General features: G+C 38.1%; 1 protein-coding gene across 1 annotated transcript; it reads right to left on the reverse strand.

The window, feature by feature from the left end:
- Positions 1-21,282: 21,282 nt before the first annotated feature.
- Positions 21,283-30,730, reverse strand: kek1 (kekkon 1). The gene has a single exon (XM_036369357.2). The coding sequence runs from the start codon at positions 28,510-28,512 to the stop codon at positions 25,480-25,482; it is 3,033 nt and encodes a 1,010-aa protein (XP_036225250.2). The 5' UTR covers positions 28,513-30,730; the 3' UTR covers positions 21,283-25,479.
- Positions 30,731-72,089: the final 41,359 nt, after the last annotated feature.

Here is a 72,089-nt window from a genome sequence, read left to right on the forward strand (position 1 = left end):
CAGAAAATATTTCAATATGCGAATCGTCTGATTGAGAATCTCCAACGGCTTCACTAAATTTGCTTTCCTAAACGATTTTGCCAAAGCGCAAATTAAAGCAGAATGAAAGTGCCACAAAACAAGACAACCGTAACAACAAAGGCGCATTATCGCTCACAAGTGGCCAGAAAAAACGCAGCCGGCGAAAAAAGCTGAAGAGGCAATGAAAATGTGAAAATATTTAAAATATTATCCCTTTAATGTAATAATACCAATTTCGCTGATTTTCGTTATTTTTTCATGAAATTGCTCTTTTAGCTGCCGCTTCATATTTTCGCTTATGTGCGCGTTTTGTTTTGTTTTCATTTTTCATTTCTTGAGTTTCAAGTTGCTGTTAGTTTGCTTGTTTATTGCTACCTCCCTTTCTGCGGCGCCTCCCTTTCTGCTGCCCTTCCAGACTTGTTCATTCTTAGTTAATTTTTTGTTGATGTTTTCTTCTTGCTCTTGTTCTTGTTCTTGTTGCGTTTTGTTTTGCCGCCATTGATTTGCATTTGACTTGGTTTCGTTTCGTTTTGTTGGCGGCGCGATGTGGTCCTGCGTTGCTTGCAAACTGCTCCTTTTGACATTTTCCTCCCCAACGCTTGATGGGCAATCAAATTTTCGCCGCTCCAGGGCGAACAATATAAACACTTAAGAAAGCAGAAACGCCAACACCAACAACAACAGCAATAGCAAGGCAAATGGTAAAAATCTAAAACAAGAAATTGAAGCGCGCAAATAAATAACAAGATGGCATGGCAATTGAGAGATTCTTGGCATTTACCCGAAGCGCCATTCCGCTGCTGCCGCTCCGAAAATGTAATAATGACAAAAGCAATAAAATTATTTTACACTCCTTGGCATACGGACGTACGTTGCCGCTGCGCGCAATCAATTTTCTTTGTTTCTTTCTTTTGTAGCGTAAAAATTTTAAGTGAAAAAGTGATTGTTATACTTCAAATTTTAGGTCATTAATTAAAAAAAAGTGAAATACTTACTAGCTGCTTTTCTCAATTTCTGTGGAAATTGTTGCAAGCACAATTAAGTATATGGACTCAAGAAATTAAGTAGAGGCATCTGATGTATTGATGGTTTAGTCAACAAACCTGAAAGCGCATAGTGGGCATATGAAGCCGGAAAACACTCTGTGCCAAAACACTTGAAAGCAAATTGTCAAGAGACTCCAATAATTATAATATTTGATGCTTACAATATTCACCGTATACCAAGCGATTGCCAAATGATAGGTGATTTTGAATACTCTCGAATTGTTATTGTTTCCACGCTGTACTAAACCTTTTTAATTGGTGATCAGGTCTCTTGCTGCAAATCATCGACACAAACCAAAATTTGTTGTCTTAAACTATAAGTGATGTCTAGAGGAACTGAACCCTTGCAAAATAATTGTCTAAATTTTTTACTGAGTGACTTGAATTTGGGACAGTTATTTTCTAAGAAGATTATTTAAAGAAAGACTGTAGATGTTTTATGTTGCATATTTAATTTGATATAAACTAATTTTATTTTAATTTTCCTATTTTTTTTTAGTTTTAAAACGCTGTATGTCGCCTACCCATAGGGATGACCTTATTTTGACAGTTAATTTACGGATTTGTGTCAAATTTTGTCAGTGTGTTCCGTAAGGTTTGCCATTCCATCATGTCACGTTTCTTAGCGCTATGTGGAGGTGGGTGGCAGATGGAGTACTTGCATGAAAGACAACTACTTAAAAAATTTTTGCAATAATTTTTGTGATTTTTTCGGTAGCTGTAATTCCATTGGAACACACACATTTTTAAAGGCAGCGATCTAAACTACCGTAAATTTGTGTTGTAAATAAATTAACAGCTATTTGGATACACCAAATGTATATACTCTACCATTAGTTAGAATAATAATGCCGTAATCGAATTTCATTTAGTCAGCAGCAGTTTAGGAATTCCTCACATAAAACTGTTTTTTTTTTCGCAATTTCTGGCAACTCGCTTTTATTTTTGTATAAAATATGTAACATACATTTGCCAAAAGTCGTTATGAATCATGTAGTTATGTAATATTGTCTAAGCGCTACTTGTGTGTAGTTTCCACATGGCAATAAAAGCAAGCTTTTATGGCAAGTGCACCACTTATATAAATTTAATTTCTCCCATTAACTGCAAAAGTTGTGAACGGCACACACATACACTTTTACAAACGTTTAATTCATTTAACACAGCATTTTTAATAACAGGCTAAATAACTGTTAATAAATTTTTAAAATTAGATTTACGTGTACATTTAGATACAATTATAGCTATATGGATTTTTTATATACACATTTTTATATAATCACAAAAATCAGAAATTCCAACAACAATACCAAGAATTATGCAAAAGCTATGTAGTCTGCCGCAAGTGTGGTTGTTGTTTCTAGTTACAACAACATGTATATACAAAATTGTTATCGAACACAATGCACTTTTCTATTGCAGCTTTTAAGCTTTAGATCACACAAGCACACTGACACAAACACGCTTAAGTAGCGAGTCGAGTAATTGCCTCCACCGACCGAATTACTGCAGATATCTTGCAGAATGATTATTGCAATGAATTCTCCTGCAAATAGCCAACAATCAACCGATGCCGATGTCGATGATTGTACGAAACCACTTAAACGCAAAAGCAATGCAGGCAAACAAAGGCAAATAGAATTTACAAGCACACTTACAGGCGCTTAAGCGCATGCAACAGGGACTGTTGGCTAAGAGCAGAGATGCGATAAAAGTATGAAACAAAGGCGCATTGTTTCCGGCTGTCGTACACACACACACACGCACATATACATACCGATTACATTTGTTTGCCAGCCATTGATTATTAGCAGCAGCTATGGCGATGATCCAGACAATGTGCGCATGATATGCTTCCAAACGATCATCATAATAGCTTGACTACATACAATATTCGGCAGTCGGCAGTCGTCTGCCAGTGTCAGCAATTGCCATTGTGTTGCTCTTAAAATCAAATTTTGTGAAAATTTCGTTTACTTTTGGCATTTCGAAGCAAGCGAGCAAAATAAACCGCCTTTTCTATGCTATATGTGTGTGTGTTTGACAACACTTTAGAAAATAGCATTACATAAGCAAGCAGAAATCGGTTTAGTTGCAGGTGCAGACAAATGAATTTATGCATATTTTCTTTATCACCACACACACATACACAACTACATACATGCATACATACATACATATTGACGCATATTAGGAGCTTTTAGCTGCTGCAGTGAAAAATGCTGACCACAGGATTCTGCTGAGATAGCCATGAAATTTTATTATATAATATAAATCTATTTAAGCATTATTTTAATGAAGCTAATAAAATATGTTCTAACTCTGGCAGAGTCAGCATGTGATGTAAGTGTTGCGAAATAAATCACTGAGACTGATTTGGCTTTTAATTGCAATTTGCAAGGAATAAAAAAAATACATTCTCATATTTTCGAAATATAATGGTATATATGTACTAGGGTGGAGCAAAAAAATATTTTGTTTTGCTTAGCCAGAGGGTAAAATTTGTAGATTATAAAAAACAAATTTTTAAAGTAAATTTCGAGTTAAAATTTATTTTGGTTAAACTCTTCACATTTATATAAAAATTACCGAATTTGACGGTTTTTGACTCAAAATTTATTTTAACGCTAAGGAAAGCACGTTGTATATGCGTATGCGTTTTCATGCTTGCTTATTCAAAGTAAATATTTGCGACAATTGTCTTTTTTTAAAACTCCAGTAACGACCACAATTTTTTTTTAAGGTGAAAGCTTTTAATTGCTCAGATAGAGGACTCTCAACAGCTTCTGGAACACTTATCAAAAGTTTTTTACGAAATTAAAATTTCGCTCGAAATTTGCTTTAAAAGTGAATGGGTTAAAAAAATTTTGTTTTTCCCAAAAAATTTTTTTCCCAAATAAATTTTTTTTTTCTAATTTTTTTTTTTCCCCAAAAAAATTTTTGTTTTATAATCTAGAAATTTTACCCTCAGGCTTAGCTTAACAAAATTTTTTTTCGCTCCAACCTAATATGTACTGCAGTTTTTAAAGCTTTAATTGAATTTACTTTCTACTACGGTATAATGCAAGCGATATAAATATTTTTATAAGCGAAAAACGTAGATATAACTTAGTTTTAAGAATGGCGCAACAAAATTTTGAAAAAGCTTGGCGAGTATTATATAAAAAAATATTTTGTGCATTGTTTTTGGCACCACAACAACAAAATCTCTAGTTATAATTTCGTTAAAAAAGCTTCCATTCGACGACATATTTGCATTGGTTCAACAAATTTGTATTTCAGTTAAAAGATTTTCGAGAATGTACTAACATGTCAATTTTGCCACTCAAAGTGCTTTCAAAATGACTAACAGCACGCTCGCCATATCGGCAAATTATAAATCTTTCACACTAACCAACTCAGTAAACATTTATTTTAAGTCATTGCTCACTTCAAGCCGCTTTTGAAATTCAACCTTTTGCCTTATGAAGCGAAAAATTTCCACCTTCACAAACACAATTTCCATATTGAATGAGCAGCTGAAAAATATTGTATTTCCTTATTGCGACGTAAGACTTAAAAAGGATTATAAATCCTTTTCGCCAGTTGCCCAGTTATTATTACGCCCAGATGTCCATAACCCCTTGCAAAAGCATTTCCCATTTCCAGCATTACCCTACATCACCGCGTCCAGCTCTTTAGTGAAATCACCACACACACACACAGAAAACGCGAATGCTTTCTTTACTGTTTGAGCACGCGGCCATTTAAGTAATTTTTCTTCGTTTTCAGCTAACGGTAAACGCGACCACATAAAAAAGCGCACAAAGTGTAAAATTAAAATGCAACAAAAAAGCAAGAAAGTCTAGCAAGAAGTGAAGACCAAACAGTGAAGCAAAGCAAGCAGCGTACAACACACACACACACACGCAATCATGAGAAAAATTTTAGTGTACAAATTGGAAAATAACAACATTGCAACTCGGGTGGCGTGAACCGTTATGGAGGCATTATGCCACTGCCACGCCGCAACCTATTTTCAACAGCGCTACTCATACTGTGCACTGCTGCGAAACTCTCTTCACTACAACCACATTCGCAGCGAGTTCTTTGCTTGCGTTCGCCTGCTTTGCTGCCGCTTCCTTTACGCCCAGTTCACTAACCGCATATTTCATTTGAGTTTCCGCATGGCGCGCATTTCGGTTGCAACAACAGCTAGTGAAAGAGTCCACAACAAAAAACCATCGATAATAATAGCGTCAGCGAGCGCAAAATGCTGGCAGCAACACTCAGCTGTGGCGCCAACCAAAGCTATTTTCACACACACTTACACGTGTATATTAATAAAAGAGTATGCGTGTAGCGAAAGCGGCATTTTTATTTGTTTGTGTAATGTTCAGCGCCGCACAACAAAGTGCAACATACGCGTTACTTATACGCCCGACTGGCCACCAGCCAGCAAGACACGGCGCAGAGCTGCTCTGTGGCGTTTGGCAAGCGGCACTTCGGCGCTGTTACTGCGCTTTGTGTATGTCACAGTTTATTTACCTTTCAGCGATAGCATGGCGCTACGCTCTTATGGCAGCTATTTGTGGCAACAACAACTGTTTCTATGTAGTCAATTTGCACTCTGTCGCGCCTTGTTCTATGCCTTTTATTTTAGGCATGTGTAAGCGTTACCTGTTGCTGGTGCTTGGCCATCGCTGCGTGCATTATCTTTAATACCAACGGCAACCAAATCAATTTTAGGCAAAAGTTTTAGAAATCAAATTATAAATACTTGAATGATGCGCTTTACCAGCCACCAGCTGCACACTTCGCATACTTTTGCGCTTAAATTACAAGTAATTGCTTCAGACCCTTTAAGGCGCACAGCGCTCAATGAAATGGCAATTCTGTAAGTCTTTCATGGCAATCGCGCCCTTGTCTTGGCAAAGTGTGGAAATTTTATAAGAACTCTACGCGTAAATAAGTTTCTCGACGCAAATAAAGCAAATGCCATTAAGAAGTCAGCGTGCCTTGCATCAACAGCACAAACTCACTTCAACACACACACGCACACACAAACCGCCTGATTGGTGACTTGGCAACCGAGTTTTCAAAGTGTTTCGTCATGATTGTTTTATTATTGCACATAATTTGTTTCTATAAATAATTAATGACTCTCATTTAGTTTGCTGCGCATGCGCACTGCGTACCGTTTGCCGCGCTGCATTCATGTGCGTGCGTTTAAAGAAACTTTTCGCATTATTTTGCCTTTTTGGCACAAATCAGCGCTTTGCTCGCACATTTCACTTTATTTCTTTCGACAAACTCTTTTTTTTTGTGATTGTTATTGCACTTTTCGCAGAGTTTCGCGTTTTTTTACACGACTTCGCAGTTTAAATGCGCAATTCATTAACATAACCTTAATATGCGCTCATTTTGGTCGGTTAATAGCGCATTAACACTCTATAAAAAGTGCTGCAACTAAATTTAAATTTTGTTTTTGCAGAAAATTTTGATGAAAACAACGTCGCTTTGAGAACGAGTTTAGTTTAGCAAGAATTCCAAGCCTGTAAAGATATTTAGTTTAAAATATAATATATTTTTTAAACTAGTTCCAGAAGCGTTTATGAAATTTTAGATTGAAATGCGTTTCTAAAATTCCGTTTGTTTATTTTTGCTTACTCGCGAAGCAACAAAAGTGGCATTTTGCTAAAAAGCTACAAACGTAAAACTTCAGTTATTTCATTTAATTTTTGTGTTTTTTTTTTTGTTGACGCACAAATTTCACTGTTATTTCACAAGCAAATAACGCTAAAAGTACACTAAAACTCTTACGATAATGTGATTTGCAGCTTGCATACCAAATTTACGCCGAAAAGAATTCGATGTGAACTGTGAACTCTGCGCGTGAGGCAATCAAACATATGTAGAAGCGATCGTAAACATTTGCACAGATGTCATTGCATATGCAAGTATCTATAGAGCCTCATTGACATATGTATATGTATGTATAAATAATGCTGGTGGGTTGTAGCGGCACAACACGCGCGCTCATGTTGCTCATACGCCTCGTTGTGCGCTTCTGGAGCAAACAGCGCATGAAGCCGCTGCACGACGCGCTGTCAGGCCGGCAGTCAATGCCGCGGCATGAGACAATTCGCAAACTGAGATTTAAGGGTTGCATAACTACCGCTGCCCTATTTACCACGCATATCCCGTAATGTCTTTCGTCCTTGCCTATGCGTTGCAAGCATTTCATTGAACCTTTCCATGTCTTGAACAGCAGCTTGGCTGTTCAATATTTAAATTCAGATACGCGTGTCATTCGCGGCACATTTCATACACACACATACACATACATGCGTACAAGCGCTTATCTATTTTTGAATGCTTTGTGATAGGAAGGAAAACGATTTTCGTTGTCGCTGTCGCTGACGACGGCTATAGAAATGTTTTTACTTATATTTCGCCATTGCTTTCCTAATATATCCTTCCACAATGTTGGCAGGCAAAAGCAATATCTTTCGTGCACATGTATGTGTGCATAATTGTGTGCGCGTGTAGTTGACTGCCATTGAAGAGACTGCTGTAACGTGGCTTTTTAACTTGGCTGCGCTTTTTCTGACAGTTTTTGCGGCGCCTAGCGTTGTCGGTCGGAAGCGTCATGTTCATACGCGTGCATGGCATGCACACAATCCTCTTTTAAGTAGTAGGCATGCTTGTCGATCTGTAGTTTTTGTCATTTCCGCCTTCTTTTCATTTTCCCATCACAAATCCCAGTTGCAGTTAAGTGCCTGCTGTGGCGAAAGTCAAAGCAAAATAGAATTTCTCCAGACCGGAAATAGGATTTTGATTTGTTAATGTGAGTGTGCATTCGTGTGCGTATGTGCGTGTGTGCGACATTGACACGCGCGTGTTAGCCATTTGCATGCTACAAGGCCGCCTTTTCGCCAAGTATGTCGCACCATTGTTCAACCATGTTTTCTCACAGACATCTTTCGAGCGTTGCTCATTTCAAGGTGTGCCATCACACAAACATGTGCACGTTATTCCGCAGCTAACTTTCGCTTTGTTCGCTGCATCCGTATTTAGTGCGAATGGGCTTAGATATTACGCTCCTAGATTAGTATTTCCAGTACAAATGACAGTGTTTGTAAGTTTTGAAATGTTGTTAGCAAAACTGGATAACGGCGAAAAAAATGTTTCTATACAATGAAATGCTTTAAATAGGTAATTTTATAATACTGAACTCTGAACATCGTATACAACACTTCAATATTTTGACACTGATGTAACTTGAAGCGGAAATATCAATTTAAATAATCCAAAATATTCATTGATTGTGCTGAAATGAGTGTTAGAGGTGATTGCACTTGACCTGGTTGTAGTGAAGAAATTTTGATGTAGAAACAGTTGCGATGTGCAGAGCGACTGTGGGAATAGCGTATAAGAGTAGAGTTCCATCCAAAGTTTGCCGCAATATTGCTGGTGCATTTTATATGTAAAAAAATATTATCCTGTAAGGCGTCGACTTTAACCTATTCCTCACCTCAGCTCTTGATTTTCAGCGAGCCATTTTAGTAAGAGGAACGGCATCTTTGCGATGAATCAATTGCTCTTTATATAAAGGGAACAATCAATGCTTTTAAAAGACGAAATTGCCCATAGAACAACATTCTTCAAGGAGCAGTGCCGGCAATCATTGATACTAAAGCTTTATTTGTGCGCTTACTTATTCAGCTTGATAAATGTTTTCCGCATTTCGTGAATAAACTGGAACAACTGAAGAATAAATATTACATAATTTATATTTCGATGTAAATCTTTTAGAAAATTGAGGGTCGGCGCATATTTAAGGCATCATTGCTGCCTAAAGAGTAGAATGATGGCTCGAAGAGTTACATTTATATACTCTACTGTTTTTGGCTCAACTCAAGAGGTAGTTTAATGGAGTCATTATATTATCATTGTTATTAGCTACCCGAAAGCAGACTTTTCATTTCATTAATTTTTAATTCTTTAACAGGTTTTCCCGCAATACTTTCCCTGTTTTAAAAGGTGGGCATTTATTTAGTATTTCAATCCCCTCATTATTTTTTCACTTGCCGCTTATAAAGAACTTTCAGACTTTTCAACACAAATTCATTTAAAACTTTTTTGATTCTATTAAAATGGCTTTAAAATTTCAATTTTAATTTCTCCGAAAATAATGTTTGCAGATTTCCAAATAAATTATGAAAAATCGAAACATTTGCTCAAGTGAGGTATAAACCCACGCAGCCTGCTGCTGCTGAAAATCAGAGTTCACCAACAAATAACTGAGTACATTTTGTGTTTCTCGTTTTTAAATTATTCATTAGATTGGCTCATAATCCAAATGACATAATACCGCTACCTTCCATTTGAAGGCAGATACCTTACATATTTTATTACTTATGCATGCATGTTCATATGTCGGCCTCTTTCAAAGTTATGTGCTTTGGAGATAAAGATGAAGCTACACATTTTGCCGAAAGGAAGTCAATTTATTTGCCGCAAATAAAAATTCATTAAAAATTCAATGTGGTAACAGCAAATATTAGCAACGAATAGCAACAGAGCAGAGATAAGATAAGGCTGTAAGAGCGAATTCGCGCAAACCGTTGCTTTGAGTGCGCAGCCAACACTTGGTACAGCGGTTTCAGTTCGTATTCAACGATTAGTTGTACAGTTGTCGCTGCAAAAATTATCATACCGTATCGCTGAAAGTAACTGCTTTGGTGTTTGTGGAAGCTCGGCCAAAAAACTGCAGCTTGCGAGTTAACTTAAATGATGATGCTTTGGTGTGGTGTGTTGTGATGTGGCCAGGTGGTTGTAGACAGCTGTAGCACACTGACGTGCAACTAAAAGAACGTCAAGCAAGCATTTCGATGCAAAACAGGTAATCGAGAAAAAGCCGAAACGGTTATGAGGTAAAGGAGAATTCAAAGCATAGCCTATGCAGTGAACGTTGTCGCAGCAATTTCAATTTCAAATATGTCTTTTGCTCAAAGCAAAGTCTATGCGCGCAATTCGGCTATTGAAAATTACTTTCAAATTCAATTTCAGCTAATGGATATTGATTTGTCAATTAGCTTAATGAGTCCGCATGGCAACAGAATTGTAGCGCGTTGATAGCGCGCCAAAAAGCAGGCAATAAGATATACAACGCTATAGAAGGCACTTGCTTGCGCTTATCTTTCGTATGCAGAAGGCGGAAGCGTTAGCAAATAAAAATTAGCTTCTTGTTAAAACAGCTATGTGTCTCTGAAACATGCATATCATAATGCTTTGAAGCTGAAAATAAGTTGGGAATTTAAAAAATACTGTCCTCAATTGCTGTCTCAGCAACAAAGACAAATTCTGCAATCAATTTCCCTGCGGCGTTCATATTTAAAGCGCAACACTGCCGGCGAGCGCTGAACGGCGCGCGTGTGAACGAACGCGCTAGTTGCTGTCTCGCGTCATTGACATCCAGCAGCCGCTGTGTGGAAATATATAAATGCTTTATAACAAAAGCTTAATATATATAAAAATAAAGTAACATAAGCGAAAAATCGATATGCGTTCAGGCGCACACAAACAAAGCAGCGAACGCCAGTCAACGCACACAGCCGCAATCGATGGCGCACACAAGCGCCGGCACTCCGTAGGCGACACACACAGTGCAACGCACTCACGCATGTGTGCCTTCAGCGTCGTGCGGCTCAACGTATCGAGCGTGTTAATGATAGCCTCACCGCCAGTAATATGAATATGAGATTGTTTAAGCTACCCATAACGGTGTACACTTGCTACACCCAGAGGCTGCACGTACGACGATTCAAACACACTCGTTGCTTTGGCATAATGTAGGAGTATGCATGTATTTGCGGTCACACTAGGCAACGCGGTTGAAGCCCTGCATGAACCGAGTAAGACGCATTGATATGTGTGCCTGTCCGCCCAACGCCAAACGCCCGTCTGCCCACTTTTCAGCTTAGTACGTTGGCGCCGTTGTAGATACACACCGATTTGCCGAGGTTGTTATTGTGTATGTATGCTGCCTCCGCACATGCCTCCGCCTTACGTTTCTGTTCTGATTTTTCGCCAGCTGCTTGCCGTAGGTCTGATGTCATTCACTTTTCTGCTTTTCCCCGGCAGCTGGCCCTCTTGATTCTGTTTCCCCTGCCAATGGGTGCCTCCTGTGTTTGGTAATTTATTTGCCCTGAATATGCTGAGATTTTCTCTTTTAGATCTGACATTTTGCGGCGTGTTTGTTCTTCTCATTCTCTCGAGTTTATTCTCATTCAGATTACTATTTCGCTCGTTCGCGTTTTATCAGCAGTTCTCTTTGCCTTCTTTTTGCAGCACCTGTGTTACCTGTTCTATTTACAGAAGACATGTCAGCCACACACACACACACATACACGCACACAATAATGCATGTAAGCGCACATGCTCTCACTTTCGCGTGCAATCATTGCAGTTGTTTTGTTGGTTTGTGTGACTTTATGCGCATTATGCGCCTTTATGTATGCTATACAAATTCCGTTTATGCTGTCTTTGGCATATTTATTGATTGCGCCGCCACTACTTCATGCTACATATATGCATAGCAGCACACAGAGTTGATTTTGTGTTCCACCATGTTGCTTCTCAGTCGAAACGCTATATTTATATGTTATGGACGGAGTTTGTGTGTCTTAATTAAACACATTTGTAGTGCCTCTTTGACAATTAGAGCATGTTTAGGCATTGGCATTGCTTGAACGGGTCAAAGGGTATGCAATAGTCAGTTGTCTCACTACGTCTCTTATACGTATGTAATTTTTAGTGCTCGGGATTATGTATTATATTGGAAGCGGAAGTTGAAGTTTCGTTATTAGCTTTGAAAGACAGTATGCATATATTTATTTATATTGCGATTGGCATTGACAATAAATCCTCAAGACTAATAACCCTTTCAACTAAGGATAACTAGTATTGTAGTTCGCCTTCTGCTTAGAGTTTATGACATTTTTCAAAGTTTTTATTATAAATCGAATATTTTATATGCTGAAAATCACGAACATATATGTTTTCTAAGCTTTCTTTTGCAGCTTTTAAGTGCTAAAAAATTACATATTATACAATACCTTTACTGTTTCATATTTTTAATATCTGAATTGAAAACTGTGTATATTATTGACTTAACTAAATTGCGCATTTGCATGAACTTCCACCAGTTGATGTGCAGTCAGTTGTAGAATGTTGCACACTTTTTCGATTTTGATTCAACTGGAAAATCATTGAAGTTTAATATGAAATAACTGTTCACTTTCTTTGAATTTAACTGCAGTTGGGCTTTGAAATATTTTCATTTCATTGCCTCTATTATTTTCCGCCTCTCTGTATAATGCCTGTAAGTATGCAAGGCACCGCGCTCAAGCAGCAGATTCATCAAAGGTTAATGAACAGACACAGACACAGGCACATAGGCACACATGCATACGAGTATTGGAAATGAACACTTTCATAACGATCGAAATTAAGATTTATAGCACGAACAGCACAGATCGATAACTTACTTATTAAATGCGGCACAGCGCCATCTACGCGCGCGTGTGTGCAGTGTCAATGCGCTGGATTATACAGTAGTAGTTATTATTCAATGCCTTAATGAGCGGAAATATATTCAAACAGTACAACATTTCCTTTCATTAGAGTCAAAAGGCTGCACACTTATCTGTCATTGACATGTCACACTTTAGGTGTAAACATGTTGGCATACACAACAATATACATGCATACACACACAAACACACACATATATGCATATTACTTATTATATTTAAGTAAATGCACACAATTGTGTAGTTGTAAACAACACAATGAACATACAACAACACACAAATCACAATGACACATGTACTTGCTTATGTATCGACACTCATAAGTACAACTGTAAAAACCATTGATTTATTTCCATTGATTTATTAACGCATTCATTTGCCTAGCATTCGCCATGTGCCAGCATTATTGTCGGTTGACCAGCTGTTCAGTTGTTGTCATCAACATCATAAACACCGTCGTCAACACAATGAACACACACAGTTATGCGACCGACAGCGCTCGTTAAGGTTACGGCACATCATTTGTATATACGCCTGTAGTTGTTAGTTAATCAATGTGCAAGGCTATACATATATATATATATACATGTGTGTGTGTGTGTGTGTGCGCTAGTCGTAAAGCACGAAATTTAAGCAAATTTATGCCTCAATTTATTTAGGTATTTCGTCGTCGTTTTTGTCATCTGCCTTTTGTGATAATGAAATGCAATAAATACGCCATTGATTATCGCATACGATTTGCGAAGCCACAAAAAAAAGCGTTTGCATTACATTCATAGATAATTTTGATTGTGTGCATACTTGTGGTTATTTATTTGCCAACCAAACCAAATTACTATGCGGGCGGCATAAATTATAGGCCAAAGGTTGGGGATATCTTTCAGATATTTAATGATTGCAAGTAAGGCAAGAGCTTTAAGCGCGTAGGTGGCGTTTACAGACGACGACTTAAAACGTAGAAAAGTGTAGACATGCAAAAAAATAAGTAGTAAAACAGAAATAAATTCATTCACCTAAAAGTCAAAACTAAAAACTCCAACAAAATTTAAACATAGAAAAATGTGGAAATGCGCTGAAAGGAGAAGACACCCAGTTACCTTAAAGACTATTTATTTCAAAAGAACACTTCAAGGTTGCATTGTGCTATTAAAGTAAGAACTAAAACGATAGCAAGAACTATTGACAGCTGAACAGCTACATTTATCCTCCCAGTAAGTAATTGCCTCCGATAATTGCTGTAATTGTGGCAATTTTCATTGCAGCGACTGACACCAGCGAAATTTTGAAAGGGTCAGGTTGGCGCTGAGACAGCGTTCATAGCTCACATATTAAGCTGACGGCAATGGCGACTGCTGATTATGAAGTTTAGTGAATATTTCATGAATGGCACGACTAACGCTCAACCTTATTTTCCGGCACCAACAGATTGACATGCGAGCGGGCCAAATTGGCAGACTTGCTTTAAAATCAACACTGTGTGACTTAAGTGCTTACACAGACACATGTAGGTGATTAATGAAAGTTATGTGCACGCAATTTTTAGGCATAAGCTAATATTAAAGTGAAAAGGTGGAGTAGTGCGCCTAAAAGTAGGCTTTTGCCATTTTACAGTACAAAAAGAATAGTTGTAGACGCTGTAGTTGTAGAGTATAAACATTAAAAATCCACAACACAGATTAATAAATTAATATCTGCCAACATTTATGGCATTCCTTGCGTAATTTGGCATTAGAAAGCACAATCATGCCGACAACGAACTGCAGCGTAATTAAGCTGACTCCGCTGTGGCACAGGCAAAGGAAACGCTTAAGTCTGCTGCAAAGCGCGTATGTGTGCGTGCGCCCTACTTTTAAAGGCAGCTACACTATGCGAATATTATAAGCTTCTCTACTAGTACTAGCACACAGCGTTGCATACTGCCAACGCAATTACTCACAGAGCAATTCATCACTGCAATGGCAACCAACGGGGCGTATGAGTGGCCTACACTGGGTGTCCACGTGCATGCATGTGTGCTTGAGTGCGCTGGAACAATAGTGGTGTCCATATTTCTCAATTGCAATGCCTCCAAGCTGCGTGCCGACCTCAAGCAAATATAGTGTGCTATGCTTTCACGAGCGTGTTTTCTATGCACATATCTAACAATCTATTATTCTACTATTCTCCTTTAACCACCTGTCTCCCACAGAAGAGTATATCTAAATGCTTAATTTTCTTGCTTATAAATGATTCAATATTAGCAACATGAAACGTCACAGACAATAATGGCACACATAATATAACGGCATATTAACACAGACATGCTGAAAATATATGAATTTGCTCAATTCACATTAATTTCTTCATTGGCATTCCTTCTCGACTCATCGCCTCACAGTAATCACAGTGATTAAGGTAGAAGGCTGCATATTTACCTATACAGTGTTGTTCAACAAAATAGTTACGTTATGGTGTTTAACTAGATCGTTGGCTATAAAGTATTCATAAAAATTGTTGGCGGAATTTTTTTAAAATTTTTTCATGAAATCTGATGGGGCACTGTTTTGCACGTATCTTGATATTAACGAGTGTTTTCTGTTTGGTAGACCTTTGTATAAACTTTTTCGATTTTATGAGCAACATTTTCATGCCAGAGTTTTAGTAAAACAATATTCTGTTATATGAAAACGAAGAAAGAAGCACTGAACTGCAGCTGATACTGATTCACTAGCCGCCAGCAAAGCAAATTTACAGATTCCATGTGCGCGTTGCTGTGAAAACCCAAATTTTATTTGAAAACATAAAGAGTACAAAATTTTATTTTCTATATTCTATAGTTTGCTATTCACGAATATTATGCAATCGAGCTATAAATTAAAATACAATTATTACGAGGCATTCAATTACATCAAAATGCGACTAATTTATTTTAACTGCATTTTTGTTGTATCAAGTGCAATTTAGGTAACAAAAAAAGCGTGGAGAAGTTAAGAATTTGTGAGCTCACAAAAACAATAAATTTTTTACACGTTTGCACACTTTGCTGTTATCTTTTAATTAAATAAATATTGGTTAGAAGCTGAAAATGTGACAACACTGACGTAAAGCATAATTTTTTGTAATGTGGCGGCAAAAAAAGAGACAAAATAATTAAATGAATTATAAAGCACGCAGCTTAAAAATAACGCATTTCATAATTAAATTGTTTTGTTTACACACTTACATATGTGATGGAAAAAATCCAACAAGTATCAACAAAAAACGCAAAATCAAAAAAAAAAAAATACGAAATCATAATATTTCATAATATAATTACATTGGCTGCGTATTTAGCATTTTCAAATAAAATTTCTGAATAATTGCAAAATGTGCGCCCGCACAACAAGCAAGTGGCTCCTATACTCCGCGTGTGATTTCACATAGCTTACACACACACATACGCATGCCCATATGTGTGCGCGCAGAGCGCAGTTTAAGCAAAAAAGCGCATGCATGTCTGTGGGTGGCTCATAAAATTTATATAAAGTCCACCTTACACAACTGCATAATGCAATTTAAATAGGAATTAATTTTAATTACTAACAAATTATGCAAAGCAATTTAGTTGCAACAAATGCCGAGCGGCTTTTTCACAGCGCCAACACGCACACACGCTACGCTGCAGTACACTTTTGGACGCAGCGAGGCAGGAGCGCAAATTTAAACTGAGCATAATTTGATTAGGCAACATAATGTATTCTACTAAAAAATTGTGTTTTCATATACGCGGTGACAGACTATAAACTGGGCTTTAAAGAGCAAGCAGCTCACACCCACATGCGCAAAAGTCAAAACATACAACTGAAGGTTATTAATGCTGATATATAATATGTTGGCGTTGTGTAATTTCATATTTTTCACGTGGAAGTGAACTTGCGGCAAAGTTTGTCAGCCAATGTATTAATACGCGGCACACATATCCACGCACATAAGTGCGTTAATTAATAGACATACACACACATACACGCAAAGCGATTAGTGAACTCGAAATTCGCCACTTCAACATTGAAGCAACTAATTTAGTTAGCAATGCCACTGCCATTGCGGTTTTATTTCTGCTTTTTTGCACTTTTTGTGTGCAATGATTGGAAAATTGGTAATAGCGGCGCAATAAGCACGCATACATGCACATTATTTTAATTTACATTATTATTTATTAATTGTTCGCTTTTTATTACATTTTTCCAATATTACATTTTCATCATAACACAGCGTACAGCGCCACAGCAGCGATCGGCTGAGGTGTGTTTTAAAGCAGGAAACATTCCTTGGATTTCATATTCAAGCTTGAATTAAATCTTATTTTACAAAAACAAAGTAGAATAAATGCATGTCATATATCATATTTTTAAAATAATAAAATAACAGAATTGTTTGTATCTTTGACCTTTCAAATATGATGCGCACAAAAACAGTTTTCTCTATTTATTCGTCAGAGAATATTTAACAAATCACTAAAAATTTCAAAATTTTTTTCGTCTTGGAAATTCAGGCTCAATGCTTTATGCTTTTAGGACCATGACGCGGATTTGTATATATATATTAATTTCAAAGTGCGACACCTTATATCATGTTCCCACAAAAAATTTAAAGTCATTAAATTATATTTATTCTATTCACTAATCTAGACTGTTCCTACTGCCGTTGAAGGTATATAAAACAGCTGTTTTTTACTAGCCGATCGAAGCTGTGGCATTTGTACGCGTTACAACTCTATTTAATCCGCTTCGGCTGCCCCACTTTGACAAACAGATGGCGCTAAATCAGAGTTGCACGGGGAAGTAGATTAGCTTCAAATTTCCGAGGTATTAAGATTGAAGAGTGTCAGTTTTGTATGTCGAAATCTTGCTAAATCTAGTAGATGAGTGAGATAATCTACTCAACAGCTTAAACCTCATGATTAAGTGGGGGTCGCAATATTATTAGATACCAATTTTCATTGAGAAGTTCTGTATATTGGTTTGGTGTTTTTTTTTAATATGAGATTTACATAATGTCAAGTTTTATGACAGTTACAGCGAAAGCATTAAAGCGGGTTGCCAAATAAAATAATAAAAATTTATGAAAAGACTTTTTGAGCACAATCAGAAAGTTTGTAAAAAAGTAATATCAACATTTCTGTTTGCTGGTGTTAAAATTGTCAAATTAACGACATAGAATTTGACATAGCGAAAACCGCATATTAATCTGTAAATTTACCAATTCCATGTAGCAAATATTAAAATAATATTTTAAAGATGTTTAAAGAGACGGTAAACGGTATTTGCGAGAAAATTCTCCAGCGCAATTTAAAACTTTAATTTTTGGTTAAAATATTAAACTAAATCGTTCAAACTCTTAGATATAACTTGATCTTAATATGGTGTGCATTCAATACTCGAGAATAAAGTATTACTTTTTTTATAATACTATGAAAATCTTTCTTCTTTTAGGATATATCTCTCCACAATTGTAAGTTTTTCCACAATTTTAAAATTTCGAATTATGCGTCTTTTGGTTAACAGAAATAGAGCCACACAGCTATACTTGTATTCATACCTGCACACCGATAGAAATTTTAAGTAAAAGCAAACCAAGTGAACTCAGCCAGTGAACTGAAATCTGATTGCAGTAAAATCCGCAAATTTCATGCAAGATAAGAGGCTGAGCGCCGTAGCTGCAGTAATTAATCCCATTAAAGCTTGGAAAATGAAATGTTCAAATGACGGGGTAATGAAATATTTAACCGCATGAAATTTCGAAAAATTGCGCTTTGACTCCGCAATAATTGAGCTAAGCCGTAAAATCGTCCATCAAAGGATAACCATGAGTAAGCCCCGCTGAGCTAATCAGGATTTTTACGTAAAGTATGCACTTGTACAAGCGAGTGCCATTACAGTTGTAAAATGTATGCATAAAGCGTGCAACAATGCCACGGTAGCCATTAAGACCGAACAATGTTGTAGTTATAGACCGACACGGATTTCTACCTTCATTTGCGAGCTGCGGAGAGAGCCGTAAAGCGAACGCCTATAAAACACGCACACATACATACACGCAGGCAAACCCATTTCCTGTAATCGATTTTTTAATTTTTCCAAAATGTCCCGCAACCTTTACACTATATGCGTATAGAAATGTATAGGTCAGTATGGAGAAGAGACGGTGAGCAGTGAAGACCGAAGTCAGCCGATATCAGGACGAAAATTAAATTGGAATTGATGTGGTGCCATTATATGCATGCATTCACAAATGTCTGGCATACTCGCACAGACACACACACACACAGTGATATGCGCCAATACATGTCAGTCGTGGCCAATACACACACACATACGAGTAGGTATGTGTATGTGGCAATATGGAGTTTAGCGCTCGCGCGACGCATAAATTACAGATGGCAAATTACAGATTAGGCAATTTAACTTCCAATTGAAGCGCTCCGCTGCTGCGGCCCAACAACACTCACAGCAATATGCAAGTATGTGTGCTTGGGTTGGTGTGGACCTTTGTCCTTCGTTCGATTGCGAAATGCAATTGCGGCAAATGCCATGCGTCTGTGTGCATTCGTATGTGCGTGTATGTGTGTGTTTGTAATCGCTCGTATTAGAGAGCAAACGTTGACTTATTTGTATTTGCATGTGTAGGCTGAGCATTTGCATTAGCGAATATATGCATGTGTGTGTAATTTGCGTCTAATTCGTTTCCGATCTGCCAGCCTCTGCTTCGGCTGCATTATTCACTTCAATGCTCATGTAAATATCGGTGTTTCTGTATATTTTAAGCCCAAGTATGGCACATCACACGGCGAGGAGTTGTTTCGTTTGCACGACAGCTGTTAAAGCAACAGATACAGCACTCACTTATTTCAGTTAGAAATTGTATTATATAGCGACATAACACAAAGCAATAGCTGCGTCCCCAGTTTAATAAAAATGTAGTTTTTGAATTTAAAAACAATTTTTTTTTTTGAAAATCATAGAAAACTTCACCCGAATTTCGTACAAAGACCCATTATGACTCAAAAAGCTATAATTTTTAATTATTAATTGTTATTTCTGTATAATATTTTGTAAGGGTAATTACTTAAGTGTAATAAGTGTAGTGTAAATATATGACGAGACCTATGCTTCAGAGAAGATCAGACGTAATTGAGAGCTCATGGTACTTTTTTGATAAGAATAAATCTATGTTGATATTTTTTATAATTTTAAATAGTCACCTAATTTTTCTATATCTAGGATTCTATTTATCGAAAACTAAAATAAATAGGTCGTCTAGATACTGTCGTATATTAGGTATTCATCATACCTGCGGTTGCAATTTTAAATCACACATGCAAAGACCAGTTTGGAAATTAAAGCAAGAAACATACCTTGGATTTCATATTCAAGCTTGAATTAAATCTTATCCAACATTTTCAAGTCCAAAACCAAAACGACAGATATTTTACAAAAAATTCATGTCATATACCTATAATATATAGGTACATATGTATATAATTTCCAAGCCTTTGTTTTATTCTCTATAAGAAAACTTAACTTCAAAAAAGTAGAATTTTAAAAAGTTTTGAATTTTGAAAAATTTTAATTTGAAAAATTTTGAATTTCCAAAAACATTGAGTTTTGAAAAATTTTGAATTTTGAAATTTGTTTTATTCTCCATAAAAAACTTGCCTTAAAAAGTTTTGATTGTATAAAATTTTGAATTTTGAATTTTAAAAAGTTTTGAATTTTGAAAAATTTTGAAATTCGAAAAATTTTGAATTTTGGAAAACTTTGAATTTTGAAATTTTTTATAAATTTTCCATACGTACTTATATATATGTATTAAATTTTAACTTAGCTCACTGTCTGCTCATATGAGAGTGTAGAAATGCCTGCATTTGAGCATGCGATTTCTAATTTCCCGCTTTGCTGGGAATTAAAGGTGGAAATTTTCATTGCACACAATTGCGTTTTGATTGTGGTTGAACTTAATAACAGCACATCGCTGATTACATGTTTCATAGCTCGGCTGTTGGTCTCGGTAACTGTAAATACATAAGTAAATACTAACAAGATCCCTTTTCACGCTGTTTCGATAACTGTTCAGGTGAAGACTTTTCAATAGAAGTCGATTTATAACAAAGAAAAATAAATTTGAAATAAAATATTACATTCTGTTGACGAGTTTACAATTTTTTTTGTTTTAATATTTAGTAAATGGTTTTTTTCTGTAAAAGTAAATATATTTATGAACATGGATACAATCAGACTAGACTTTGAAACGCGACTTAGAAAACTAGTAGAATTTGTGGATTCTCCATTTTCAAGGCAGAAAAATAAGCCTGCCTACATACAAACATTTAGTTATTACTAAACTTTTTATCTGTAATAAAATATTATTGCCGTACATTGCTTTTTGCCTACATGTATGCTTTAAAAGCGCATAACATTATGTATTCACTGGTCCGCAAAATTCCCGGTTTTATTGCCGTGAAATATGCACTCATGGCTGTGTGTCAGCTGACCTGCTACCACATTGTTTCTCACAACTTACTTACTTTATGACAACCACTGTTCTGGAATCGTGCGGCAAGCAACTGTTCGTATCACCTGATGGATGCACCGTTTTATGGGTAATAAAACACATGTTGATTATTTTTTTATATTCTCCTATATATATGGGATTTACAGCTCATATATACGTTAATTCTTTCATTCTTTATTTTAATTCGCATTTCCTTCGTGTGGTTTGTGTATTTTGTTTCATTATACATATTTTGTTTCGTTTTCTTATTGTTTTAGGTTTTTATTTCAAAGAAAAAAGTCTTTGGTTTACCATACAGTTACAAATACAGATGCATAAATACATACACATAATATTTAATTTCGCATTTACTTTTTACATATACATATACGTATATAATATATACTTAAACAGCTATTATAAACTAGATTATTAGTCCTTAATGGTTTCTTACATATGCATGAATGATATAAGTTGCGGTATATGTATAGGTTTGTGTGTGTGTTTCGGTGATATGTGTGTATATATGCGCTAGTGTTTCACTGCCTCTACTCAGTTGCAGCAGCCATGCTAGTGTTAATATGTGTGTGTTGATATGTAAGTGTGGATATGTGTGTGTGTGTTTACATTCTCGTTCGAAGCTGCGGCGTTGAAACCGCCTGGCTAGCCTACATTCAGGCGCCATTCGGTCACGAGTTGTGGTGTTGTTTGTTGTGTGTTGTCTCGCCACATTGGCATGAAAATATGCAAGTGTGTTTGTAGTTGTTATCCGTTTCCGTTCGTATATATTTAGTAGGTGCTTTAATGCTTCGCTTTCGCTCGCCAAACACTTTTGGGTATGAGACAATTTACAGCGACATTGCGCCACGCTTTGTTCACTTACAACTGACTTTGATAACACATCAAAACATATTTCTACAAATTTACAAGCTTCAAACGATTTGGAAAATAAGTTTTGGGGGTCTATGTATGTGTGTTTGTATGTACAAATGAGCGCTTTAGCGGGAGCACAGCAATTACTTTACATTCATAATTATTTACAAACGCATATTGACTATCAACTGTTTACAGGTGTATTGATTTTGTTTGATTACGTAACTTTTAAAATTAATGTAATACTTTTGTAATCATTTTTTGAGCGCAAGAAATAGCGAGCGTCGGTTTTGCTTTCTTCTGTGATTTCTTAGTTTTTACTTTTATACACACATTTGTTTGGAATTTATACACTGAGGGGGGTATTTATCGAGTCACAATAATTACTTGTTTCTTGTTTCATTTTTGGTGCCTTGTGGGTTGCTCTCAAGCACATAAGTCTATGAATTTATTTTATTTTTATGGTTTCGTTTTCAAATTACACACATGACACATTTAATTGTGGCCAACTTTACACTAATATGCGCTAGCTTTATACACAAGATACGAGAAAGTTCGGCATCAACGGCTTGTAGTGTTAGTGCTAAGTCTGTTAGGATTTGCAGGAATATTTATTTGCGTTTTTCTTTTGTTTTTGCCTTTTTATTGTACTGTAGGCATATGTGTGTCGCTGTGTAAATGAATTTGATTCATGATATCTTTACTTATTTATATATTTTCGTATGCAAATTTCGATTAGGTCTTTGCTTGTAGCTGTTGATCTGTGTCTGTGCGATCTGTATGCCGTATTTTTATTTACGTTTATTGCCTAAACTCGGCCCGATTTCTTGCACTGAGCCATAAATTCTTGCGGTTACCATTTCATATATTCCACAGACACACACATACATGCCTATTGTTTTGCCTGCATGTAAGTGTGTTTGTGTGCATCAGTCTCGTACTTTACGCTGGCTTTTAACGCAATTCACACAAAGCTAAACTAACATTTGCTGTACTTAAGCTACGTACAGACACAAGCTATGCTCACTCTTCAGCGTTGCGTTATGCTCAGGTTTCCTACTTTCAAATGTCTTCCTCTACTTTTTCACACACACACACATGCCTCACAAGTGTTTGCCAAAGCACGCACTTATGCCGTTCTGTGTTATTATTATTACACTAGATCCTTTCAAGTACTAAGTATGCTATAAAAATATTTTATTTTATACATTTTATCATCTCTTTTGTATTTTTACTTTGCTCAACTTCTCATTCTAACTTGCATACAGTTGCGTGTGTAAATTTTGTATATTTACCTTCTGAAATGTACATCTGTCGCTAGTTATGTTTTATGTGGATTTTTCTATGAAATTTTTTGTATGTATGTACATGTGTCCCTTAACTGCGCTGCTCGCACTTTTCATACTTTTCCTGTTTGCTCGTCAACTTTGAAACTATGTATTTAATAAAATGAAATAAACTAACTTCGCTTTAATTAAATTACAGCGCTGTACTTACTCTCGAAAGTGTGTATAAAAATATAAAAAGAGTCAACTATCGCTTTTAATTTGTTTACTTTTCAACAGTTCACCTCGCTTACGAATAATGTTCCTGCTATACATAACAGCTACACTTAGATACTGCTGTCATTGTGTTTGTGCAACTGTAAACTTCATCTTCTACATGTCTACTACAGGTATTCTGCTTAGTTTTAATAGGAATCCAATTCGGCAGTAGTTAAAGAGTAAGTGAATGCAAAGTGCAGACAGTGCCGATTGCCAATGATAAGTGAAAGCTTTTAGAACTTTAATGACAAAAGACATAAATGCTATGCATATTCATATTCGAAAGCTTATTCAATTTAAAGATTATTAAAAGTTGACTATGATTTAAATGGCGTAACTCCGTTTAGTTAGCAACCACTTGCCCAATATGAGAAATTTATGTACATATAAACACATTAAAATTGAGAGATATGGTTTCTGTGCACAACACAATGCCAGGCTGTTATATTCCCACCAAATGCTTAACTATTTAAGCGACTGTATTCGTGGACTTTATGGCTTCAAAGCTTAAGAATTTCCAGACAAATAATATTTTATTTTATTTAATCGTTAGATTGTCAGAATATGCCATCTGCATCAATAACATCAAAAATTTCAGATTTCCTTTCAAATAGTACTCGTATAAATTATGCCGAAATCAAACGCTGCTGTTTTCAAGTTGATCTTCTGAATATGAATAAAATTATGACCTCCGCTTTGTAAACATGAATTATTTCCGTTACCTAAAGCAGCTCTATACAAATTCACTTATCATTGGTCTGCAATTCAAATGACTGGCCCCGTACTCATTATGTTATGTGAAAAATATATAAAAAATGAAGAAATCTGAAAAACTTTGTTTGAAAAGTATGCAAATAAAATGCAAACAATGAAGCAACAAAAGTACTTTGATTGCAAAATTAATTGTTTTCCAACTTACACTGCGCTTCGGACTTTTGTTGCTTTCAACATCACACGAACATTTAGCGCAAACATTGCCGAAAGTTTACTTGCCGCATTTTAGGCGCGCTCAATGGACTTCGGAATTTTTGTTGCCACATGAATTTCCAACTGAGCGCCAAATGTTTAATGTTTAGTTTTTTAATATTATGCACCACTTTCAGTCAATTTGCGGCGACTTTTTTTAGTTCAGTGTTTTTCATTACATTTTCATTTCCACAAATTTTTTTATTTTTTTTAACTTCCGTATTTTTATACAATATCTTTTCACAACTTTGAAACACTGCGACTGTTTTTAATGTCACTTATTTTTACTTTTTATGTGATACTTAACTACGTACTGCTCTTACAATTTTAGTTGATATTAATTATTTACATTAACCCTAAAAGTATACTTGTAGTTATGCATTCGAAATTCATTTATCATGTGACTTATGCATATATTATTTTAAATATATATATTTTATATATTTATATTAAAAGAAAAGTTACATCCTTCTACACATTTTTCAATTATTATCTTTAGTTATGAATTACTCAAACACTATCACATTCACGTTTTTTACCACTTGCGAACTGCAGTAGTAGTAGTTATGCAGGTCCGCGCTCCGTCAACCTCACAAACGGCTGAGTGTGGAGCACAGCTGCTCAGTACAAAAATCTAATCGTCATCATTCTCTCCTCATTTACAGTCAATTGTATTAGTATGAATGCGCGAAATTTTTCATTTTTTATATAGGAAGTAAATGAATAAAAAAAAAATCTGATTTACAAACTATTTGACGCTCTCTTTGCACAGCAGCGCATGAACTCACTTAAATTCAACAACTAAATGATAAACTAATTTCTAAATTTACAAAAATATACAAAACTTAAAATCAAAATATTTGTGTCGTCGCCACACTCCACTAAGTACCTTTGCGCCTATAATGTAAGGAACGTCTCTCTGTTTCTAGTCGCTGACTCGTTTTACACGTCAGTGCCGCAGCCTTCCTGGTAGCCCTCGTCCGGTGAGTTGCGGCTGCTGCTTGTCAGTGCGCGCTTCAAAGCCGTCACCGGTGGCAGCACTGGCACCCCACCCTTTTGCCACACGCGTATTGTCTTGGCATTCACCGGCTGTCCGTTCGGCAGTATTGAAGTGTGCGCTTGTCCCATGCCGTTTTGCGTCACCGTCACCGCAACTGCAGTCGACGCTGGTGTGGGTGAAGATCTGGAGCTGCTGAGTCCAGCGCCGCTGCTGCTGCTGCCGCTGCCGCTGTGCTCGTGCAGGCGTGGCAGTGTTCTGCTACTGAAATGTGGACTGCTGTGGTTGCTGCTGTTGCCGCTGCCGCTGGCGCTGCCACCAAGACCATGTTGGCTCGCCACTGCTGCCGTCATATGCTGTTGCAGTTGTTGTAGTGGATGCATTTGCAGGTGATGGTTGTGTTGGTGCTCGGCGCCGGGCACCAGTGGTAGGCCATAGTCATTAGGATAGCCACCGCCCACATACGCGCTGGATGAGCCTGAGAGATTGGTGGTGGTTGTTGAAGCGGTCGAGTGGGTGCCGCCCATACCACCGTTTGAGTTATGTAGCAGCGCTGCCGTTGACGTGGATGGAGTGTGCAACATGCCGCCGACCCCACCACCATTACTCCCGTTGGTAGACGCACAACCTCCGGCCAACTGCAAGTTGTTGTAATGCGTACGTGGAAATGTTTTGCTGAAATAGTCGACGGTGCGCTCATGCAAATCGTAAAGTTGGTTCGATTCAATGATAGGCGTTTTGTCGGTATAGCGCTTCATGAAGAGATCGTCCGCGGAAGAGGTGCCCGCTGGCGTATTCTCCCACAATCCAGAGGGATAAAGTGAGTCACAACCGCCAGCGCGACTGTATTCGCCACTAGAGTTGCCCAGTTCGGTGCCCAAATTAGCAGTTAGTATCGCTGGTATTTTCAGATCAGCAAACTCATCGCTACCGAAACGTTTTGTGTCATTAATGAGATCTGGGTTGTTGCCAGCCGATGCTGTAGGCGAGAGGTAGCATGGCGCCGTAGACAAAGCACTGCCATTGTTGTCGTAGCCAGTCGATGAGTATGGCAAGTCCGTGAGGCGTGGCGGTTTCTGCACCGGATTGGTGAAGCCACCCTCGTTCGCGGACATCGCTGCGCTGCTCTTCCGCTCTAGCGTGCCTGATGTGTCTATACAGTTCGGTATTGCCCCATTGGCTATGACGACGCCGCCTATACTGCCATTCCCGGTAATGGGTTGAGTTTTGTTCGTTATGGAGTTTTGATGGTTGACACTAGTCACCACTTCCATGTGGTTGGGTGTTTTGCTTTCGGTGTACGGTTGCCGCTTAACACGCATGAGTAGAAACATTACCGCGAGCAAAATACATACAATTAGAACTACCAAAGCAGCACTAAGGCCCACAATTTGACCACTACCTAGTGATGCCATGCCTGCGGCGCGCATACTTACATGCAGCGTAAAGTTGGCCTCAGCTGTGCCCGCACGATTCTCCGCCACGCAGTAAAACTCACTGGAGTCTGTTTCCTGCGCATTGGTGAGTATCAACCGCGAATGTTTCTCAAAGTGGCCGTTCTCGTAGATGTGTACACGTTGATAAGAACTGAACGCGCTGTTATTTGTCAATAGTCTGCCATTCCAATACCAATTTATAACGGCTGCCGGAATGGCTTTAGCACGACATACTACCGAAGCGTTCTCGCCCATCGTCGCCTCCACATAATGGCTGATAGGCAACATTTCCGGTCGGCATGCAAAATCCTCTACTTGCAGCTCAGAAAAAGTCCGATCTACGACACGCTCGGGCCCACCTGCACATAACGGCGCCACGGGATATGGTATGTTCTTTTGGGTCAGCCAGAGTTTTGCATCTCTCATGCGACAGTCACAGAGCCATGGATTGTCATGAAGTTCAATGCCATGTAATTTGCTCAGTGTTTCGATCGTGCGCGGCTGCAACACACCTAGTTTGTTGCCATTTAATCGAAGCAAAGTTAAACCCTCTAAACCGTCGAAAGCTAGCGGTGCTATGGACTGTATGTCACAGTGCGACAGATCAAGCTTGTGCAGCGATGGCGTGCTGGCGAACGAGTTCGACTCGATCTTGTGTATATGATTGGAAGCGAGCGTCAGTTCACGCAGCGATGAAATATAGCTAAGCGCCAGCGATGGCACGACAACCAGCAAATTATGCGACAAGTCAAGTTCAACGAGATTGGTAAGTCCTTTAAATGTTTCCGGTTCGATTTCACCAATTTTGCAACTGCGCAAATACAACTTCTGCAAATTGAGCAAATTGGCGCGTATGAATTTCTCATTCGACAGCGTTTGCAACTTATTGCCAGACATGTCCAGCACTTGCGTTGACGGATCGATGTTCTCGGGTATCTGTATGAGCTGCCGATCGATACACTCCACCGTCTGCTTGCCGCCCTTCCACTTGCACGCGCACACCGTCTGACAGCTGCTCAAATGCGGTTGGTGGTGCACGATTAGCGTGTTGTCGGCGGACGTCGAATGCGTGTGCGTTAGGTATGGTGGTATTATCGGTGGTGGTGAAGCAGGTGGTTTGCCAAATTGTGCCATATAATCATCGGTCATGGCCTGACTATCGGCCACCGAGTAAACATCATTGTTCATGTTGGCATGATGCTTGCCAGCTGCGGCACCGCTGCTCGCGTACGCTGTATTGGCATCAAGAGGAAAGTGTGGCGTGGGCAGGCTATTGGCGCCACTTGCGGCGCCGTATGAAATGTGGCCCTGACTTTGGCGGTTGAAGCGTGTGGCTAGCGAACTAGGTGGCTGGCCGGTCAGCAGCAGTGAGGATAGGAGTAACGGCCACAGTGGAGGCAACAGGCGCGATGTTGTGTGATATTTAATGCGACCTTGTGGCTGTCGTATGTTTTGATGCTGGTGGTTTTGTTGAAGCGTTGTGCGTTGCTGCCGATGACTGCAGTGGCAGGTGATACACTGTTGTCGCTGTAGTTTTTGCATGATTTCTGTTGTTTTAAGAGCTGCCTCAGCTCTTACCTGTGTTAGATATGTGTTTTTAAGTATTTTTTATGCACATGAATGCATGACTTGTCTCTCTTTGGATATATGGTAATATGTATTGAATTTCACTTGGTAGCTCTCGCATGAGTCCTTCTTACAGTTCTGTTCGCCGCGCACATTTATGTATGCAGCATATGTGTTTATTTTAATTTCTAATTTCAAAAAGAGTTAGGTTAACTGATTTTTTCATTCTAATTGTTTATTATTAATGTTTGTATTTTGGTTTTTTTTCACTGGCTTCCTTGCGAGGTTCAGAAGCAGCAAGCCGGGCAGTCTGTCTGCTACAAGTTGGAGATTTATTAATAATTAATACTTTCATTCAAAATATTCGGCACGCGATATATTTTACGCGAGCTATCCGACTAGGTTAGAGAAGGGCGTTTAAGGTCGAGAAAATAAATTTGAAAATAATTTGATTTCGAAAAAGTATAGAAATTGTAAAACGCTTTCTCGCTTGTCTTTCGCAAACACTTTATCGCGTTAGTGGCTTTCAGTTGTTGATTTTAACTCGCCCGCATAAACCGCATCTTTCACAAGGTTTCAAACCAAAAAAAAAGTTTGACACAGCGAGCAAATTAAATCAAAGCTGCCGATGATGAGCTATACGTCATTTGCAGTTTTTTTTCGTTTTTAAGTTTCGTTTCAAATTTCGCTGTTCACGCGAAAGGATAGCTGTGTCTGCTGCGCGTAGCTGTTGTTATTGTTTGAATTGAGTCCTCTTATGTAGAGGCTTGTATTTGCTTTTCGCACACAAACTTTGCTTCCAACTTTTTAATTAGCACAAAGCACGCGTTCTTGCGTTTCGCGCGTGTCCTTCTCACCACCTTTTTTTATTTTTTTGCTTTGCGGTTTCACTTTTGTTTAGATTTTAGCCAATTTTAGGCGCACAATGATGTGTGTGCAAATGCGTGTGTGGGTATGTGTATTTTTCATGAGTTGAGTGTCTGGCGCTTGTCGCTTTTCACAATGGTCGTAATCCGTCTGATTTTAGAGGCGTCAAACATGATTTTCACACATTAAATTTTTCATTTTTATTTTAACGATTTTTTTTCCATAGCATTTTTTGATTTATTTTTGTGTTTGGAGCAAATGTTTGGAGCAAAATTGATTAATCTCCCAGGATTTGAGAGTGACGTGTTTGCACGTGTACAACGCAGTTTCGGCCACTGGTACGCATAAGTGTGGCGTAGCGTCCGTTAATGTATTAACTTGCTAATTTCATGTTTCGCAGCAATTAACGGATTCTAGAACTACAAACGTTTGGACATTCAGATTTCGCGCCACGGTATAAATTTGCATGAGCCGACTAAATTTAGTACTCCTGCCATCAGCACTTGGCTAGTTTCGGCAGTTAAAGTACAATATCGAACCTTTGGGAACTCATTTCATTTCACGATTGTTGCTGTTGCGCGTGTGACTCTTAATTTTTTCTGTAACATGCGCTGGTCAATAGCACGCGATTTTGTATTTCACTTTATTTGTTGTTGTTATTTGAATATGATATTCTTAGCATGCTAGCCACTAGTAGTTTGAGATACTAACACACACGCACCGTACTTTAGAGAAGGATGTGCAATTTCCACACCCCCTTTCAGCGGCACACCGTTGCGTACGACGTGAACGTGTGGCCAAACTTATTCCCCGAAAACTAGGCACGTTACTTTACTGGCTTGTTGACTGGCTAACGGACTGCCTAACAGCCTGCCAGCCTATTTGCTTTTCAACTTCGGCTGTTTGCTTCGTTTGGCACAATTTCGCCTTTAACGATTTTTTACTTCGACACGCTGTCGTACATTTCATTCAGTAAATTACACGAATATTCACGAAAATTTTTACTAAGCTTCCTTGGCGTTTACATGCATAGAAAATCCGATCAACGCATATATATGCATTAGCACCAGTAAATTTTCACAGTAGAATTTCAGGCTTTCGCCAGCGCTAAATAACCGTTAGGTACTAAAGCGCGTCACTTAATTTCACAATTTACTGCAATATTAATTGGCTCACTTTAATAATGATTTCATTACAATTGGCAATAAAACTTAATAACGCCGCTTACACGAATACACCCAACCGCTCGGCATGGTTAATCGTCGTGGACTGAAGAAAAATGAATTAAACGCAAACTCAAAATGCACCGTGCTAGAGCACGACGACTGCGACGACGACAACACCGCCAATGCCAGTTGGAAGTCACGATGGCTGGAGCATGATTTAACGAAACGTGTAGAGTGCGCTGCTCCACACACATATTGGTAACGAGTGTGCTACTCGAAACAAAAGCCGCTCAATGCAAGCAGGATTTGCACACGCTCTGTACCAGCATCTGCTGCGTGCACAGCTAAACATTTGCGTGTATTGAATGTGTATATGCGGCCGTGAGTACAACCACTGGAGACTTCTCTCTGCGCTCAATCTTCTGAACGAAGCGGAAAGTGAATTTGGTGAAGAGAACGCGCTCACTGGAAGTTATGAAGAACCAGTGGTGGCGGTGGTGACAGTAATATTTCACTAGCGTGCTATACAACAAATTGACATATGCCGCAACATGTTGCGGAAACATTTATGTAAGAAGTTAAGCAACATTGTGTTTGGAGATCGAATAATGTATTAATATCAAGTATTGTAAGCATCATCACCAACGCCACAATATTTCTCAACACTTTGTAAATTGTTTCTTTAGATATCCGACAGGCAGAAATATTTGTACGTGGTTCGTATGCCGACGTAAAGTTATGTTGGGCTGCAAACCTAGAGTCAAGGGGTCAAGAAAATGTACAAATGAAACTTATAGGCTTACAAATTGTAATAGCATTGACTAGAAGGAAATCTAATAGAAAGGAAGTATCTATATTTACAGTTATATACAGAAGCCGTTATCAACATGTTGCTTAGCCAATTTAACATTGTCACGATTAACGAATCAGCATAGCAATGCACGCAATTTCGTATTAAGGTTACTAACTAATTGTTATTAATTAAAATAAATATGAGGCAACATTAAAATAACTAAAAATAAATTATATAAAAAATATATAATATCTGTTCTAATAGGTGGAAATTTTTGAAAATTCACACTCATTATAAAGTTGAACTTCAGTTTGTGAAATTAATTGCTTTCATTGCTTTTATACTCTCTCAATTACTAACTAGCTGGAATTACACAACTAAATTGTAACGAACTTACTCGGACTTCAAAGGCAACTAGCCAACGAGAGAGTGTAGTTGAGCGCAATTCCATATTGGAGATTGGCGAGCAATTTCATGCATCACTTCATAAATCGCAACCGAATTCGACACCCACTAAATCCGTAAACCAAAGCAAATAGTATATGTATGTATGTAATCGGTTGAGTGCAGAGGAATAGCTCGGCAGAAAAATGTTTTTTGCTTGGAAGCTGAAGCGCGGCAGCAATTGCTTGCAACATGCATACTCACATATAAGTATGTGTGTATGTTTGCGTTAAGTCCTGCAGCTAGGCCAAACCGGGCAAGAATTTGCGTGCTGCTGTTGCTTGTTGCAACTGCCACAGCCACTTGACTTACTCCCATAGCGGCTGCCGCTACAACTTTACACAACGTGCTGCTTTTATTACTTTACTACTTTAATTGTTGTAGTTGCTCTATCAGACAACGTAGCTGTCAATATTTGCTGCAATTGCAATTGTTGTTGTGGCTGTAGACTAGTAACTGTTGTTCTGCAGCATTGTGTTGTTGTGCTTTTCTATCGGCGAGATTTCTAGTTAGTTAGTTTGTTCATGCCCTTCTTGTGCTGTGTTAAGTTGAGTTGAGTTGAGTTGCGGTGAGGGCGGCAACAACAACAGCAAAAGCAAAACAATTTGTTATTTTCACATTTTCTAGGCAACTGGGCTAATCGATTTAGTGTAGGGATCAACGCTTTCGTGGCCGCATTCAAAATGACAGCAATGCGCAGGTGTGCGGGTAGTGCGGCAAGTGCGGAGGCACAATAGCGCAAAATAACAGTGTCAGACGTGGTTCTCTGCCTTTCTTCTGCCTGCCATTCTTGTGCCTCGATTTTCATTCTGCTTCGCTTTGATTGTTTGACAAAATGAAGTTTTGTCGTTGGCACAACACTTGTTGCTGTTGTTGTCTGCTTACGCCAGCGTTGGTGTATTGAACACCTTGCCAGCATTTGTTGTTGCTGCAACGCCTATTCTCCGTTTTTCAATTACATTCCGCAACCAGTCCATCTCTATTCAGGCCTCTTGTAGCACAATTTCTTCTTTCCCCCCGCACTGATTCATCCGAACGCCAACGAGTTCGATTACTTTTGCTACTGATTTACTTATTTTTTCATTACACCTTTGCTCTGGTTGCTTGCAATTTGGTGAGACAAAAGAAAAAGGTCAAGAACTAGAATACGTTTGCTTGTAGTCGCTGCAGCGGATATGGCAGCTGCAACAACAATAGGAAAATTGTGTTGCGAAACCAATGCAACAATAAGGCAAACAACAACATTTCGCACGAAAAGAAACGCTCGCAAAGCACGTAGAACAGGTTAAAATCACTTAATTGTAAATCTGTGTCAACATTGTGGATAACAATAGCAGCAATAGCAACAACAGCAGCATTCAGCGTGAATGTTAAGCAATCGAATTGAGTAACGAGGTGTATAGGTGAAGATTTAACAACAATTAAACAGAAAAAAATTATATCGTGTAGCATTTGCAGTGCGTAACGAGAAAAGGTGAAATCTGCGCTCATAATATTTTTCCAATTCAAACTGCTGCATTTCCTTTGGAAATGTTGTGGGTGCATTCTTTCTCCCAAACTGTTAACCAAATGTGTCAAAATGAGTATATCACAATCACCAGCTCTTCATATAACGATTGCTATCAATTTTAAGAGATTTTACTACCATAAGATGCTGCTCGAATGGAATGCAGTGCGCTACAAGTAATTACTTAACCTAAAAAGTTCTAATCTATACTTTCCCAAATATAGAATAGCACAAAGCTAATTAACGCATTGGTATTTCAACATAAACTTCCATTTCTCATGTCTAGCAGCAAATTAGCCTTGCTCTCCACAGTCCAATTAGAATTTTGTCGTCCGCTAACAGCGCCGCACTGAGCTACACAAATTCACAGCGCAAATTCATAAAATTTTCGTGAGTTAACGCTCCGTTAATGCAGTTGACCTGCTATCAGCAGCCAATGCTAGTCGCTCATGCACAGGGATCATTTCCCCAGCGTATCGTCCAATGACTTACTTTGTACTGCGTAGACTTTAGTCTTCATGCACAACGGTTTATCATGACTTTAGCATACACTCACCTTTCATGCTGAGCACCTCTACAAGCATTAATACGTAAGTGCACCATGCATGTGTGCAGGTATATATGTATGCATGTGTTTGGGTATTTATATTTGGCTGTTTACTGGGTAGGCGGTCGAGTTCAATGCGCCGCGCCGCGCCGCTGGTGATACAGACAGTGGTACAGACTGCAAATCATTGATTGATTTAAGCCGCTCATCGCTTCAGCGGTCACTGACTTGCCACAACTGCACATACTACACACACACACACACAGATAAAAGTATTGGGGTTAGCCAGACTACAGCTGCAGTGAGTGTGAAGTGGTATGCGTGCATTGAACTCAGCAGCAAAAAGCGAAATGAAAAGTTACTCAGCACCAACCTACAACAAAACAAACGTACAAACGTGTGCATATATTATATATGTGTGATTACATAAATTACTGCCAAAAGTGTAGCGCACCAAATGGCGCATGTCTCGAAAGGCGCCGACTGCAGGCGTGGTATTCGCTTCCTATTAATTAATTAAGATAGATTACTGATTGCACTAACGGTTCTACAGTGAAAATCGTCTAAAAGAAAGTGCACACTTCCACTTGCAACCATTTGCGAAATGCTTAGAAAGGAATGATTTGAGCAGATTTCATAATTGCCGAAGTGAGGCGAATCATGATTTTCGAAAGTTTCGGCGAATTAAAACTAATTCGTCTTCAGCACTTTAAATATAATATTATATATAAAATAAAGTTGCTTTAAACTAAACTTTTCGAGGTTAATAGCAATTAAATATTGTGGTTACTTACTACAGGTCTGGTAAAAATAAATACATTATTCTGCAATAAATGAATTTAGTAAGCTGTAAGTCGCGTTGTATAAGTGCGAACGTGCGTTAGAAAAATAGTTAGACTTCGTATTCAGATAGTTTTGTGATTGCTTGCCTCAGTATTATTTGAGCAAGTGCAAAGATGAACACAGGCAAAAAGTCGAAAAAATCGAAAAAATAATGAAAATCGTCGAGTCGGATCGGCAAGTAAGCATTTTTTCCAAGACGCAGAAGTTAAAGACTGCACAAAAAATCGCTTGGAACCATTTAATTAGGACTGACTAAAAAAAAGCGTGATGTATGACTGCTACATGTGCTAACCGCAACAAAATCGACCCATTTCTGAAGCGGATGATTACTGTGTGTTTATTGGGTTTGGTAGGGAATGTGCCTGCCTGCCTACGGCCGAGCTCTTTATTTGGATCTTTACTGTCAACAATTGGATTATCGGTAGAAAGCAATCGCCTAGAAGCGTACAGCTTTGGCCAATATGAGACGAATTGTATTTCTTCACATTCACATTGATAGTGACTCGCCAGCAGCACCGATGGCTTGGTTGGGAGGTTTTTGTGAAAATATAGCTGTTTTTATATTTGATAAGTATATGTAAAAAATTTGAATATATATATATATAATACCTATATAGTACATATATATAAATAGTTAAAAATTGAATACATCGAGCATCAATTTAAAAAGTGTTTCACGTGATAAATTGGAACGCTGAAGCGAGTAGCTGTATAAGAATACGATAGATATGAGCAAAAGTGAAGTTACCGACAATGAGTAACAACAATTTCTCTCAAGAAACCTGTCTACAGTACCAAAAACGTTACAAATAACGAAAACAATAACAAAAATTAAGATATATACACAACCACAGCATTTACAAACAATTAAACATAAATTCAAATAAGTTTATTTATTTTCGCTGCCAGTCATTCGCCTACAGCAGTGTGTTGCAACAGGAAGAATGGTGTAATGCTGCAGGAAACTACTTCTACAGCGATGTCTCAGAATCAGCAGCGAAGAGCATACAACAACTACAACAGTAAATCAATTCACAGACACTGAGCTACAGCAACACATACAACTGCACTTGTACTCAAAGGCGCTTATTAACACACAGAGGTGTGTTGGTGCGAGCAAGTGTTTATATTTTCGTTTTGAATGGCTTAAGTGGCAAATGCAAGAGCATAGAGGTGATTATGAAGACACAGTCAATTTATCGAAGAACAACTCAAATTGTGCGCACGCCTGCCGCTGTTGCTGCTAATGTTGCTGTCTACGCCGCAGAGACGAAATACCCAAAGCCGACGCATAAGAACGCCGAGTCGCAGTTACAGCTAAGCCGATGGAAAGAAGTATGGCTAGTGTGAGCTAAACCGATCGGTGCTGATACGGAGACATGAAAGCGGATGAGATTTTGTTGTTTCTGAGCGGCAATATCATTGTCGGATGATGGCTAGCCGGCTGGGCCACTGTGTCCAACACTAGTCTAAGTGCCGACTTCACTACATATGCGTGCTTACATACATATGGACTGTTGGCGAGAAAGAGTGTGTGTGGTTCATAGAACTGCAGATGAGCTGCAACAGGCAAAGAAACACAGAGGCCAAACGCTGTGCAGCAGCTTATCTTAGAGCACACACGTCGGCGCGCAACAAGAACGGACAAGCAAACATCCGCTGGCACTGATGATTGACACAGCGGGTCAGGAAGTGCAAGACGCTGCGACGTGTGAGCGTGTGCAGAGGTATGTGTGGTAATTTAGAGCATCTTATTGCTTTGCCAGCTCTGATTACACGGCCAACTGCCAACTGCCGTGTTGCAGCGATTGCCTGCTTTATCGCCACATACACGTGTGTGTGTGTGTGTTGCAACGATGCATGCAGCATTTTATGCAAGTCGGCATAACATCGTAACTTTGCCCACACCATTTGCTCCATCTCGGATATCTTACACTTGCTGGTGTAGGTTGCAGATAGCTTGAAGCTAGCACTGTGTCGAGCGCGCCGCTTACTTAGTTGGGATTAGAATGTGCGCAGTTGTGCGAAGTAACTAAAATGACCGGTTTTTGCTCTTCTATTGTATATTCACTAAATAAATGGAGTTACGAAAACGCAACTATATAATATGGATATGCAGGCGAGCCTACACGAGCAGGTGTTCGGTACAAAGACGTAGTGAATTGTTGTTAATACATTGTAGTAGGAACACATAGTTTTTAAGTTCTTCCTCGCGAATAGCGACTGAGCCTAAGCGAGAGCGGAATAACAACAAGCCTGGTTATACTTTATTATAGCCGTAGGCCACGGAACAACCCCGGATTCAAATAAAGACATACCCCATCTCTACATAAACCTAACTCAACACATGAGAATAAGACTATTGAGCTGAAAAATACTCTGTAACAGCAGATAATCCATATATCAGGCGTACTCCCGTCTGTGTGTGCTATAACTGGAGCACTCTCATTTGACAAACCGAAAAATGCTTTGTGACTAAAAAACCACGGCTCTCTTTATTTTCGATCAGCCCATTCAGAAACAACACTCTTAGGCACATTTTACAAAGTTGCTGCATATATGTATGTCCGACAATTTGAGAGGTTCACCCTCCGACATAATATCACAAAATATGCCTACGCCACTGTCAGCTAAAACATATGTACATAGGAAAATACGCGTAGATATGCTAGCATGTGTAACTAAAGTTGCAGCATCATATGAAGCAAGTTTTGAACTAGTTTCTTGCAACAGCCACACAAAGCTGGCTACATGCGTTGCAAGTTACTTGTTTTCCATAGCAAAATGTAATTTTCACAGTTGCTGTTTTCCCATATATGAAAACATCCACTCATTGTTGCCAGCTAGCTATGATTGCTTCTCACGTCTTACTCTAATTCGTTCATTTATCTTGTTTGCTTTGCGCTGTTCTTATTTAGTTTTTTTTCCCCCCTTACCAACTTTGTTGCTGTAAATGGACTTTTGCGCAAAAAATTGCTTGCTGCCGCATCTCTTACTCACTCCGCTCTGTGGCAGCATTACGTTTTCTAATTGCATCAAAAGTTGTATCGTCTTCAGTTCATATCTCTGAGTGTGTATTAGCTTGGCTTATGAAATCAGCAGGTATTTATACGGCATTTCATCTAGTGCCCGTTTCTCATAGCATGTAGGTGTGTGCGTAGCGGCTTACAATTATAACTGTCTCTAGTGCTGGCATTATGGTCGAACTGCAGTAGATCGTTGGAAATGTAGCTTGTTGCTGTCTTTGAGTACCCTCGCCTAAGTATCCTTACCTAATGCAGTGCTCACTATGCTGCGATGACATCATGCTAGCTGCTCGACCCTCCTTCCTGTTGGTCGGCAAATGTTCTATTTGAGTGTGTGAATCATCGCGCCAGGTGGCAGCTACAATTTACATTCAACGCCAGCTATTCAGAGCTTCGCTGCCACACGTTGGCGTGCACTTATGTATGCGTATAATCAGTATATGTTGCTGTATGTTGCGTTCAGCTTGCTTTCTGTCGTTTAGAAAATTCCTAGAATATCTTTCACACACCACATAGTAGCCAGGCTTAATGGCGCATATCTTTCGAGCGGCATCTGCTGGTTAATTTACTCAAACAAGTCTCTGTGTTGCATCAAAGTTTCATATGGCATACATAGAGCTACATACTTGCATGTTCCTATGCATTCATTCACTGGAGTTAACTAAGTCTCTATCCGGCCGTATTATATAATTTTTTTGTATTTTTTTTTGAGTTCAGTGTTGCATGAACGACAGCGTAAAATCAAGCGGAAAGTTATTTATATGTCTATATTATAGTTGAGCCTCATCAATTGTACGTTTGTGCTTAGCTCGCTTCATTTTTGGAAATTCACTTTTCGATCCAGCTACCCTTAAACCAAGCCCCCCACCACCTGGTTCAAATATGGAACCGATTTCTCTTCTTTTCTGTAGTACAAAGATCGATATTAGCATATAGCTGGCTATTCTCGTCAACCAATTGAAAATAAGCAGATATTTTCTTATTTCTCAAAGAGAAAATACTGATCTTTCCTTAGCTAAATGATAATAATTCATAGTCAGATATAGACATAATAATCATCAAAACTATTACAGAGCGTTTACAGAACGCTTACAAAATATCTTTAGAGCTATTTTGAAAACTGATAATTTTAAAAATTACTACTAAAATCTAAAAAGACACTTCGAAAGAAGTATACCAAAAATATACATTTGCATAAAACTTGGCCATCTCTAAATATACGAATACAGAGCCGAGCGTAGTCAGCGAATGTAGCTTTACCGGATGGGTGGCTTCGTCAAAGTTAAGCAGAAATTAAGTTGAAACGCTCTCACGGTCCGATAGAATAACAAGGAAAATAAGCAATTAAGAAGAAAACCTGCGACAGCACGAAAACGTAGTAAGGCCAACGTCATTAACAACAACAACAACAATAACAATAATTTTGCTAAAACTCAAACCATATAAAAATTCATGTTTATAGTTTTCAATTTTTTTTTTCCGTCTGTGCGCTGAAACGGGAAGTTATATTTGTTGTGTTTTTTGATTACTTTTGCTGTTTGGACTTAGTTCGCGCCTTTGCATCATTACTACTTCCACGTACTTATGCCTGTGTCCACAAGCGAATGATGCCACGAAGCCAATGCCAGTTGTTTGTTTGCCTACACTTATACCGACGCTGTTGTTGTGGTGCCGTTCATGTTTGTGTGAGTATATGTGTTTTTGTGGACCCATTCATTTTATAGTGTTATCTTTTTTTCTTTAAGTACTTTTGGTAGCAACGCCGCGCTGTGTCACCGAAGTGGCGTGGAGACGGAAAGAAGCAGGTCAACCTGATAGCGATATGAAGACCAAGTCGGCGCTACACCGTGGCAACCAAGCGGCCGAAATGATAGCGACAGTGCTGGTGGTCGACAGTCAAGACAGCTTCTCAAGTTCAAAGATATGGACGGTCGTCTATTCGGCTACAGTAAGGCACATAAGTAATTGCTAGGCGAAGGCTAGGGAAGTGTGGGCATGTAGCAGCGACAGCGAATAAGTGGAAGTGAAGACGAAGCATAGCAACAGCCTTGACAATGTTCTCAAGAGTTGTGAATTTCTGTAGTTAACCTGAACAAATGTTTTAATGCAGACTGCTTTGGATCGCAATGCTTTTCGCTAGCCCGCTTCTTATTTAGCTTTTCGCTTTTGGCATTATTGTTTTTATTTTATTGTTTGTTTTTAATTGTCATTTTCTTTTAATGAATGAATAAATCAGCGAATAAAATTCTCATGAAGTAGAACGCCAGCAGACAGCGAGCGAACCGCGCAACCGACATGCTGTCCACGGCCTGTGACAGCCGCTATTGTTCTACTCGCTCTCCACGAAAGCTCGTCTACATATTCATGAAGCGAATGAAGTTTGCATGGCAGCAGCACTTAATTTTAGACACATTTCTGCCCATTTGCATGCAACGCAACTCGTTAGCATGGCGTTCTTTTCGCACAACTGAAATTATTTGTTAGAATTCTAAATGCATTTGCTTACATTTTTTTTATTTTTGAAACAGTTATTATTACAGTAGTTTTAATTTTTCACTTTTTTGGACTTATGGTAAAGTGCAGTCAGAAGCAGAATAAGCTAGCATTAGCAAATTGTCAGCTGAATCCTTTAACCGTTTTGAATTAGTTTGAAACTAGTTAAAAAGCATTTAACTACAAAGTGGTTGCCATATAATCTATACTATATATAAAAGCGGCCTTTTCGTCAGTCGCTGCTCAACATTGCAAGGTCCAGAAATACTCAAAACTTCACTCGGCAAATAACCGCCGCAGAGGCATTTGTGCGCTCCTCTCTTTGCCGAAGCTAAGCAGCTTTGATTTCAAGCAATGATGACCGAAGCCACTTTTCATTTTTGTCAAAGTTTAAGTTTTTTAGTTTCGTTTGTTGCACGAATATTATGAATAATGCTCACTGAAAGACTTCTAGAATTTTGGTAATTACTCAAAAATTTGTGCGCCTTCACGGGACAAGACAACCACAAAAGCGTTAATCCGTATCAAGTGAGCTGCAACCCACCTGATCTTTAAGCACCAACTTAAGCACAAATTTATGTTAACGCCATAATCCTATCAGAATTGCTGGTCACTTCCTTTGCTATTGCTAATGTTATCATCGTTCGCATTTGGTTCGAATTCTCATTCACATTCACACTTTATATCCGTAGATACAAGCAAATCGCTTAAGTATTCTTAGGTTTTACGCTAAGTTTTCCAGGGCTAACTCTGTGTGTCACACACACACATACAAAAACAAAAAATAGCATCAGCGTGTATTTGGTCAGCTTGTTCTTTATATGATTGTATTTGCTGCTATTTGCCTTCCACCTTTTATTTGCGCTCATAAATCGAACATTTTATGAATGTATAGCATGCAACAACAAAAACAAACACAGAAATACACGTTTGTTTATTTACACGGTTTCTTTGTTGACTCAAATGCGTACCTGCCACTCGCAGCCGCCGTCGCCTCTACCGCCATCTGTGGCACTACACCATTCATTCTTCGCCATGCATTGGCTTCATCTGGCTGGCCGGGCAGCTACCTCAACTACCTGTTCGGCGGCTGTTCATTCATGTAATATTTAGACGAGAGCTCGCCACATTGTTTGCGTGCGTCTTAAATTACAATACATCGCCACTGTTGTTGCTGTTGGTTTGGGTAACCATCCGTAACACCGAACGCAATCGAATAATACGTAGGGAAAGCTGAAAGAGATGTATTAAGAAATAAGGTAAAATAAATCTGTTGTATGAGCGTCAGTCACTCGCTTTGCGGCCACCAATTGCATTCACCGGCTTACGGCTTAGTCTCATTATTTTTCTACGTTTTTTAATACTTATTTATTTGTAGTCTATAAGCGTCAACTGCGAACAGTCATTGGCGGGCACATCGGATATAATCAATGCTTTGGCTATTAAATGTCAATGGATTTCTGGTTCAAGACACACCCTAGCCACTAAATGCCCTGCAGTGAAATATCTAACCCTTCAGTTCAAAGTAATGTTGGATCTAGTTAGAAGAGCACTAAATGTGTACCAGTTACTAAATATTTTTTGAATGAATTGTTTCTTTTCACTCAAACTATTTAGTCTTCACTTTACTGAACGTTTTTGTACATTTTCTCAATATACATACATATATGCTATATGGTCTTATTTTAAATTTAAAACCAATCCCTGGAAATTAGGAGGCAATTATATGAGGATTTGTAATATTTTTAATTAATTGAAAATATATTTATTTTATTTTGAACTTGAATTTTTCGGACTGATATCTTACCATTGACATCTCGTAAGGCATCTTCATGTAAAATCTACCAGTTTCTTGCGCTGGGTAGCTAGTCAGCAGACTAGGCTTGAGTTTCATGTAATATTGTATATAGTCTACACCAGTTCAACGCAGCGTTGTTAAGTTGATATGTAGAGGTGAGTGTATGTGTGCATATCATTGTAATTTGTATTTAAGCTGCCGATGTACTGCGATTACTTTGTTTACGGATAGAGAAAAAACAACAAATGCAACAAATCAGAATTAATCAGAGCTTTGGATAAAATGAAAACGATCTGCTGAAAAACAAAAAGTAAGAAACAGCAAAATTCGAGCACAACTCATAGAAGAATGTGTATAGTAGAACCAAAGCGTATAGTATAGAATACCATACGGGGGAAACGAAGTCGATTCACGGACTTTTAAAGTGAGTGTTTAAAATGGAGTTGCTAAGACATTTGCGTGGTGCATCCACCATAATCCATAAAGCAGACGCACTTAAAGTAAAAAAGTGATATAAAAATGTGCTTGCGAAAATATTTTTGTTAGCAGAGAAGCATTTTCGACGAAGAAATTTAGGTGACAATACGTAACCCCCAGGCTCTTATTTAAATACTAATTTGCGATCAGAATATAATTTGAGTATATATAGGTGATTTCGAGCGATCATAAACAAGAAAACTTTTGTGAAAGTACTTGATCTGGCGCTTTTTTCAACAGAGAGGCGCTCTCGTCTAGCAGCGACAAAGCGAACAATATTATTATGTCCAATGTTTCGTCTGGCTATCAAATGAGAATGCTTGCTAACATTTTTCCCGCAAGTTTTACATGCACAAAAACACCTAATTTTAAATGACTAATTACATTTTAGAAAGAGCAACCCCTACGCTGTATTACGATACAATAATTTTGCATTCATTTTTCAACCTGTGCTTGACTACCTTCTACATAGCCTACAATTTGAACAACTGTTAGCGGTCAGTCAACGTACTTACCATAATACAAACGTACATTACAAGACTGGCAAACTGACACGTTAAGTGATCTTAACAAAAGAGCAGGAGCCGACCCGCACCTCAAACACGAGCGAATGGGCGAACTTGACCCGCCTCTTAAGCGATGGCACCCCATTGCAGGAGAACAATTAATCAAGACCACAAATGACCGGCAAATAAACACCGACGCCAACCCTTACCGCATTTGCCACGACACAGGGCAGAGACAGAGACTTGCTCTTAACTCGGTAATATGCACGGCGAAATCGCACATCACAAGGCGCAATTAAGCAATTTAGATGCCTTGAATAATTAGAAAATCGTCAGCGGCCGGATGGTGTCGGCAGTGCTGAGTGGTTGGGCGGACACACACGCCGACACAGTAGCAGAGCCGAAGGAATTGTCTTGTTAAGGGCCACGAAGGTTAAGAAGGCGACGGCTGGCCGGTGAAAACGAAATACGGAAAGCGAAATTCGAGCGAACCTTTTCGCGACGCGCCCACCGTGTTGCCGGCAGCTCACTGCAAATTACGATGAAATCAAGCGCTACAACAATAATGCAACAATTGTCGCCGGCTGTCTGTGCAACAGCGCAGAGTCGCAAGTGTCGGCTGCTTAAGTGGCTTAAATAATTAAGATAAAACAGATTAATGTTGAATCTGCTCATTAGATCTAAGACAGCAAGTAATGGGGAATGACTAATGCTGTAAGCCAAAAAATGCAACATAGATAACTAATGACACAGGAAAATATTCAGCAATTGTGAAATACTCAAAGAGACATTAACGAAATTATAATTACATAAAGGCCTTGTAAAGCGTTTTCGGTATTAAAAACAGTAAGAAACTCGAGCTATTGAAAATTCAAAGGGTTTAATATAGCAGCCCACCACAAGCAGCTCTATAACCAAATAATTTTTTTTCTAATTGAAGAAATCATATATAATATTTTTCGACTACAAAATGGCAAAATTTCAACACAGCGCACATTTCATATTATGTTCGCTGAGGTCAGTTATCCGAATATACAGACCGTGACCAAGACAAGACGGTTTCGCCAAATCGGTGCACGCCCGCGGCAAATTAATAAAAAAAGTGATAATAATGAGCCTACAAGTACTTGACTTGGCGTATGTATTTATGCAAGCGTGCAACGGTATACAAAACAAAACTTTGCTACAAAAGAAGCTTGTATGTACATATGTACAACAGCGTAATAATAAAGGAAACCAACAAGAGCGCTTATAAAATTGTAATGATACACAAGCAGTGATGTATTTGAAAGAAAAGTGAAAGTTTCGCGCAAATTGCTGGAAATTTTCTAAAAAACATGAACTGCAAAGAGCATCGAACGGAAACGGAAACACACATTTGAATAAGACAACAACAGCAAATTGAAAATAGTGTACTCATATAATTTGTATTTTCACGGTTGAAAAGCACTGATGCGCTGTTAAGTTTACGTATGTAAGCTGCGGCAGAAGACAAGTCAAAAGAAAAAAGAATCGCCACTATTTCACTTCAGCAATTGAGCAGTGAAAGTGGTGATATACTGCAAATAATATTTACTATACTACTTAGATATAATTATTATGACTGTGGGGTGGAGTAATTGCGACGTAACTGAAACGAAATCTACGATAATGCAATAAGTGTTGCAAAAAGTGCTTTAGTATGTTAAATTATGGGGCGCACTCACCTTACATACATGAAATAATAAAGACACTCTCCATAGCGATTTTGTAATTGCGCTGCGATTTTATTTCGACGCGCGTTGAACTTAATGACTTATGTAGCTTCTAATTAATATGTGGTCGCGACACACGAATCCGTCTAAAACAAATTCGCACAAATTCGAAACATAACGAATTTGTTTACCATTCATGTTCAGATTATCAAAATTTTTGTGTAAAAATTGAGCATGACCAAATATGTTATACACTATTGTATGTCTTTGTTAGACTGATAAGATCATCCAGTTCTATAAAATTCTTTTGAAATATCTACACAAAGTTTTATATGTATAATGAATACTATTAGAGAACTGTTTTCATAAGCTTAAAAACCGATATCTTATGTATGAACGCTTACTAGTAACATACATAAATAATATTTATCAAAGCTTTCACACAGCTTTCACACAGCTTTCATACTTTCAGGCTGATATAGTCTGACAGTTCTTTTTACTGTTTTTGAAACATGTGTACAAATTTCGAGACAATACCCTTGACTCTTATTAGAGACTTGTGTATTTGCACTACCGCAACCGGTGGCTTTTGAAGCGAGAGCTTATTAGTGATTGAGCTTTCACGCAGATCTTCTAATTATTTAAGCTGTTTAAAATAGCCTTTCTTTCCTAGTACTTTACTTGCATAATTTTTCTATTTTTTCTTCAAACATAAACGTTGTTGTATTATTTTGCCTGCGACAAATGAACAAATGGAAAAAGCCAAACAATTTTATAAGCTGAAACAATATTAAACTAATAATCTATTAATTATACATATTTACGAATTGCAATTACACAGAAACAAATAAGATATCGATCCATTTTGTATGTCTAGCTGCTATTTCTTATTGCCTTTTATTGCCATTTTCGTTTCCAAGACACTTAGCGTGTTTGCTGAGTGGCGTGAATGCGGCATCCCAACGGCACCGAAGCATCCACGGCGTAGCGGCGAAGTGGCGAACGCCTTTTTCACTTAATGCGATTTTAATTTAATTTACTTGTGTCGACTTTCCATTAATTGCGAGCACATCAAACTTTATTCATTTAATGCGCTGCTGTTAACAATCTAAAACATCAATTAGCTGGCCAACAGCAACAAAAAAGCGAAACACTCCACTTTCAAACTGTGTGTGTGTGTGTGTGTATGTGTGTGTGTGCGTGCATAAATAAATAAATATTATGCCATCAAAGTGCTGCAATGTTGTAAATAAATAAACTCATAGTGGAACGCTTTTCCAGCTATCTGTGAGCATCTGCGAACATGTAACGGAGAATGCTTTGGCGTGAAAGCCGGTTGCAGTCAAGAAAGACTTCGCGGCCTCGTTACGCTTTCAACATTTTATCTTCGCCGGTTGTGGTTTGCTTGCTCACCAACTTGCTAATGGCTGCTGCTATTGCAAGCATTGCAAAAACTGGGTGCCACAGCCAGCAGACTGGCTCTCAGCTGATCGCAATCGGATACTCGCAGCTGCAATTGTCTGCTTTCTGTTTTTCTGGCTTATATTTCTGTGCTTCGCATTGAGTGATTGCTGATTGCAGGTGCTTCCGGTAACTCTCATCGCATCTTAACGGTAAAATATGTAAGTAAGTACATGTCACTAAGAATTCAATGTCTAGTTGTGGGTTTTGTTGTTGGCAAACATTAAATATTTATTAATATAATAACTGATAAAAGGAACTTATTTTACCGTAATTTTTTACCGCAGTTTGGCTTTTGTTGAGACAAGTTGGCAATGCGTTACAGACGTGCTGTATTCTAAAGTTATATTTTAAGTCCAATATTATATACTTAGTTATTATACTGGTCAGATACTACTTCTGTAGGCAATTTTAAGACGGTCTGAAATATCTCTGCTTTGAATAGTATGCAGTGCGTAGTTCAAGGAAATATACATGGGGTTCCTAAATTGGAGTCACAGTTTCGAATGCCTTCGAAATTTTACGGAATGCTTCGCTAAAATAAATGACCGATTGTTCTCTGCTTATTCTAAGCTTGGCTTGATTCCGAATTCTGGCAACAGATCTTCAACTATTCTAAACAAAAATCCCATGAAATTAAAACCCAAGCTCATTTAGGGGCACAACTCCTGCAAAATAAACTAATCATATGTCAACTCGTTTGAGCTTAAAAACTTCGTGGTTTCAATATCACATATGTGTGTGTTATACAAGGATAACTCGAAGTGAAACAGAGTTCATTACTTGTTACACAAAGCTTGATTTTTCTTACTACATTATCTACCCGCTGCAATTGAAAAATCGGTATATTTTCTTAACAAATAATGTATTTCTATACTCTGGCACAATGACTAATTTTAGAGATATCCTCTGGAATGCATAAGACGTTTAAAAATAAGTCTCGAGCGTATTTAATATGTTAATGTTAAAGCGCATATTAATAACAATTAATACCTTGAACGAACAACTTCATCAAATAATCTGAATGTGAAATAAGAATACACAGTGTAATGAATTCACGACAGACACTGCCTGCGCCAACTATAGATAAGAGTCGCAAAGAAGTAAACACCTCATGGACAAGCACAAACATGCTGAGACTGTGAATGAAGTCATTGCCGCGCCATAAGATTTCACCACAGCTACGAAGCCAATGCAAAGCAAGCGCGCCTCCAGCTTAAAACACTGACTCAGCAACGCCACCAACTGGTTATACGAAGCGCGACGTTGCTTGGTTGATTAGGTGACGACACGTTCGCGACAATCAAGCGAATCGCATGCACTCACATGAGCACACGCACATACATATTCTCAGGCACCTCTCTGCGTTCGCTCTCCGCCCGCTAGTCAGCGATCCGCGCACATTTCATCATTCAAATTTTCGTGTCACCACTGCTGCCCGTTCGATCATACGTCAACGTGCTCACTGATTCATTCATTCAATACACAGCGGCCACACATTCAAGCACACATTCAACTCATTCACACAGTCGCTGTTCATTAAACTTATTTATTTATTTGTACAGTGTGATTGGATGTGCTCACAATTTTTATGGAACTTGCTTGTTGTGTGCGTGTGTGTGTATGGCATAGTCGTACGTTAATTCCGCCCGCATCTCTCGGCTCATACGTTGCAACAATGTTGGCGCAAGAATTTATTTATTTATTTATTTATTTATTTACTTTTCATTTATTATGATTCACGAGCGAACTCTGTGAATAAGTCGCTGCATAAACCAACTAACTGTTGTTGCTTGTCTGGCGCGGAGGATGGGACGACAGCTTGTTCGGTTGTTTGGTTGTGTGGCTGTATGGCTGAGTGACTGCGTGAATGAATGTACGCAGGCGAAAAGTTTGTGGGTTGGCGCCTTGTGCTTTCGATGTGTATATTAGCAGCAGTTGCAGTGGAGTTGCCAACGACATTTGAATTAGTTATGACAGTTATACTTTTTTTCTGGTGTGGTAAAAACAAAGAAAGATTCAATTTTATTAGATTTGAAAAATGTCGGAAAAATATTAAAATATTAGACTTGAATTTAGGGTTATATCAAAATGATCAGACCTACGAACTAACTAACGAGATCTGACTTTAAAAACAATAAACATAAGAAATTATAATTTTAAGGACTAGGAGGTTTCAAAAATATTGAAAGGTGAGCGAGGCCTAGTCCACAGTTGACCCAAATGTTCGTATAACATACATTTCTTGAGAAATTTCGAAAGTAATATTTCATATTGGCACAAAGTTATTCTAACTATGGTAATATGGGCGAAATAAATATATTCAAGTTATATACTGATGCTCTATGTTAGACACGTCGAATTTTGCGGACTTTTATTTTAGTGTAGTTTGGGTAAAAAGAGCAGTGGCGTAGCGACGTCACTTTTGAAAGAAATTTTTGCTCACATTAATTGACAATTGGCACTCAAGTTCTACAGCTGAGTTTTAAGTGACCCTGCTGCACTTACTATATCATAGTTAAAGGAAATAAAATTGGTTTGCAACCTCAAGTATATTGCGAATACAGTGCTTTAAGACGGCTCATTAGAGATTTCTGCAGACTTTTTTACCCCCAGTTCCACTCGAACTACGCAGTTCCTCTTTTGCAATTCTTAAACCATTTTGCATATAAGTTGAAGAGAAAATCTTTTGAATCAAAAAAATATTAGAATAACTGGCAACACTGGCGGCAAAACTTGCTGTGATTGCTTGAAATGCAAAGTTGCACGTTGCCTACAAACGTACACCGTGGTTACTTTCTGTAGACGTGTATACATTTATGCCGAAACTATTGATATTTGTATGTATGCACATCTGATTATGTATGTGGGTGCAGCGCCAAGCCAACGCCAAACGACCGGAAATCGATGCAATCTAAATTATTTACTTGCTGCTTGCAGCGCTGCTGACCAGAACGCCAATAGCAACGATTCTTTTGTAAGTATTATACATAGATATAAATATATACACATAAATGCACGCGTGTGAAGGCGAAGTGGTGCTCAAGCCATTATTGCGGCTCTTGAGTTAATAAAATGAGGGATGGGCATTGGTATTTTTGTTACTTATAAGTCTATGTGCCTCTGTTGACTTAAACTGTGTGCGCAAGTAACCGTTGCAACGCCTTGCAGCGCCAACATAGTTAAGGGGGTATTCTGGCTTAGAAATTTAAAAAAATCGTTCGTTTTTTGTACATATTATTTTAGTATAAACCTTTAAGAATATGAACATTTTTTTTTAATTTCAATTATTTTCGGATTTACGGCTCATTTTATGATGCGCCGACAAGGATGACTTGCAGCTCGGCGCGAGCTTTAAAGTCGTTTTTCTCTTAACTACTGTTTTAGAAACGCTGTGCTAGATATCTCAAGTTCTACTGAATCGATTTACTTGAAATTTTATACAGAGCTTCTTTATACATTACATTATCGCACTAAGTGAGGATTTTTGGAAAGTTTTTTTTTTACATATTTTAAAAATTCCGAACGGCAAAATAACAGCAAAATAACGAAACATATTTTTCGATAACAGCCGCCATTTTGTGAAAAATTTATTTTTCCAAAATCCTCTAGTAGTGCTATAACTACATCCTTCCCCTTTAAGGATCACTCAACAATTTCCATGTCGCACACCAGGACACGACATTTTTTATAAGTCCCCCTTTTGCCGGCCTGGAATTAAAAAAAATTTTTTTTTTTTTTAATAATATAATTGTTTTGAACTCCCTAAATAGCAATAAAAAACATATAGAAAAATCTATGTTAAAAAGATTTCTTGTTTTTTTTTATCGAGTCCGAAAAAGAACGTTAAATTCGGGCTTCTAAACTAGAATACCCCCTTACGGAACCAAACGCGACCCCAGCCATTATATTGTATGTGCTGTGTGCCCAACGCCTTCAATTCAACCAATGCATTCTTTGTGTTAAGGCCACAAAAATACTCAGAACCCAGAACCCAGTCAAGCTCAACGTCAAGGTGGCAACAACATTTTTTGTCACAAATGAGACACTTGGAAAAGTACTTCCATTCGTATAAATACATAACCGCTGATTTATTGTGCACAATTTTTATCTACTTACTATTGGTTTTTGTTCGAATGTGGGGCATGAGAACGGCGTATGGCAACAAAGCTTGTCAACAATCATTCAAGATGACGAACAAGATAAAGGTGTCATTAACATTTGTCAACCCAGCTACTGCCGCCGTAATGAGCACATACGAGCGGACAGTTATATATATATATATATATCATATATAATTATGTACATATGCGAGTGTGTATATCTAACCGTTGGCATGCAAGTGAAAAATTGTCAAACACCGGCTCCGCCTTTTGTGCCACTAGTTTATCTGGCAACTAATTTCGAACCATATGGACAACTCCAACACCAATTCCAATTCCACGCGATCGACTACAAATTATGCGCTTTACTGTTAATTGCAAGTCACTTTATAAACACAATTCATGGCTAATGTGTGTTATCACTCAATCACGTGTGCACACAAACAAGGCAGGTATGTATGTCATATACAAGCTAATATGAGCTAAATAAACATTTGGTCGCTAACGAAACGTGTGTAAATACCGGAAAGTTCTTGCGATTGTAAGGATGTTTGTTTATATGTTTGTCGGTATGTAAAAGCACATTTAATTTGAATGCCATATTAATACCTTGAAATGATTGTAGTCAATTGTGATGCCTTTGTAATCGCATAAAAAATTCAAAAGCGATAATTATTAACGGTTTATATAATAATATTAATAATAATTAACGGTAATAATAAATGGACACCCAAAACAAAGGGTGCGAACAATATTCAAGTCTTCAGGTTGACATAACCAATCCAAAAAAATTACCGGTTTGTTTGCATGTAGCACATATTTTTTGGAACTGAAGATGAACCGAAACATATCAGGAAATAGGTTTGCCCATTATTATATGTACGGCGTACTGGGTTTGTAAAAATGTCTACCTTGATAATCCAAATATGTCCGTCGAATTGGAAAACTGTTCGACTATGATTATAAAAGTGGTGAAAAATTAAAACGATTGTACTCTTGTACATATAGAAGGTGAAACGATAAAAGTTTGTAAAAAAAAATTGGAATATATCTGCTTAATATTGGTTAACAAACTCTAATATACATTTCGACACTATTTTGGATGGAGCTATTCCCACAAAGTTTGTTCCTTGGCTGTCTACCGCTATACGTGGATACCAAAAAAGATTGTGCCACCATCAAGCAATTAATAGAAAAGGGTTTTGGCGATGGTCGCAACACAAGTTTTTGGAATTTAATGTGGCAACATGTACATAGCTATATTACCAACAACAAATGACGCTTTTGACTGACTCACTTGCTGAGCGCTTATTTAGTTAGCACACAACCTAGACTGCAGTAGACACTTGTATCATGAAAGTTTAGCATTCGCTTAGTTGAACTATTCTTGTCGATTTCATCATGCAACATAATTAGACCTAACGATATGTGAATCTTCTATGGGCGTTATATCCGGCTTATCAACTTCATTGAAACGAACTAACGAACTTTTGCACGCACATACACACACATACGCACATTATGATATGTGTGAAAACTTTTACAACAACATTGTGCACAAATGACAACTTCGGGTCGAACAACACAACCACGGCAACAATGCGATATTTCATGGAATTTCCAAACTACTGTTTTTACAGTTAAATTCCAATAATGCTTTATATAACAGCTGGGAAACTCAAAGTACACAAACACATGCAGGTACAGACACAGACATTCGCATGTCTGATACATACATATATCTGAAAGCCTGCCTCTTTGACGCCTGCTATGACATTGGTGGCGGCAATAGGTCAAACTACCACAACAATAGGATTGCTGGCAAACTCTCCACTGCGGGTGCGACGGTTGCCAGACTGTGAGCGCGTCGCTGAAAGGAAAAGTTTTACGGGAACATTTGAAATCAAAACATGTGAGCAATTATGTACGCATTCATTAAACTCCCTCGACGCAAGGTCTCCTGTTGCAGAAAAAAACTTTAATACGTGTGTCTACATATTTTGTAAGCCCTAGAACTTTTGTAACAAATGCATACACATGTACCCATATGAGCGTTGAATCGGGTGTTTCGAGTAGTTGGCGACAACTTTTGACCAAATATTTGACAAGTGAACTCAAACTCGAAACGCTTTGCACCCTTGCACTTAAGTCCTTTTTCACCCAGTAGACAGTTGAGCGGTCGACAGAGCAACAAAGTTTGTCTTAGTGTCAGCCTAAACACCTCAGTAGGTTAATAATGAAGAATATTCGGGCGATTTTTACCGTTAGAGCAGAATAATGAAGCAAGATAACAAGGCAACTATAAAAATTTTCACTATTTAAGGTATGTTAGAGGGAAAAAATTTGGCTGGACATTTGATTTGAAGGTGACGGCGACTAATCCGATGCGACATAAAAAGGGAACGGTACTCGCTCCAAGTGCCTGGCCTTCTTTCTGAGAGCATAATCTGAAGGATTCTCAGCCTCCTCAGAGACAAATTGGGTTTACTTTTAGCAATGTACAACAATCACTGCAGACTGAGGCCCAAGCACAAAATGGGAATACGGTCGACGGAAAACTTTCGGTTCTGCGACCTTGAGGACGAGACTCCAGGTAAATATCATCTGAATAACGAAAGACAAATACTTGAGGTCTCAGTTCACCATTTATGTCTGTTCTATCATAGAACCAAGGTGTTTAACCTCAGCTACACAAGGAAATATAAGAAATTTTCGAATGCCAGTTTTGGGCTTGGTTCATATTGCAAAATACACAACTTGACGCTGCCGAATACAGACACATAGAAACGTATGTGAGTGTACTGATTCATGTGGTTTTGGTTTCGGAACGCGGCTGAATGTGTAATCAGGAGCTCTTGTGCGAGATTGTGAAATTCGTAACTGCAATTAATGTTGGCTCATTTCCAATATTAATTGCCTGCGATTCTTGCGCCTATACGATATCGCTTACATACACAGCACAATCACACACATACAAACTTACATAAGGGCTGGTAAGAAGGAGCATCCTAAAGGGTGCGCACCGTGATTTTATTCGTATTTTCTGTTTGGCATTGTCGCATTTATTTGTGTGGTCTTTTTATTGGCGTTTGCTGATTATTGCTGTTGTTTTTTTTTGTTTTTGCTTTTTTTTGTTGCACAAAGCGACCCGTCGATTGCCATTTCAGCTAATTGTCTTTGTGGCTTAGGGCAAATGACAAGAACCGCAAAACCAAATTTAACCATAACAACAAATATAAGTACAAATAGCACACAACAACAACAAAAGTACACACGGCAGAAACAGCAAGAACAATAATGAAATGCGCTGGGGCAATATCACTTGTTCTAACCACCCACACGCTCTCCCACTCACTGATGCTGCCGAGCATTTCCGCATTTCCGCATTTCACAGAGCGCGGGTGTGCGCGGTTGTGAAAGGTAGGAAAATTACATTTACCCAATCGGTATCCGACCGACGGACCAACTCATCGAGCTGGCTGCGTTTATTTGGTGGCAAGAAAGGCATGAAGTGCCGATGTGCGACCAGTGACGGGGTGCGTAGTATTACGTGGTGAACGCAGCATGCGTGGCTTAAAGGTGCTTTGGCGAAAAGCTGCAACGTTTAATTGAGTAATTTCGGTTAATTAAATCGACGTACTGTTCTTTTCATTATGCGTTTGCTGCAAAGAACGGTCGCTAAGTTGTAGCGTACAGTGTGTGCTTTTGGGCAGACATTGAGACACAAAGGGTACATTAAAACGTTAATTATATCGAAGTTTTAGGGAATATACTTTGCAGCACTTTTCAAAATATTTTTTAGTAAATTTAGTATTTTGTCACGTAATTGTGTAGATACCGAATCCAACAAATCAGTAATGCTGTTATTCAAAGAAATGGAATGGAAAATGGTATATGGAAACAACGAGGTTTTATATGCAAAAATTTAAATCCCAAGATGGCGCTGAAGTCGAGTTAAGGTTAAATCATATTTATGGTAAGAATAAGCGAAAATGTCGACGAAATATTCTCCGTTAGCCAACGCTGGAATCAAATTTCCTACACTAACTGTATGTATGGTTTGATTTTATTTTAACGAATCTCTTGAATTTAGCTATTTGAAATGTGATAAACCGTCTTAGTAAATATGTAAATTTATTCAACTGCGTTGGAAACTACATTAAAAATCGTACCTAATTTTCACTGGACCTTCAAACTGTTTTCTAGCTAATATATGCACTAACGTGAAGTGAAAATTATTCCTTATGTAATCTTTCAAAAGATTTCAGAGATGAAATAAATCCCAAAACGAGAAACAGTATAAATTACTCCATTTCGTCTCTACGAACCACCCAATATACTTTATTGCTTTACCTGCTTTACACACTGTCAATGACTCCACCAAATAATACTTTGAAAGAAATGCTTTTGTTTAATTAAAACGCTCTCCGTCGAAGCTATTCAACTCATCATTCAATTGGCTTGCTGAAATATGAGCCAACGCACACGCTTGCATAAACATATCTCTCTGGATATGTAGATATATGATCAGCTGGAAGAATATTCGCCAGCACAGCACTTCCACTTATACATTTGAGTAAGCTTAAAGAACTCGAAAAGAGACCAAGAAATATGTGCATAAGAATCAACGCTTCATAACAACAAAAAAAAATCGTGTTCGTTCGAGAGCTGCTTGAATTTCGGTACATTTAGCCAAAAAGACCACGAGCAAAGTGAAAACCATAATAAAGGCAACAACAATAGCAAAAATCTGCTGAATATTAATGGCAGTGAAAGTGAAGCCAAGATCTGCGCTCTCGGCCAAAGCAAAGGGATAAGACAAGAAGAATGCCTTGGTGCGGAATCACCTGCTGTGCGTTTTAACTATCAAATGCCGTATGCATAGTGCCTAAGGAGTTCTACTGCCACAAGCAAAAAGCGGACTGGGCTATATATTAGGGTGGAGCGAAAAACTTTTTCTTTTTTTGCGTAGCCTGAGGGTAAAATTTGTAGATTATAAAAAATAATTTTTTTTTAACATCTAGAGGCGGCCCGGCCCACTTTTAAAGTAAATTTCGAATTCAAATTTTTATTTCGTAAAAAATTTTTGAGTGTTCTAGAAGCTGTGGAGAAACCTCTTTCTGGCCAATTAAAAGTTATCATTTTAAAAAAACTTTTTTTTTGTTCAAAAAAACCTTTAATTCGAAATTTACTTAAAAAGTGAGGCGAGGGAGTTTCTTTCCAAAATTTTTCTTTTTTTATAATCTACAAACTTTTTTTTTCACTCCACCCTACTATATATCTGGTAACGGTGGGGGCGCTGTGTTGATATGAGACACGAAGCCGTGCTTAGTCAGGATTAAAAGTGTATTTCCTGTGGTATTACAAGTTTTCGATGGCAAAGGCACTGCATAAGTCTTTGGCGTACGGCAGTGGCAGCAGCGTTCACTAAATGATAACGGTAAATACCGAAGATTTAATGTGCAAATATAATTTAACATAAAAATGAAGAATATTTGGTTTCTTCCGTTGCAACGTCGCGCGCGCGCCACATGCGGCCGCTGGCTGCTCTTGCCAGCCAGCTTTGCTTTTATGCTTCTGCTGTATTTGCGTTTCTCCTGCCATTCACGATTGTATGCCCAATTTATCGCTTTGCTTTGCGCATATATTTTATTCGAAGTATTCGCCATTTATTGAGCTAGTTGTTCGAGTAGCTGCGGCTGCTGCTATACGCCAGCTTTAAGGAGCTGCACGCAACCGGGAGTGGCGCACCTGTTCGGTGAACGTAATGAGTATCCAGCAGGGATTTAGCTAGGACTTAGCAACACATCCATACCCGCTTGCCTACTACTTTAGCTCTCCACTCATAGCTTGACTTGCCACATTTGCGTGTAAGCGCTCTGGTGGTGGTCGGCCATTGATTGCATTATCCTTTATTAGCATGCCACAATTTATCTGTACTTGTGCGTTCATAAATTCTCAGTCCTAATTAAATGTGTGTGCGGGTATGCGTGACGTGCTAATAATCTGTATCTCTTCTGTGGCTACAGCATTTATTGCTTTTGTTATTAATTAACAAAAGAAAGGGCAAGTAGCTCTAAGCTGCTGAAAAATAAATACTTTAGGGTTTAAGAATATATGTATGTTCCGCGGAGGCTGTCTAAAACTAATAGCAGACACTATAAGTCGAAAAGGTGGCAGTAAATTCGCAGGGCAAGCCTGGGACTAAAGCTCTGACAAAGCTCAACAAAACCATCTACAGTTAAAAGGCCTCACTATGTTCGTGAAATAAAGTAACCGTGGCTTCAGTCTTCAAGTATCAATAAAATTTAAGCCACTCCTCGCGCTTAGCTATAATTTATTGTCTTCAATATTAGAAAATCTGTTCAAAACCTCACTTAACGCATGGTCGGTTTGCGCTTTAAGCGGCACATGCTGCCATATCTGTCTACAAACTGCTTTCCAACTATGAGGCTCGGCTTCCTGCCTTCAGTCTAGAAATATACATACATATCAGATAAGTTACGCCATAAACTCCACAATTTTACTTTTCTCCCAACGGCTGTGCTTGAATTCGTCTTGTTTTTCCTCATCCGTCATAGTTGCTGGTCTGCTAATTGGAGCATTAAAACAACACCAATAAATGGTTGGAAAGCAAGAAAAAGCAAAAGAATTGAAAAAGATGAAAATTAAAAGATACAAGTTTCAAGTAACCGTAAAAATTGTTGCAGTAGAGACAAAAGTATATATGTATGTGTGTGTGCATGAGCAAAGCGAAAATTTTTATGCATTTTTCTAGCGAAATCTGCCACAAATTAAAATCGTTTTCTCAACAGTATTTTCGAAGTTTCGCAGCGTAAATGCATTTTAAGCGTGACACTTCCGTCGTATTAACTCATTATGGCGTTGAAAGCGAGATAAATAATTGCCAAAATGTTGCGTTTTCATGCTTTCTTACACAGATGCCACATACCAGAGATGCGACTAAATGTACAAATGAACTTTAATGTCTTCGCAGCACTTCTGCACACAACTCAACACACTAAGATAATAAATTCAAAGTACTGAATATGTGAGTGTATGTAAACCCAGATCTGTTTTGCTAATGCTAGCAGTTTTCGAGTGAGCATAAAATGTACAAACAGGAAATGATGCAAATAAAATCTTCCATTAGAAAAGCTTAATGATAGAAGAAACTGCCGATGACCTACAAACTTTGACGCTGATGAATTTGTAATTGTCTAATCTTACAAAGGTTTAACAGTTAAACGGAGCTTGCTGATTTGGGCACTAAGTGTAATTGACAAAAAAGATGTGCCAACTTCTAAAACTGAAATCACGAAACCACACACTATCAATGATCAATAATGCTAGCTGTAAGACCCGAAATGAATATATACTTTAGGATGGGGAGAAAAATTTTTTATTTTGCCTAGCCTGAGGGTAAAATCTGTAGATTATAAAAAAAAAAAATTTTTGCACAAAAAAAGGTTTTTTTAACATCCACTCAGTTTTAAAGTAAATTTCGGGTTAAAATTTTTTTTGGACAAAAAAAATTATTTTTGGTTTAAACTCTTTACATTTATATACAAATTACCGAATGTGATGGTTTTTGCCTCAAATTTAATTTTAACGCTTAGGGAAAGCATATTACCGTTTAAGACTTTTTTAAAACTCTAATAATGACCACAAAGTTTTTTTTTAAGTTGATAACTTTTAATTGGCCAGAAAGAGGACCACAGCTTCTCGAACACTTATCAAACATTTTTTACGAAAGAAAAATTTTAACTTGAAAATTTACTTTAAAACTTAAGCAAAAAAAAAAAAATGTTTCGCTTCACCCTAATATACATTAAAACCAAAAATTTTCCGGAAATTGTAAATAAAACGAACATTTTTAATCTTCATCAATATTTCTTTTGTCGCCTTCAAAATATGCTCCTTCTGTAGCGTTACACATATGCCACCTCAATTCCATTTCATCGAAACATGTCTTATAGGCGCTGTCCGCGATCGCTTTTAGTTTCCTCGGCCCCAATCGAGTCGAAACGGGTTTCACGGAGTGGTAACTTGAGTTTTGGAAACAAAAAAAGTCGCATGGGTCCAAATCCAGTGAATACGGTGGTTGATCAACGAGTATTGAACGAGTTTTTGGTCTTATACGTAAAAACATGAAAGTTTCCGTAAATTTTTTTTTCGATATTCGCAGTTTGGCTCATCATGAATTCGTTCCAACGGAACACATGATCAATAAAGAGTATTATTTGAGCGTTTTGAAGCGTTCATTTTTCCGGAAACTTTCTATTTTTAATGTATATTTTTTCATAGATCCTAACATAGCGCCAAATAGATGCAATGAAAGTATGAAATTTGTTGTCCTTAAGCGACTTATGATATATCATTGGAGCGGTTACTCAATATCTTAAAGGAAGATTGACCTGACTAACAGCAGCTGTTAAAAGCAGATTTGAGAAAGTGGTTGTCATTATGGTAATTTATTCGGAATACTTCTAATAAAGTTGCTGTGAGCTGTAACAATGCCGCCTATCCGAACCAGAACTGTTAGCTCAAGTTAGAAGCAAAGATAACTTAAAAAAAATTTATTTTTCTTTCAGAGACACTTTCAGTTATATGCTACGCCTTGAAAGTAAGTTACATATATATGGACTTATGTCTGGGGTTTGTGCAAAAGATATTTGAAGTAAACTTTTTGAAATGATTTTTCATTCCGTTTCAGATATATATTGGAAGAGACTCCAAAGTCAAACTTAACACTTTTATCTTATGTCTAATATTTATCCAAATGTATGCATATAGTAAGATAGACTCATTTATGCTTGCTGGTTCAACTAAATTTTGTAGCACAAAAATGTCAAAATATCAGCTGCTCTGCCAGATTTCATGGTAAATTAACGCATTACGTCAAATAACTCGCTCCGTTTGCGGTTATGTGCATTTTAATAAATAGATCTACGCGCACACGCACACATTCATACCTATGCACGCAATTAGAGTTAGCAAGAAAGTCGAAGTATGCCACGCGTGGCGCTGTCACCACAAAATGCTGTTGCCATGCTTGCAAACGCCGCAATTTGGAGACGTTATGCGCGAGCGCATCTCTACGTAACGCTGCTGTGCCAAAACTACGCATGCGAGCATCTTATTAGCGAATGAAGTTGTATAATAAACTGTACACACTCGCACGCACATACACACGCTGCGGCTTGCCGGGATTTTGTTCAAAAGTCACGCTTCACGGCGAGACAAGCCACGAGTTGCGCTACCTGCAATTGCAGCAATTTACATGCGCACATACGCACCCACATCATCAAATGTATTTATATAGGTATATGTATGCATATATGTAACTGTGTTTTAGATTTGTAGATTTGTCTGTGCCCCTAATTGGCCACAAACAAATGTTTTGCAACCGACGTTTATTGTACCTGCAATTGCGGTGCGCAACAATTTTCCTCATTGCTTACGAATGTACACAGCGCCGACGATGACAACTTTCGACGCGTTCCGCCGTTGACTTGCGTCATGCAGTTGCTTGCAGCAGTCAGCCAAGAAAGCAATCTGTCGATTTCGCAGCAGCATAGAGACGCCGCGGCAGTGAGTTGTATGAGAGCGCCACAATGCAACACACCGTCTAACTGTCGGTGCGTACGACAGTCCGGTCGTCTGTCGCTCATTGCACTCACTAATTAGTTGGTATAATTTGATTATTTCTATTGCAAGCGTTAGTAGATTTCATTGTCGGCGAGGTGTTGACGAGCAGTCATTTTCCGAAGCTGCCTCTCATACCGTAATTCAATGCCTTATGTGCTCAGCTGCTGTGCACCTCCGGCGGCCGTTCGCCCTCAGTTGCTATGCAAAAGCTGGTTTGGACCCGCTGGATGATTGCGCAATTTTACGCCTTGTTGCATACCACAAATGTTTATTTTAATTGCAATTGTTATTGTATTACTAAATATAGGCATTTGCATTGCTCATTTCTAACAAAATACTCACGCACACACAGTTACTTGTGTGGCTATTTTCTAACACGCCTGGTTGTTGTTTCATTGCAATTTGGTGGGAATAGGAAATCTTATAAAATTAGAGGTTACTGTTAACTTCCGAAAGAGTTGTGTGTGCGCTCCACAAGTGCCGGTTTGTGACAAGCGACATTAAACCTGACTTTGATGCACCCTCCTTCACCACTGCAAATACTAGGAATTACATATGAAGTTTACTCGTGACACAAACTTTCTCAAGAGTAATTTTATTGAAATATCTGACCGATTTAGGTATATATATTTAATTGTTTCGGCAGTTTTTTGGACCGATGTATCCATCGTTTTTGAGTTTCAACATGTTATAGAACGGTCTTGCGCGTGGAGTAGACACAGTTTCGATAGCGATGAGGTCAAGCGGTTGGATCTGCAAACTATTACGCCTGAGTCTGGGCCTGAACCCAGAATCCGACCTATATCAAGAAAGTGCTCGGCAGAAAGCAACAAATTAAAAGTGCATTCCTGTTATGAAAAATCTCTTCAAAAAAGCCGTCAGTTCTATAGTTTACCCAGTCTGTTGTATAACGTTTTGATAAAAAACTCATTCATATCAAATGTTATTTATATTCGAATAACAGATGCCTACATTCACCGCTTAGTAAGTGATAGCAACACAAGACAAGTCAAAAGTGGCAATGAAAAATGTAAAGTGCCCGCTATAAATGCTCACATTCACGCCAATTGTGGAGACATTAAAAAGGCCATGTTCGCACAATTCGAAAACAAAAGCAGCAGCGAGACGAGTTGCAGTTACTATTCCGCCACCCGCACGGCCTCAGCAAATCAAGTTAGCGGCTTCATTCGCCTGGCTAACAAGCACATACTTGACGGCCATTACAAGTGGTTGTGGGCAGCCACAAATGCAAAACCACTTCGACACTAAACCACCCGCACACACACACACTTACTGCTCCACATGGGAAGAGTCTCTAAAAGCAAGCTGCCACATTGAATGACTTGAAACGCCGCTGCCATAGCTGCAACTTGACTTTATTACACGCAGCTCAGCATAGCTGCCCGCACAGCCCACAAAGTCTGGAGGGTGTCGAAAAAGTTTGGCGCCCACTCTTGCTGTGTTTGCACTGCGCTGTCTGCCGCCTCTCAGTGGCCAGCTAGTAAGCCGGAAAAGTGTGGCGCACTCGACATTTCCTGCAGCAAAGTAGTTAGTTGTTGCTACAGCAGCGGCATTTAAGGCAACAAAATCAAAAGGCACTACAGCAGAAATCTAGTTGGCACACACACACACATGCACATGCCCACATTGTTGCGCCACAGACGGCTGCTGTTGGTGTTAAAAAATTGTGCAGAAAAAAGGCTGGAATTTTTAGTTTATTTCTGTGGTCGCTGGTTTTTTTACCCCCTTTCCAAAGGTGCAGCTGAATTTACTCGGTGCGATTTTTATTTCAACGTGTGTGTTTACTTTTCAGGGTGTTCTACTTGAAACAACACACCACTGGGTGTGGGCGCTACCTACGAATGAACCATGATTAGTTCTAGGCGTTTGAAACATTTTGCTTAAAAAGTTTCTATTTGGACCACTGTGTTATAGCCGAGAGAGAGTATTTTAAGACTGAAGCACTGAAGAAAGTCTGAAAAATACTTACGAGTCTAAGGTAGCTAGTTACCAATAGCTTTGAATATATATTAACAGTGTCGATCTAGTTCTGGGTACTGGTACATAGATCTGGAAAAGTCACGCACATCCATGCATACTACGTATATTTACATACTATCACAGACCGAGTCAGACACACTCCACTTTAAAATGTATCTACTATTTGTTGCCTTCTATGCTAAAAGCCACAAAATGCTTCGCCTTAGCTGTTATTTGCTCTTATTGCTTTTACCCTTTTTTTTTGTTTTGGTTTACGGGTCCTTGTCCTTGGCGGCTAAGCGCCGTTCAGCCCTAGTACGTGACACACTCGCGTAACCACTCGCATGCACTGGCAGGCAGTCAACGCCAGAATTCGTGAATTTTAAGCATCTTTAGCGGGAATTTCACAGTTGTCGCCTGCACTTTGTTGCAATTCGCCGGGCAGCTTAAATAACTGCCGCTGCGGTCCTCACTGTTGGCTACACAGTTACTTTGGCTTTCCACTTGTTGTTGATGTCTGAATGGTTTTGCTTTTGCTCTTGTGAGTTTGTAGTGGTGTTGATGTTTTACTTTGTCATCATTGGTACTTAAATAATGCAGACTTTTTGTGTCTGCACCTCGCGAAAAAATATTTGTTTGTCTAAACAAGCGCTTGAAAGCTTAGCACAGAACACTGAAGCGGTCTGCAAAGAAAAATTTTCGCAAAACACCATCGATAGTTCGTAAGCCGTGTAAAACTCGATAATTTTTGTACAAATATGAAATCTGAAATATTACGTTCTCAGTATAGCCTTACAGTCGGTTTTTTTCAAAATTGACAAGAAGTAACAAACAGAAGTTTCTTCAACATAATATTTTAAATTTATTCGAGATCAGGCAAGTCCATCATTTTACCAGGAAACCACAGAAATTGCACAATATTTACGCAATATTCGGTATAAAAAATTTATTATTTATCCAATCTCCATATTCATAAACTAAACCCACCTGTACTACTAGTCTTAATTCCAAATCATTTCACCCACTTTCTACTGCTAGAGCACACAGTCACTTGAAACCACTTTGTAGCGTTAACTTATCTACTTTGCGGTAAACACGAAAACTTCCACGTTCATAAATATGTGTCTTATGTTGAGATGCCAAATGACCCCAAACGCAGTGAAGTGGATCCATAAGCGCACATCAAGCGTTTGACATAAGACAAAAAACAAGCTGGCGGGTGCACTCACCAACGGACGAATGAACAACAATAAATAAGTTCGTAGGAACACCAATAGCAGCATAAGTTACAACAATATAGAGGTACATATGCAATCATTGAAGTTTGTCAAAATTCACTTACATATGTGTAGGTATAGATGCCTTGCTGGAAATTTATTGAAATACAAGATAAAATAATTAATAGTTTGGTTTCTGGGCAGGCGCTTAGCATAAAGAAAGTCTATGGTTTCTTAAGCTTTAAAATTTTCTTAAGTGGTGTTTGCACAGCTATACCAAGATGTATTGCGAAAACATGTTTGTGAGTCACATGCAAAGCGCTTGTAGACAATTGAACTGTGAAATAAAAAATTACGATATTATTTGAAGCTCAAAGAATCAAGTACGCTTAACAAAAAGCGCGCTGAAAAGGAAAATGTTGAAAGGAAAAACAGTAAATAATAACAATGCGGAAAATGTATGCAACAGTGATCTTTTAAATTGCTTATAGCGTAATTTATTGTGGGCTAAAGCCTAGGCATTAAGAAATAAAGACGAACATGCAAGGGAATATTAATAATATAGAATACATTTTATATTTATAGGTTATAATGCGCAGTAAGTGATATTTAAATTCCGGTAATTATCTGTAGCCATTGCTAAGGATCTAGGTTTTTGGCAAACAATTTCGGCTCGTTATGGAAACGAGAGTAGTACTGTTACTTGAATTTGTATGCAGTTGGAACCGAAAAGCCAAAAACCAAAAAGCTGCTATAAAAATATATAGGCCTGACGTAACCTAGTCAAGAAAGCTTAAATCAAGAACTCGGTTCTGAGTTTGTGAAACGTGCAAAACAAAAATTAATTAAGTCAAATAATTAGCAAAAAATATAAAAAGCATGTTGCTTATTTGATAGCTACAGGAAACTCATTCAACATGAGCGCCGATTAAATTTTTTTTACAACTGAGTTTTGTACCTGTTGGGCCATGTCATAATACCAAGTAGCTTAACTGTTCATACAACAAAGTGCAGTGCCACTAAAGAGTGTTTGCCATAAACTGTAGAGTGTCTTGTTTAATTCGTTAAAGTATCTTCATCAAATGCACGGCATCTTCGTAAACTAACCCCAACCGATTTTATGAAAGCAAAGCATATTGACAGCAATTTTATAAAGCTCTCTGGGTCGGCATAATGATACACACTCACACACCCAACGGTGATGCCTGTGAATGCGTGGTTGTTTAGACTGAAATATATCAACAAATTACTTATCAAAACTAGTAAAGCATGACAAAGCACAAGCAGACAAAGTTCATATCACAAGAGAATAAAACGACATAAAGAAACCAAGAAAAACACGAAAGTTAAAACGAAAAAAAAAAAACGAAAAACACTCGCAACACAATGAGGAGAAAAGCAGATAAAAGGTATGTCAGCAGAGCGGAAGCCGTGAACGACTTTAAAAAATTGACATTCGATACGCTGTACGCAGTGGACGGAGAAGGCACAATAAAAAAATATGCAATAACAACAATAAAGGCATTGTCGATATAGCTGTTGAAGAAGTGCCTCATTTAATTCACAATTTAATACGATGAAGTGGTCGGTGTTGACAACAGTAACAACAAAATAGCGGCATCACCAGTCAGCAACAACATTCACGCTTGAATGGCATTCAACGCTCGATAATGAGCGCTCAGGAAAATGTGCGTTACATACAAATAATAGTTAGATAGAGCATTCGATTCTCATGAACAAACAATATATTTTTTTTTCATACATACACATATATGCGGGGCCTCTTATGGTTATATAGAGGAGCTGTTAGACATTCCCCATAAATTTCGTGACTGTTGGAGAACTTGTGCAAGCGAGATGTGTAGTAGCTCAGTTGGTACTCACATTTGTGAAAGCAAAGCTTTTTTCTTAAATGCTAGTTTTCAGTGTTTTGACTCTTGCAACCAGGAGATATATGTGACTAGATATGTCCACAGGGAATGTGTTCTAATGTGTCACCGAGACCGGTGTTTACGTTTACTATCTTCCGAGCATATAAACTGAACAATATCAACGGATTTGACTATTTCAAAATATCTAAGAAAGATTTTAGACAGATTTTATATTTCATTCAAGAACATTGTGTTTTAGGAAAGCTCTAAGAGAGTACGGCATGAGTACGCAATCAGGCGTTTCAAACATTTTTATGAATTGAGATTCGAATTGCCGGTACTATAATCACCGGCTGTGCCTCCCAGTCGCTTCCTTTAGTACTTAGAGGTCAAGCAACTGCTTGTTCGAAAGAAATGAAGCGACAATGAAAGGGTAATTACCAAGTCTATGATCTATTTTGATGCACAATGCAAGTGGTACTAAAACAAATTGGCAACGGAAAATGTGAAAATTAACATAAGCCGAGTATCAGTCTGCCTATGACGTGGCTTCATCATGTCTGTGTTATGAACTGGGCTGCAATTCGCGCCTTGAATCATGTTGCAACAAAATGTAATTAAAAGGAAACGCCAATTCTTTAACAATCCTCAAGACATAGTATGCACTACAACACGCTTATGCGAATCAGTTTCCTAAAATCTGTAGCTTTTTTGTGATATTTGCTCAACTTAACCAGCAATCCATTATAAAACGTTCCACATCAGCAGTAGTATGTACGCGTATGTATGAGCATAAGTAGCATAAACTCGCTTGTATGCAAGAAGGAGGCAACGAGTCAGCAGTGCACACAACAACTCGGTGCCTGAGCGGATAGAGCACATGTCGAAGTCTCAAAGCGGTAATCCCACGCAATGGAATTATATGACTGGATGAATAATGTCGCTCCGCTGCAATTGCAACATTCTTGTGTGGGCTAACTCTTGCCACACATATGTACAATCAACTCGATTTGCGAGCGTGATGTTGTTACCTACCCACGCAACAACACAGCTATGGGCGTTGCGGCATTGCGAAAACGTAAAAGTCGTGGCATGATTTTTATTGCTTTTCGCGAATTTTAGTTTGACATTCCGCTCACACACAGGTAAGCAGGGTGCATATGCGCCACAGATGAAGGCAAGCTGCATTTTGTGGAAGTAATATGAAATTTCAGTAAATAAAATATATGCAAACTGTATATAAATCAGATCTGCTGAATTTTGTGATTGCATTTATGCGCATGGCTGCAATATATCGCCATTGCGCTGCGTTTGCTACACACACACACTCAGCTATATATGAGCATAGATGATGCAAAAGGAGCATAAGCTACACTAAATCACATAAAATACAAAAAACGTTGAATGCGTTGGCGTGGCTTTGTGCGAGCGCCCCGATCTGCCGGCCGATATGAACAATGGGCGTCTACGCCAAAAGTCGTTAAAACTCGCACTGCTTATCACTTTGGCATAAACATCAAATTTAATGAGGAAATTATGACACGAGATACGCTTTTCAAATAAATAGATGTGTCAGTGAATGAAATTTAAACTAAATTAAAAATCGTAAACAAACGACGCCAAGCAAAGTTAAGCATTAATTATTAACTTTAATTACAAGCCTTTTATGCACCGCACTACAGCCAGTTTATCATTAGCGCACCACTCTACTTTACTTGGTACCGAGTGGGGGGAGGTGTTAGAGAGTGGCCTGCTTTTGAGGCGCGCTGAGTGCCCAAATGAAATGGAGTGGCATTGAAACAAAAGTTTTGCATAGAAAAGCGATTGCGTCGCCAACAGCAGCAGGGAGCTGATGAAGGCAAAGTTTGTCGCTGCGACAATATCTGTGCAGGCGCGCGGGAGCCGAACAGTAGAACTTAGCTACACGCACAACAACAAAGCGAATTGTAAACAAAGGCAAAACTTTTCAAATACAAAGCAAAGCATCTTCACTATGCTCGTAAATATCATAGCTTTAATTACGTTATGGCAATGAAAGGCGGCCAACTTTTCTCTCTCTCGAAGCACTGCTACACTACTGCGAAGGTCTTTTCACATGTGAACGCCGCGCGTGTGTGCGTGTGGGTGTGCAGTGTCAGTTCAAATATTGACAATTCTCGTTGCTGGTGTGCTTACATATCATAAAAGCCTAAATATGTATTATGCACACATTAATATACAAATCGAAAAGGATCAGTTACAATAATAGCCCAGCGTATAAGTGTGTGTTAATATTCAAAAACAAATGCGTACACACACATATGCACTATATGTAAACAAACACAACTACATGCCCACAGACACATTAACTTATGCCAGATAATTTCCTGAGTGTGTGCTTTTGCAAAAATATGTGAAACTGAATGACACTTGTGGCAGTGCTCCATTAGCATATCGCACCATGCTCTGTTTGCAATATGTCCTTAGTGCGGGTGAACCGAAAAATAGTGATACACAAATATTGAATGTTTTAGCTCTACTATTGGATGCATATATTCTAAATTCAAATAAAGCACAAACCAGAATGTTTCTACGGACATATGGTAGTACAGCTTAGGCTAAGTTAAACGCAGCGAAGATATTATAATACCTATAGTGCTGTCTACAGACCTATTGTCTGAGGTTTCACGTAAAAAAATGACAGATGCACATGACTAAATCGACGCAGCTCATCTGGCTGAACTTTTTATATATGCTTTTTATAGGGTCTGCGAAGCTTTCTTTTGGGTGTTACAAACTTCATGGCATTAAGTTTGCCACGTTCAGGGTATAAAAACGAAACTTATTCATGAGATACATATAAGAAAGACTACTATTAGGCGCATATACGAATTCACAATAAGAAGCTTTTACTGTTAGTTAAAAATATAGTAGAATATATTTATGATTTTTTTAAATATTTTATAACAAATCCAAAAATGACGTAAAATTGAAGACAGCTAAAGCGATTGCCGCTCCTTCATAAGTTTAAAACAAAAAAAAAAAACTTACAGATTTAAAAAAAAAATTCAAAACTTTACATTTAGCCATATCATTGGTATTTTCTAAAACACACAAAACCGGTTTTTATAAAATATTATGCGATTTAGCACAAAAATACCAGGAAATTCAAAAAATAAACATAAATCTCTAGCACATTTACATATGCATCGGTGTATGTGTGTGTCAGTGAGTTGCAGCAAAAGTGTCTGTCATTAGGCATTTTATGCCTGGCTATCGCCTACAGAATTTGTGATTTCCTATAAAAACATAAACATAAAAATTCAATCAGCCCAAATGTACACATGCGTTGATTTGTTGCTGGCCACACAATCAGGTTGTGCACACACAAAAGTGCGAAAACTTGTTTCCATTATGATTCCCTGCAAATATTGGCAAAGCAAAATGCACACAGGCACACACACATGTATATATATATATTTGCGTAAAGCATGTGCGCACATAAAGAGCGAAATAATGTCGCTAGCATTGGTTCGAGGATGAAAGGTAGTGCAGTTAATAGACAGCAATAAAAACAAAGCCTACGACAGAGAGCTGAATTATGAATCGATTTGTATGTAAGACAACAAAATTGTTGCCAGCAAGAAATGTGCCAAATAATTCATAAAAGTAATTAGCTCGCTTCGAGTATATTTGCGTTAAATACAAGTACTCAATTCGACGGCATTGCTTCGGTCGCCTTGCCTTAGAAAATGAAAAATTGATAGTTTTCAATCGACTCCCTACTGGGCGTGCCATTTCATGCCTACACAATTTGATGTAAATCCCAGATAAGTGTGTTCAAACTGGAAATATTAAATTTTTTGCAGCTTTCCCTGTGCATATACATATACTTGTGTGCTTATGAAAGGCTCACACATGCACGCACACACAAATATATGCACAGCTGAAGGTAGTTATATGCGAGCGTAGAGGCTTAAATGTGTAATTTCGATTTTTCAAGGAGACACTTCTGCCATATTATGGATTCTTTGTCGTACATCACATTTGATGAATGATTTGTTTGTATGCCTCAGCACACATACACACACATATATTCGTACAAGCTAGCTAAGCCTTTACATGCTGCACATTTATGTACGCACTGCAACTAATTTTAGCCTGTTTAGAGTAGAATCATCTCCTTGTCAGTCAATAGGTTATGCGCACATTTGCAGATTAAATTGCTTGATTCGCTTAATTGAATTGAATTTCTTTTCTGAATAAAATTCATAAAGATAACTGAGAGAAACGGCTGTGATGAATAGTTTTTTTTTTGGTTTTTTTAAATTTATGGCTTGAAAAGCATATGAAAGCACCTGATTTTGAATGCTGAGGGAGAATATATTATAATATACAGCTTTTGAGTTGGGAAAAATCTGCTTGCGTTCTTAATAAAAACTTGTTCATACCAAACCGCCTTAATTGCGTTATAAATCGAAATTAATAAGCCGAAATTTTTAGTGGAGACACTGCTCTGTAATGGTGCTATTCGAGCTGCTATAATTACAACTTGCTTGCAGATAGCTTTGTTTAATAAGCCGTAATCCCAATGGCTTGCAAACAAATGCATATTTAAATTATAAAATATAATTTAATTATAGGTTAGCTTGGGTGTAGTTATACTGCTGAACCCACAAGAGAAACGCACATGCAATATGCTCATTCCTTCGTAAAATCAGAAAAAGAACTACTGTAATTATATTTTAATTAATTTAATTTAAGTGTCGACAAAATGACGTGTGTCCAATACAAAACTGCTCAGGCGTTTAATTTTTATTCGCGCCAAGTTAGTTGGATGTCAAAAGGTGTGGGATACAAGGTGTTTTTGGGGGTATTCTATTGTAGAATTTCAAAAAAATTGTTTTTTATTTTATTTTCAATATTTAACTATTTAAGTATATATCAACGAGATGATTTTTGAAAATTGTAATTATTTTACGGCGATATAGACATTCTACTGACCCGGCTTCCAAACTGATTCGGCTGGGTCGAATCGAACAAAAGACTTTACGCGAAACTTTAAATGCGTTTTTTTCAGACCAGACTTTTTCAATAGGATAGCCACGGTTTCTCGAGTTCTACTGGATCGATTTAGTTGAAATTTTCAGCAAATCTTCTTTATAGACCTCTCTCTAGTATGAATTAGCCTCAACCCCAAATTTAAATTTTTACTATTTTTAAAAAATACCAAAAAGTATAAAGCATGGTAAAAAAAATTGTTTTTTTTTCAAACAGTCGCTATTTTGTCAAACAAAATTTATTTTGCTTATCGCTAGTTCATACAATTGCGACATCATTGCAGATTGACAACCTTTTTTTTAATTTCAGATGACAAGGAGGACTGAAATCATAGGTATGCTCGTGTGGCATTCTTTTGAGACATCACACTTCATCAGTTGCCAGTTTTTTAAATTTTGAACTATTTTTTAAAATTTTTTTCCGAACTCTTGTAACGCTAGTAAACAACTGGAAAAAAATCGATAACAAAAATATTTTTTTACGACACATTAAAAATTACCTTAAGTTCATGTCTCTAGATTAGAATACACCCTTAATATCGCAAATGCGTGGCAGTAAGTTAATTATATATTTCATCAATTAAAATTGCGGTCCTCATAAAAAATCTTAATTTTCATAAAACCAAACTCTCGGAAGTGGCTGATGGAAAAACATCGAAATACTCTGCTTGCTTATATTTCACAGAAAATAAGTGATCAATTATTGAAAAAGCACAAATACACATCCAGAATTTCCTTGCAACCTAATGTATTCTTTTGGCGAGCACTTGACGTGGGCAGCACAACAGCGATCAGAAATTACATCAAACTCAGCGGGGCACCACAGACCCAACTCAACGATCATTTTCAGTGTCTACAACACAATAAATTAAACTAAACACGTCTAATCTGCATTCGATACGGTCTTGTCAGACCTCAAACCACTATAGCTATCTTCTTCCGCAACAACAATAACTACAACACAAAAGGTTTGCAATTACAACACTGCCAAGTTGTAAAAAATAATAAAAAGCGCAACGTTGCTCGAAATAAACTGACTGGCCGACTGACTAACCGACTTAATGAATCGCTTTCGAGCGGCGTTCGGCGTGCCGAATGTGCATGTGGCGGCTATTGCAGAATTCAAGCCATGTTGCAAGTACAAAATTCTCTGAATTCAACTCTTGTTGCGCTTTAATTTATTGCCAACGCTGCGGACGCAGCAACATGAGAGCGACGATGCTCCAATACGGTTAGTCAAACTGCATTTACGTCATGTGTGTATACTATATTTGCAAATGAACTTGTGAAACACACATAGAAAAGTGCTGTGTTCACGCAGGCAGACGACAGTTGTAACGCAACCTGATTTGCATCTCACGGATATGCAACATGTGTCGTGTTGGCAGGCAAGTTGACATTTCGTTTTGTTATTGCTGCCAGCACTCATCTCTCCGGTCTGTCGGGTGGTTAGTGCGTCTATACTTGCCCGCATGTTTATTTGGCCATATAAAAGAGCAGACACAATCGTACTTCATCAAATGAAAGCGACTGAAACATTGTGGAAAATTCTCAAGGTTTAATGCAAACTTCATCTTTCCGACAACTCGTTAGTTAGTTGAAAGCTGTGGTTGTACGTGTCCGCCATTACAACTAGTGCATGGGTGCCTAGGTTGACAGTAATGCTCAGATTTTATGATCTCTTTAGTAGCGTGGTTGGTGCGTTAGGAATACTTTAAAATAAATTAACAGTGTGGCCAAGTTTTGCTGCAAAACAAAGTTGCATTTTCATAAAAATTTAAAAGGCGTTTAAAATATTTGAATATTTGAGTTTGTGGCACAAATGGCACGAATTTTTATTTCAGACATCGTAAAATATTATAGCGATATCTTTCTTTCTATATATGGTTAAATACATATTGAATCACTTTAGTAAATTTAAATTGGGTATCCTTTCCTAATTAAAAGTTTTACGTACCGAAGGCATATCTTAGCAACACAAGTGTTCGACGGAATTCATCAGAGCGAACTATAGTAATGACAATACAGCTGAAATTCCTCACAAAGCCTAATACTTAGATTATTTCAATT

This window comes from Bactrocera oleae, chromosome 3 (genome assembly GCF_042242935.1).
Source record: "Bactrocera oleae isolate idBacOlea1 chromosome 3, idBacOlea1, whole genome shotgun sequence".
Classification (NCBI taxonomy): Eukaryota; Metazoa; Arthropoda; class Insecta; order Diptera; family Tephritidae; genus Bactrocera; species Bactrocera oleae.

Bases quoted from the DNA above. Each gene is read 5' to 3' on its own strand.
- kek1 (XM_036369357.2), bottom strand. From the start codon at position 28,512: ATGCAAAAACTACAGCGACAACAGTGTATCACCTGCCACTGCAGTCAT.